Raw genomic sequence first — 72089 nt, forward strand, 5'->3', positions numbered from 1 at the left:
GCTCCCAAGCTCGCAGGATGCTCAAGGCAAATCTGTCCTCCCATCCTCTACGGAGGCCTGTCCTCTTCATCTCTATGAAGATCCATCGTATCTCTGGCACCCAAGTGCCCCCTGCTGGAGGAGCCCTAGCTTGCAGTCGCTGAAAAAGAAGCTCCTTCCAAGGCTCAGCGCCTGGAAGCAGCCCCCGAACAATAAGCTTCCCCAATAAGGCTCTACTCTGATCAACTGGATCTATAATGCCCAAGCCCCCCTGGGCCAGCGGAAGAGTAATAACTGCCCAAGCAACCTTAGCCCGGGCTGGCTGACCGTCCCGCCCAGACCAAAGAAAGTTCCTGATCAGCCTCTGTACCTGGCTGATGCAAGAGCTCGAGAAAATCCAGCAAGACGTGATGTACCACATGGTCTCTAAAAGCACCTGATTTGTCACCACCACCCTCCCAGCGAAGGATAGCCGAGCTGTACTCCAATACAAAAGCTTCTTCCGAATGCTCAGAAGAAGCGGGGCGACCTGCTGCTGCTCAATGTGACAAATCAAGTCCAATCTGGCATCCCAAATACCGCACTGCTGTGCCAGGAGGAATCCATCTAAAACCCGGGTCTGGGCTCCATGCCGGAGTGGGAGCGCTACTGATCCAAAAGGCCACTGTCTTGCGCCAATTGATCAATGCTCCCGAAGCTGCACCAAAAACGTGCAGTGACTGCTCTGCCCTTTGAAGATTGGCCTCTTGGCCATGCAAAAATAATCCCGTGTCATCAGCAAACTCAGAATCGAGCAGGTCCTGGAGTCCTCTCAAACCAACCTCCTCTGCTGTTAGATACATGCTCATAGCCTCAGTAAAGAAGAGAAAAGAAACGGGGTGAGACACCCCTGACGGACTGATCTGGTCAACTCAAAACTGCGGCGAGGCTCGCTTCCTCTTCTGGCGAAAGAGAAAGCTTGATGGGGGTATCCTCAGGGGCGGGCGAGGGGGTTGCGGAAGAGTCCCTTTGAGGTGGGGCGGGAGGAGCCTCCATCAGAGTCTGAAGCTTTGTCGAAGGCGAAGCGAAGCGGAAAGTCCTGCAAGAACCAAGCTGCACAAGAGGGAGCGGGGAGGGGCGGAAGAAAAACGGGGGGGGGGTGGAAAGAAAAAGAGGGAAGGATTAAAGCAAAGGCCGGGGGGGGGGGAAAAAAAACGAAAAAAGGGGGGGGACGAAGGAGACGGAGTGGGGGGGGGGTTGACGCGAAAGAGCAGAGGCGGGGGGGCGGGGGGGCGAATGAGCAAAGGCGGGGGGGGGGGGGGGGGCTGGCGCGAAAGAGCATAGGCGGGGGGCGCGAATATGAAAAGGCGGCGAATGAGCAGAGAGACGGGGGGGGCGCTAATGAGCAGAGGTGGGGGGAGCGAAGGCGGACAGGAGGCAAGGAGGGGGTGCGTGTGCTAGCTGCAGCGCGAGCAGGGGGGAGCGGAAGCTTCAACGAGCCCGCATTTGCATTATTGGATGTTGTGGTTGTGTATGGTTCACAGTGGTATACAACTTGGACTACTACTACGCCATTGGTTTGCAGTGAATGTTGTTACATATGCATGGCTTAGAGAGATTGGGACGCTGATCTTGCCATATTGTACATTTCACTTTGGATATTTTGCTGTATCACCAGATTGCAATCGAGGACGCTTGTGCCATTTTTCAAGAGGGGGGTATGTCATGACCCTGTGAAAATGGAACAGCACAAGTGTGGGCATGGTGGTTGGTGAGCAAGACAAATATTAAATGATTCATATTTGGGGTGCCCGGACAAATGTTATGATGTGTGGACATCTTCAAGTGTGAAGGGGGACCAAGAACATTAATATTTTTAATGTTCTAACCGTGGGTGGCCCCTAGGCATAAGTGGCCCTTAGAAACTTTAATAAACATTAAAGAAAGGGGCCTAGGATATTTTTGGAGAAAGAGGCAATTCCACTTTTGGTACACGTCTCTCTCATCTCTCTCTTTTGCTTTTGGGGAAGCGTGCAAGCAACCTGTGTGGAAGAGGAGAGAATTCCCGGTCGACTGGCTGCATAGGAGGGGCTGTTGGTTTCCGTACAGAACAGGCCGTACAGACCTTGGCCGTACAGTCCACGTGGTTGCAGGCCGTACAGCGCTGAAGGTTGTTGCCCGTACAGGGCAAGCGCATCTTCTGCAGGAACAGGCTGCTACGCACAGGCTGGTTCAGGCGGCGCTGGCAGGTACGGACAGCAAGTACAGTCCGTACTGTTGGCTGCTGTACGACTGTAGGTACAGGTCGCTGCGCACAGGCTGGTTGCAGGCGATGCTGGCGACAGAGTACTGACAGCAGGCGGGCAGGTTCAGGCGACTACAAGTACAGTCCGTACAGTCCTGTACGGACACGTACAGTCAGGTACTGCAGACCTGTACGGACAGGTACAGGCTGCTACAAACCTGTTCCGTCCTGAACAGTGGTAGGCGGTGTTTTATCAGAGCATAGTTGGTGCATCGTCTCAATTTTGGGGCATTCTAGCTCCATTTAATTTTGTTATTTATTTGGACTACAAGTGGAAGGGTGACTGCTAGTCTACCGCACTTTGGTTTGACCAGAGGCCGGTTTCGGAAGGCGTTTATATAAGGAGGCCAAGAGCTGGCCGGGAACTCTCTGTGAGTCACGAATGGATGCATCCTCTTCAACCAATGTATCATCCACGGCATCCTGATCAAAGTGTGGTAGATCTAGAGCAATAGGAGGAATGTTGGGCTGCTGATTTTGCTGATTTTCAGCAGCAACAAGAGGCTGATTTGGAGCGAAAGCAGGCTCAATAGGTTCAGCATGTGTACCAAATAATGGCAGCAATGTATCAAAGACATGTGGGGCATCAATGGATGGTTGTAGCTTACATGAAAGCATAGGTTGGGATGCATATTCATCAAAGATGACATCTCTGGAGGCAATAATCTTCCTGGTGGAAGGTACATAGAACTTGTATCCGGGCCATTGCGCAATGTACCAGATAGCATAAGCGCATCAGAATTTGTTTTGTCATAAATGGAGCAACAACGATCAAAAAATTGGATTTTGAGACTAGCCTTTGTAAGTGTTGAGACAGAAATAAGATTCTTGCGAATTCCAGGTACATACAAAGTATTTGCAAGAGTATACGTGTCCCCACTACATGATGTTAACTCCACATTGCCAATGCCTTTAATGGCATATGATGCATTACTAGCACATAAAACTGTACCACTTGACGGTACATTTCTCAAGGTAGCAAACAACTTCTTTCATGAAGTGATGTTCTTTGTAGCATTGAATCAAAATACTAATCAGCATTCGACAATGACAAACAAGAGGCAGGCAAATCACTGCATGTGACTCTGCTAAGGCACAGCCATCATGTGCAAAATTTGCTTCCTTGGCATTGTCACTTGTAGTTGCAACAAGACCTTGTTGCTTCTTCTTTTTCTCACTCTCTTTATGCTTCTTGCATTCCTCAATTACATGACGAGGTTTTTGACAATAGTTGCATCTCTTCTTCTTCTCAGTCTTCTCCTCTTTGGATTTAGGAGGATTTGAATGGGCTTGTGCTTTGCCCTTAGGTTTAGCACTAGAACCAGTCCCAGATTTTCCTTTGCCATAATGGGAGGCAGCAAAAGCCTGATGTGTAGCAATTATGTTGTTCGAGTTTGAATAAGATAGCTCTTCCTGTAACAAGAGAGCTACCAAATCATCAAATGTGTACAAATTTGTATTTCTCTTCGTCAAGAGGCGAAGAGTGGTAGCAAATCCTTGATAGGATTTAGGCAAGCCATTGAGAACCGTAGAGACAAGTGAACTGTCAGGTATCACCTTATCAATATTGATTAATTGCTCTTGCAAATCCTTAATACGGGTGAGAAATCCATCCATAGAATCACTCTTAGTCATATGCTCCAAGTCAAGCTTTTTCTGTGGATAAGTTGCACGAGTTTCATTGCGGACTTGATATAAAGAGGCAAGTATATCCCATGCACTTTTAGAAGAAGTACATGAACGGATATGAGGTATGACTTGCCGTTTACACGAGAGAGCAATCAAAGCATGAGGCTGCGCATCTTTAGCATCCCATCTGAGTTGTTCTTGTGTAGAAGGAACAGGTGCAAGGGGTGCACTTCCACTGGAACCAGAATCACTCGTTCCAACAATTGATCCCTCTGATGTGCTAGCTGCAGATGCGGGACTAGCAGGCCTTAACTCAGCACCAGATGGCAAATACATACACCCACTAATTCTTTGCAACCAGTACATGCTTCATCATACATGCCCACATGGGATAATTAGTCCCATCAAGCTTGTCCTTGGCAGAGAGAATCCCAAATACATCATTATTAGCCATGGCTCAAAGGTAACTGACAATCTATCCCAAGCTCGCTGCACAATGCACTGCAAACCCTCAATGTCTATTGAAAGGCAGGCTTTTGTGATGCCCAATGATTCACTGATGACAAAGACTTGCAAATGTATTGAGATGATAGAGTGTAGAGATAGAAAAGTTATCTAAATAGAGCTTGATGACCCAAGATGGGTGTTAGAATGTTGTATTTCGATGCCGAGTGCATTGAGAGAGAGCACGATGAATGCCGGATTTAACCCAGGGCTCGATTCAGCTCTATTTTTGGAGAAGCTGAAAATTTGCAGAGGGTTTTTGATGGCCTAAACAGGCTCCAATTCTGGAGTTCGTCGGCTTGGGAGACTTGGGAAACGACAACGAACATGGCTGTGCAACAGTGGCAGCGGTAGGCAGAGCTGGCGGCTTAGCCGGCGGATGGGCACTACACTGGCGGCGGAGGCGGAAATCCCAAGTCAAAAAATTGATTTGGGGGTTTCAAATTAGATACTGGGCGAAGCATTTGCAGGAGGCGACACTCGGGAGCAGGCAACGACGATAGTTTTAGTGGCGGCTGTTGGCTGCTGCTGCAGGTCCGTATGGCGGGCAGCTCCTGTTGGCTGCAGATCTCAACACCGACCAGTGTGTGTGCTGTAGATCCGTACAACGAGCAGATACGTACGACGGGCAGATGTGCAGATCCGTACAGAGGCTCTGATTGCACACACACCATGACAGCATATCCACAGAGAAATGTGAGAGAGAAGTAGTATGCTGAAAGTATTCTCAATAATTATATCAAAGTGAAGTACAAAGTACTAATAGCCTAGGGCTAAGTGTGCCCAACACACTAGAGTGTGTTCACACGAGGAAAAACCCCTGCTAGCACAGGGTAAATAGTGCCCGTGTGTAAGGTTGTTCACACCAGGACTTCCCGGAGGCCAAAGGCTAACAACTATATAAGTGAGTCTTGGGTTATTATTGATTCAATGTGGTCTGGGCCTGGACTAAGAGGCTTACTCTCACCATGGACATGGTGGATCACATGTAGTCTTGCCAAGGGCTCTTGTGGGCAGGTACTGGTGGTATGGGATGCCATGACTGACTGGCCATGGACATGGTGGATCATAGGTAGTCCTGCTGAGGGCCCCTGTGGGTAGGTACTGTGGGAGTGGAACTTGGATCGAGGGTGGTTTGCGGAAGCGAATCTATGGTTGGGTGGTGAGCTTGCTTGCACCCTTATTTGTTTGTACTTATCTTGTTTATGCTTGTGTACTAGGTGATCCTTCGAGAGCAGTCCCTTACAAGTTTAGATTTGGTTTTGACTCAAGGACTTCTGTTGTAGTTATTTCCATCTCCCTTTATGGAAGTAATAGCTGTCACCCTAACCATAGAAATCTATCCACTGGCTTTTAACGTTGTAGCTTTTATTTTTTACCTGAATTGAGTTCTATAGTGGTCTCAATAGGCAAGACTTCAACAATATCATAGTTATTTAAGTCATCCTTATAGTGTACGGGCACTTAGTTGGTATTCAAACCTTTTGGATCCGCCAAATGCACTGCGCAATAGTCTCCTTGATAATGAAAGGTTAATCCTAAGGTGTGTGTTTTTAAAAGTGATTCTGAAAATGAATGGCTAGATAAGGCGAAGGTATTCTGTGATGGGTTTTGTTCTCCTTTGTGGTCTTCCGCATGTGATAGTCACATCCTTATCTTTTTTCCCCCCCTTCTTTGTCATGGTTTCCATTCTATGCCACTAGTGATTTTGTTGTTAAGATACCATGGCTTGTCTGCACTTTTTAAATTGCATCAAACTAAGGAATGTTAATTGCACTGAGAAGTTTTTGCGTTAAGATTAAAGGTAAAAAGAAAGTAAAAGTTTATTGTGCTTTTTAGCCTCCTAGAACTGACTTGAACCTGTGATTTCCATGTTGATAGTGAGGCGGGAATTGTCATGCTATCTGGACAACTAGCGGATGGAGTTGCAACAGTTTTTGTAGGGAGTCTGGTAAGTATTCCTGATTGGTATTTCAAAGCTTAATGCCCTCCAAGTAAATGCAATGCCTCTTTACTGTTTGCAATCTGCTCAAGATGACTAGTTATTGGATAGATGGGCTGTCTTGTGGAGCTGCAACATCGCTTAATTTGGTAGCAAGAATTCGATGGATCATAGAGTCTATAACCTTTGCTTACCTCACTGTAGCTATGAAAAATGCAATTCCTTGACTTGATAGCTCCCTTGTCTCTATCTTCATGAGGTATGTAAGCAAAGCATGTACATCCAAATATCTTCAAGTGATAAACCTTGGGCTTCTCTTTGAAGAGAACTTCATAAGGAGTATCTCCATGTAGAGGTTCTGAGGGTAACCTATCTCCAAGGGAAGCTGCAGTATTAATTGCTTCCCATTGGGAAGGGACTTCTCAACAAGCACAGCTTTTACACATTCACATTGTGCAGTCCAAGTTAGTCACCTGGTGCAGTCCACGACAGTAAAAGCACTGCAATGATTGCAGTAAAGGAATCGTGTTTTATTTCATCTTATACATGGTTCCATGAAACAATTGAAGCTGTTTCATAAAACACAATGGAAACCGGAGTCATTGCTTAAAATTTAGAAATAATTTGTACATTCAACTCTTATTCCCCTGAAGAACAAACTTTTCTCTTCTACGAATTTTGAAAATCCTTGGGAGAGACAAAGACAAGCATTATTATGACCTCCATTTCGATCCTTATTTCTGTCATCAGGTGCTGTTTTGGTACGCAAATTTTGAAACTACTTTAGATGCCGTTTTGTTTCAAAATGCAAACCATTTTGGGTAATACAACTTTGATTTGTACGAAGCATCGGACTCTTTTTGGGGTTGTGGTTGGTGTAACATGCCATCAATGAGCATGTTTACGTATCTGTTAAGTGGGTTCCTTTTAAGGTGGTAAGTGGTTGTCAGTGCTCAATCTTGTTGACTAAAGCAATGGAGTCTGTAGAGGCCATCATGGAGTCAATACATTGGCCAAGAGTTGAGGTAGATCAAGGAAGAGATCTTGGAGGTTCAGAGCAAACAACTACAAAAAGCTTACAAGTGCAGAAGGGACGTAAACTTGTTCTTTTGTAGATTCAAAAGTGGCTCTTCTTTATTCTGGTAAAGTTTCATCCAAGCTAGCGCCAAATAATTTTTAGGCTAAAGCTACCATGAAGCACTAGTGTTTCCATGAATAGCTTAGGGGAACCGAGACATGGTTTGACTAACAATTGAGATGAGCCAAAGCTGGTGGATGACGGAGGCTTCTAAGAGGTGGTATTAAATAGGTTTAAGAGAGGAATCATAAGAAAGAGTTGCAGCATGAGTTGAAGTAAAAAAAGTATTGAGCATTGTGGTTCAAGGAGGGCCAATTTCACTAATTTGTCACTTTCATTGCTATGAGCATGTGAAGTTGGTATGCAGCTGAGGTAAAAAGCAGTCTTAGTGGGAGAAATTGCTGTTGGAACTGGAAAGGGCCGTGAACCACCCCCACCCCCGGCTGCCTAGCTTGAGGCACCCCCCACCCCACACACAAAAAAGAAGAAGACCTTCTTTTGCATATGGGATATCATACCAGCTGCCATTTATCACACTTGGAGGTGGTTCAATACTTGTCAACAATTGTGACACAAATAAACTTATTGCTTGTTCATTCCAAGGGCTGCAAGGTGTGTACACCTCATGGAGTAGCACACCAAGTTGATTGCTTTCTTTGCATATGGAAGAATAGCCTTCTTGAAGGGAGCCCTGGTGATATTTATTGGTGCTACCCTGACTTAGGATTACTTTCCTTTTTCCCCTTTCCTCGCCCAGGGTATGTAGTTTCCCTCTGAGAGTGGCCACCCATGTAGAGAGACCTGTTCTCTTCTTCTTTTCTGAAGTTAACCCTTCACTTGCTTTGTTGGTAAGTTTTTAAGAGGATTTGGGCTTCAAGGCTTGCACAACTGAAATAATTTAAAGGGTTTTTGTTTGCACACTGTTCTAATTAGGAACATGGTGGTTGAATATGAACTTGCAAGTGGTACTTTATATGCAGATTGATAGGTATGGACATTACAAACTATGGCATGCTGGCGGCTCTGTTTTAGTAGCTATATCATTTTCTTCTGTGTTTGGAGGCTGTTGGGCATGTGCCATTTTTGGAACATATTCAAGACTAGCAACCACGATTGCGTACAGTGTGTTTGCTGCAATCTTCAACATCGGGTGGGCGGCAACTCAAGTGTCACATATGTATGTTTCTAAATCCTGATTCATCTCTTTTGAAAGCAATGTAGATCTTTTGCTGCAAGATGCACGCACATAGCGAGTGAATGATCCACACCATCTCCAAGGGAGATGATTGATTTCTTGAAAGTTTGTTTGGTTTGTGATTAAGGATAAGTTGTACTTCCTTATATCCTTGTTTTGGAACCTTTTGAGAAAAGCTCCTCCTCCTAATAAAAAGAAATACGCGCTTATTACAAGGCTCAACTGAGACCTAAAACCGAGATGGGCGGGGCAAAGGACAGAAGTGGGGGCATAGTTGCAACAAGACACATTTCATTCTTTTTGAAAGTTAAAAAACACTTTGATAACATTTTATATGTTTTATACCATTTTTCAGCTGCATTTTCTTTTATGAAAAATGTAAGGTGTATGGACACCAAATGTCCACCTTCCTAGGTAGACAAAACTCAAAAGCCCCAAAATTTGGGTTTTGGGCGTAGGAAACCACCTTGTCACTCAGGGGGCCAACTTAGGGGACACATGGGATTGCTTCTCCCATGCTGCCACCCACTTCATATTCTCTCTCCTCTCTCTAGAAAAAAAGAAATAAAATTCGCTTTTCTCTTTTTCTTGGCTAGGAAGTTTTGAGAGTTTTTGCTCATATTTTATGAAGGAAAAACCTGTTTGAAGTGCTGAAAAACCCTAGAGCTATAGCTTGCTCCCTTCTATAGGCTACTACAATCAATTATCTTCATCCTACTCTTAATGGGCGCAATTTTTATATCTCCATAGGTGCTGGAAAACTGTTTTACAGCCCATTATTGGCTGTTTTCAACTGCTGTTCGACATCTTTTCGAGTGGTTGTGGTTCCCACATAGAGAGGAACACTATCATGTGCTACTGTCCGAGAATTAGGGTCTGTAAAGCCAAATTTCAGACCTGCATATTCTGCAACAGCTCTTAAATCTTGAGGGTTCACTGCTGAAATATTGGTAAAAATCAAAACTATGACCTTGCCATTCAATTTCATGTGTTTCAGATACACAATGAAGGCAAAACAATGATTCTACTCTTAGCTGTGAGAGTTCTTTGGGAAAATGATATGTATGTGGATATGCCTAAGTGCAAGAGGCCATTGACAAGAATGTTACACAGGTGTGAAGCTTTACATCAGCCTTTGTCAGGGGCAAAGGCGGTGAATGAATTTAAAACTGGTTGAGTGTCTCAGCTTGACGGATTCACGTGTGATGACATGGGGATGGGATCCCATGGTGCTTTGACAGTGATGAAGGGTGAGGGGTACCAGTCATTTGGAACATATTGTTTGCTACTGTCTTCACTTGCATTGTGGAAAGAAGTGGTAGTTTGACAAGGTTGGGCCTTGGGTTGCCCATTGATGATGCTTGATGCCTTTCACTCCTTAATGGTAATGAAAATGACAGTTTAGGGGGGAGGGGGGATCAGCCCATCTTCTGGTCCCTAATGTTGTGCAAATGTTTCATGATGAAAAGAAGCAAATCTTGTGATGTATGTTTGTGAAATTATGTTTCTGTGCTTATGCTGAATTCAATGGTTAATTAGTGTATAAGTGTAAACACTCTTGGTTTATGCTTGCGGTTTGCTAGAGAAAGAAAGAAAGAAAGTTATATTAGTGTCTACAAAAGTCTAAAATGACTTATGAGACCAAAGGATTACATCATGTCCATGGAATACATCATCATTGGTGATAAAAATAAAAGAAAGGAACAAGAGTTAAAATGCCAAAGCTGATCCCAATACAAGGAACATCAAGCTCTCACATCACCCTAAAATATCTCGCATAGGGCGTTGCATCATGGTACCCAATGTAGTAAAGCTGAGTCCGCAGAAGAAAGTCCTTTGGTGGTGGGAAATGATGGCTCTGATCCTCTTGTGGTGACATGAGTGGGGTTGGGGGCCTAGGGAGAAAGAAAGAAAGAAAATTAGTTATATTAATGTCTTACAAAAGGCCCGATGGGCCTATGAGACAAAAGATGATTACAAGTGAAAGGGTACAAGTGAAGAGACACATCCCTGGGAAGGGGTGTGGCTCTTGAGTCAACGGTTATGTCCTTTGGACTTAGGGGTGTGTCTTTTAATGAATAGACATGTCCTTTGATAGTGACCCAGGTGTAAGGGTGTGACCCTTCACAGGTGTCCTTTCAGTTAATAAGAGATTAAGGAGTAATTAAGGAGAGATTAAGAGAGTTAGTCACAATCGTGACATTCCCTCCCACTTAAAATAAGACTTCGGCTAAGAAGAGATGGTTGTCTTTGAAAGAATTCCCGAAGAAGTTCTGGATATTCTTGTAAGTCTTCATCACTTTGCCAAGTAGAGTCGGAATCATCAAGATCTCTCCATTTAACCAAAAATTCTATAGTGAGTTTATGTCGTGTTTCTTTCTGTCTGACATCAAGAATTATCTCTGGAATTAAGAGTATGTGTTCATCTTCGATTTCTGGAACATAATCCAAATGATCTAAAACTGGAAAATCACCGTCCACAAACTTCTTGAGCCAAGAAATGTGGAAAGTTGGATGAATTCTACCCCAAGAAGGTGGTAACTCCAACTTATAACTGAGAGATGAGTTCTTCTTAATAATACGAAAGGGTCCATAATATCTTGGGCGAAGCTTTGGGAAAACTGATTTCACTGTCTTGTATCGATGAGGGGCAATATATAATAATACCAAGTCTCCTTTTTGAAATTCAATGTGACGACGACGCTTATTAGCTGTGCGTTGATATTGCTCTTGGACGCTAATCATCTTATCCTTAATCTGTAATAGAATATCTTGCATTTCTTGAATGAGGTGGTCTGCTAAAGCCACTTTATGTTGAAGAACAAAGTTGGCAGGAATAAGGGGAGTATGGCCATAAGCTGCTTGAAAAGGTGTCATTCCAATAGCTGAATGATAAGAATTATTATAAGCAAATTCCACCAAAGGTAAATATTCTTCCCATGAAGCTAATCGAGACTAAACATAATGTCGCAGCATTTCTTTCAGAATCTGATTAACTCGTTCCATTTGTCCATCTGTCTGAGGATGATAAGCAGAGCTAAAGAGAATTTGTACCAAGAGACTTGAATATCGAAGTCCAAAAATGTTCTATAAACTTCGGATCTCAATCCGAAACTATAGATTTTGACAATCCATGAAGTTTGAAGATATACTGTATAAACAATACTGCAATATCTGAAGCCTGGGCTGCTTTCTTGCTGCACGGGATGAAATGTGCCATTTTAGAAAATCTATCAACCACCACAAGAATCTGTGTATTGCCTTTAGAAGAACGTGGCAATGAAGTGATAAAATCCAAACTAATACTTTCCCAGCGTTCATTGGGAACTGGAAGTGGTTGAAGAAGACCAGCTGGAACTTGTCTGCTAGCTTTCATACGTTGGCACGAGAGACACGCTGTAACAAACTTAATAACATCCTGCTTCATTTGAGGCCAATAGTATGTAGCTGTCAAAAGACGATAAGTCTTGTTGATGCCTGGGTGTGCAGCATAAGTGACCTCGTGATGTTCTTTCACCAATACTCTTCGAACATGAGTATCATGAGGTACATAAATACGGTCCTGATAATATAATAAACCATCCACTATTGTATATGCTCCATAAATCTTTAAGTCGGAAGGAGTTGCATTTTGAGAATTGAGAATTCGAAATGCATTTCCAAAATCACGATCTTTTGAATAACGGTCCTTGAAATCCGTCTGCTGAAACAACATGTCCAAGGTATTTCAAGGATGTCTTGAAGAATTCACTTTTGCCTGGATTAATATAAAGAGCATTGTGTCGAAGCACGTGGAAAACGATCTTAAGATGTGCCTTGTGGTCTTCCATATTACGACTGAACACCAGGATGTCGTCAAGATAAATAATGATGAACTTGTCCAAAAAAGGACGAAAAAGATCATTCATCAGACTCGTAAATGTTGCAGGGGAATTGGTTAACCCGAATGGCTATACAAGCTAGTAAAACAAAGAAATTGGAAATTACACCTCCCGATTCTTATGGTGGTCAGCGCAATAAGCGCATCTTAGACCAATGGCTCTACAAACTGCACTTATACTTTGAAACCATGACCCTTTCTGACTCCAAAAAGGTGATTTTTGCGGTATCCCTCCTCAAAGACACTGCTTTATTATGGTGGCAACGACGACAGCACGCTGGAAAAACGGTTGCAACGTGGGAGAAATTCGAGCGGGTCCTCCGTAAGTAGTTCATACCTGCCAATGCGGATTTCCAAGCCCGTACTCGCTTACGCCATTTGGACCAAACTGATTCCTTGGCCTCTTATATCTCCCAGTTCACCAACTTGATATTGGAGATTGATTCTTTGTCCCCAGCGGACGAACTTCATGCCTTCGTTGAAGGGCTTAACCCCACACTGCGTGCCGATGTTTAGAAATATAACCCTGTCGATCTTGCCGATGCCATACGATATGCCGAGCGCGTTGCAGGCATTAATTCTCGAAATTCGGCCTCTTCCAGTCGAGCTAATGACGTTCAGAAAGCCAATGGATCTCGTATGAGCCGAGATAGTCGCAGAGAGTCATCTGGCTCTTCTACCTCCCGGCCTAATCCCCAATGGTCTCAACACCCTCGCCGATCAGAAGGATCGTCCTCTTTTCGGTTCCGACGTTCTCACTCCTTCCAACCACGCAGTTCGGATCGTGGACGGGACCAAAGACGTGACCAATCTCGCAATCCTCGTCCTTCTACTTTTCCTTCTGGACGGGATCAACAAAAGACGGGATTGTGTACAATTTGTAATGGACCTCATCGTTGGTTTGAGTACCCCAAAAGACCAACCCATCGACAGAACTCTAATGCTGAACCCCCCACTTCTAAGGAGAAACCCCTAGTTGCTGACAAAGGAAAGCGTGTAGTTAATCACCATGCTATTGCACATGCTTCAGTAATTACCGCTACTGCCATAGCACAAACTGCCTCTTCACCGTTGCCTCAGCGGTCCACTCAGGTTTTGGTTTTTCAAGGTTCTGTTTCCAGTCACCTATTCAGGTGCTCATTGACAGTGGGTGTTCTCATAATTTTGTGGGAACCACCTTGAGTCAGAGGTTGAAGATTCAGACTTCTCCAAGTACTGTTGTTTATGAAGTAGAGCTTGCCGATGGTTCCACATCCTCGTGTAACACCATTGCCAAACACCTCTCCTTTCGAATTCAGCACTATCGTGACAAATTGGATTTCCAAGTCATGAATTTGGCACATTATGATATGATCCTTGGTCAAGAATGGTTGTATCAATATGATCCCCTGATCAGTTTCCGGAACCATTCTATACAATTTACTCAAAATGCTCTCGAAGGAATCAGAGACCAACCTTCTACACCAACCCTTTCAGCTCTTCAAGTGAAACGGTGGGTCCGCAAGAGTGGTTGTTCCTCAGCACTTTTAATGGTCTATTCAGCCAATGACCCTCCCGAGGACATAGATACAAAGGTGATGTATCTGAGGCAATCTTTCTTTGCTCCATACTAGGATCTTTTTCCTCAGGAGCTTCCTGCGGTTCTCCCACCTCGTCGACCAATCGACCATGCTATTGATATTCTTCCTGGCAGTGCTCCACCTACTCGTGCTCCATATCGAGTTTCTTTTACGGAATCTCAGGAGATACAGCGACAAGTTACTGAACTTTTGGAGAAAGGACATATTCGACCAAGTAAAAGCCCTTTTGGAGCTCCAGTGCTTTTGGTGAAAAAGAAGGATAAGTCTATGCGTCTTTGCATCGACTATCGTGCCCTTAATAAGTTAACTATCAAGAATAAGTATCCTCTTCCACGCATTGATGAATTGTTTGATCAATTGCTCCATGCAAAGGTCTTCTCCAAAATTGATCTTAAGTCTGGATATCATCAAATTCGCATTCGCGAAGGTGATGAATATAAGACGATAAAGAGTTTTAAGGTCGTCGCCTTCTACCTCGAAAGGAATGACGTCTTCGTATGCTGGTACTGTTGCTGAAACATCTGCTGTTGGTACGGAACTTGTGTAGGAGTGGCGATCCGTGTGGAGCTGCTGGATCTGAGAGGCCAAGGATGCCATAGACTCCTGGAGTTGCTGTTGGAACTGCTGTTGAAGTGCAAAGCTGACTGCCATTCCGGAGGGGTTGGTATGTCAACAGGTTCTGCCATGAGAGGAGATGTTGATGTAGAGGCTTCAGGGTGATGAGGCTCTGGGGGTTTTTGCTGTTGATGACGCCGCTGGGCTCTAGTAAGAACCATCGGCTGGAGGGTGCGGCATCTGGAAATCCCGAGAGGAGAGGCTACGTACTAGTGAAGCGGCTATAGACCATCCAGTATAGTAAGGGCGATCCTCTGGGACTGGGCTCGCACGAGAGTCTGCTACTGGAGAAGAAGGTACAGGGGTAGGGGCAGCTACTACTGGTGTCAAGGGTGTATACTCCAGTGTAGAGGGGCGCACCGTGAATGAAGATGGATGAATGTGCTCAGAATAAGTGCAATATTCATGAAAAATGATGCTACACTCGGGGAGGATAGCGCCCAGATAAGGATGACGCCTGAGTATAAAACAATAATGATCCAGATCCTGTGCAGAAGTACGAACATGGATCACCCACACGTCGAATTCTCGGAGGTGAGAAGTCGGTGTGGCTATCTGAATGTGGTAATGAGTGGGCTGGAAAAAGGGGGGCACACTCACTGGAACAGGGGCTGAGACTGGTGGAGAAACACGGGTAGGAGAGGGCACTATGGACTGAGAGGGTGTATCTTGTAAATAACTGAAGTCATAGGTTTCCTCTGCCATAAGCCGTCGGAGAAGAGGGTAGTGTGTGTCCACGTGATCGGAGAGGTGCTTTTGATCCCGTAGAAAGGGGTATTGGCCTCGGAGGAGTGGAGAGCCCGCAAAAGAATGAAATGGCGGGTTGCTGATATGTTAATACTCCACATTATGTGAACTGTGTATACCCAAGAAAATGGAAAAATCACACCTGAAGGAGGTTGCCATAATAAATAGTATTGCTGGAGAAGAAGCACCAAGGTAGTAGCCGTCAAGCCACGGAAAACACTAACTACACGTGGATGGTCCAAACACCAACATAGACCGCAGGAGCCTAGCAATGAAGAAGGCTGTTTTCGAGGAAGGGAGGCGGCAGCAAGCCGACGCGCAAGAGATCAAGACAGGCGACGGCGAGCGCTTGGCTGAAAACGGCCGCAAGGGTGGCGCCGTTTAGTAAGAGCCCGTAAGGTACGTTTATGGTATTTTTTTAAAATGTGTTTGTACACGTGGCATTAAGGCCCAATAGTCGTGTGTGTTGGGTTTTTAAAAAAAATAAAATAAAATCAGCAAGTCGACGTGCGTTGATCAACGGGCAGCCGACCTGGAGGAAAAGCCATGAAGAAGAGATGAGCCGATTCAAAGGAGGGGTGCTTGTTCATGAAAGGGTGCCGGCTGAAGGGTAACCCTCGTGATTGAAAGCTTTTTTTTTGTTTCGTCTCCTCTATGCAAGAGTGTCTTGCATATGGCTGGCCCGAACTTAATTAGCAAAAATTGGGAGTTGGGGGCTGTATTTGATGGGGCATTCTCTCTTGCTCTTCCATTCAACACTTGCTACACCCAATTTTAGGGTTTGGGCGGGCTGATTTTAGGGTTAGGGTTAGGACTGATTTTAGGGTTAGGGTTAGGGTTTGGGCATAACACAGGGCGAAAAAAGTTTGCTCTGATACCACTGTAAAGCTTTTATAGCTTTATTAACATGATTAAGACTTAATTAATAAACATAAGACAAGTCAGATTCGAAGCTCGCTGAAGCTCCCGCCGTCACCCCCTGCTCGCACTGCTCGCCCCTCGCCTCCCCTTCCTCGCGCCCTGTCCCCTGCCTACTAGCGCTTTTGCGCCCCCCCCCTCTTCTCGCCATCGCGCCCCCCCCCCCTTCTCCTTGCTTTCTCTCCCTCTCTCGCGCTGAAGCGCCTCCCTCCCCCCCCCCCCTTCAGTTCGCCTTCGCGCCCCCGCTTCAGTTTGCCTTCGCTCCCCCCCCCTTCAGTTCGCCTTCGCGCCCCCGCTTCAGTTCGCCTTCGCTCCCCCCCCCTTCAGTTCGCCTTCGCGCCCCCTTCAGTTCGCCTCCCCCCCCCCCCCCCCCCCCCCCCCTCCGCCAGCCCTCTCTCCCCCCACCGCCTCTCCTTTCGCGCTGCTCCCGCCCCCCCTGTTTCTTCGTTGCCTTAACCCCCCCGTTCTTGTTGTTTTTTCCGCCCCTTGGGGTTCTTTCTTTTTTTATCCTCCCGCCTTCCCTCTCCGCCCTTCGCGTGCAGCTCGGTTCTTGCAGGTATCGCATTTGCTCTGCCTTCGCCACAGCTTCAGACTCTGATGGAGGCTCCTCCCGCCCCACCTCAGAGGGACTCTTCTGCAGCCCCCTCGACCGCCCCTGAGGATACCCCCATCAGGCTTTCTCTTTCGCCAGAAGAGGAAGCGAGCCTCACCGCAGAGGTGGAACGCCTCCAGGCACATTCCACCATCTGCCGTATAGTCGGCACTCGCCTCAGCAGAGGGGAGATCCGGGATCTTCTTCAGGCCCGCCTTCTTGCAGATGTGGGCAAGATCCTGGATGTACAGCTATTGGGCCGTGGACATTACCAGATCGAGTTCGAGGCCGCCTAGAGTGTTGCCAAGGTCCTTGCCATGAGTCTCCTTGACATCAGGGGTGCTTGGGCTTTCTTCAGACCTTGGCAGCATGGATTTGACCCAGCACCGGCGGAGCAGGGAGAGCGCCTTTTTCATGTTACAGTTTGCTTCCCTGGACTCCGCCGGGAGTATCTTCCGCTCCTCCCCAGGCTCGGAGCATTGGTGGGCTCGGTACTAGAGACTGGCCCCTCAGTTGCTTCAGTGGTGGCCAGAGCAGCTGGGCTACCTTCGGTTAGAGTGTTGGTGTCTGACATCTCCTCCCTTCCTAAGGTCATTCCCCTACCTAGGATAGGGGGGGGATGGATAGATCAGAGAGTGGAGTTCTCGGGGCTCCCGAATTAGTGCTTCATTTGCAGACAGGTCGGCCATCTGGCCAAGGCCTGCCCTCGCAGGAGACCTCGACCCTCACCACAGCAGGCTATTGATGGCCCGCCCCACAGATTCGGCTCGGCAGGCTGCCTCTGGGACACCTGCTCAGGCCACAGAGGCCTCGGAGTGGCAGCCTGGACAGGGGCGCCGCCGAGGGAGACAGCCACAGCAGCACATCCATAGACCGCTGCAGCAGCAGCCACAGTCTCAGCCTCACTGGGTTCCCGTGACGAACAGCTTTTCTCCCCTCCAAGAGGAGACCCCCACGGCGACGACTGAGGACCAGGAGATGCCAGCACCCCCTCCTTCACCCCCCCCCCCCCCCCCCGTCCCCGTCCCCCCCCCCACCCCCGTCCCCCCCCCACCGCCTCGCTTCCACCATCGCCTCTTCCCGCCTCCGCTCCGGTTTCGGCAGCGGCTTCCTCTCCACCCCCCTCCCCTCCCCCTCCTCCCCCTCCGCCCGCCTCACCTTCCCGGGAGGCGCTGGCAGTTCCCTGGCGTTCACCTGCAGTCCGGAGAGCGCTGAGCACTGACCTCGCTCGAGCATCACAGAGGAGACCTATGCCGATTAGGGCTTCACGGATTTCATCTATCCGCAGTCGGCTGAGTCGCCTTGGCATTAGACAGCGCTCGGAGGCTCTTGATTATACCTTCACACGGCTTTTTGGAGCAGAGGGCCCCCATGAGCCAGCACCCATCCGAGTTCATGTAGTGATACCTCCGGCCCGCGGGGAGGAGGCACTAGACTCAGCGGTGGCCTTCTCGTTCCCTCTATGTGGCCCTTGCGACCGGGAGTGGACTCTAGAGCTCGCTCTCAGCACTCTGAAGACTCAGGCAGTTGAGTTTTCTCATCACATGAGCGATCTGGAGGTGACAGATGTGATAGGCCGACTTCGGGAGTTGGCTCATTTTTTCTTGGATCCCGGGAGTGTGGATACCTCAGGGATTCGGCATTTGGTCGTTCGCATAGTGGCAGACTTAGCACGCGACCCTGGATATGTGTGTATACACGAGGCTGCTTTGTCAGAGCGGGAGGCAGTCGCCATGGGCCACAGCCACTGGCGCCTGATCCGGGATTCTTGCAGCACACCGGGTGGGCAGATTCGCAGCCGCTCGGATGGGGACTACTCTCCATCCAAGCCGCTTGCGAAGGCCCGCCGTACGGCTGAGACAGCGTCCACCTTAGCAGGGCATCCATGAGGATCATAACATGGAATGTACAGGGCCTTGGCGGAGCACATTTTATACGCTATCGTGGTTGCTTGAGGCAGGAGCTTCAGAGATGCCTGGTTGGTGGCAGCATTGATATTTTGATGATGCAGGAGCACCACTTGGGTGAGAGCAGGATCCGGAGATATGGTTCGGTGATGCCTGGTAGATGGGACACTTTTTGGTTTGCAGGGTTTGGTCCTTTGGGTGGACAGGGAGGAGTATGCATGGTCATTGCAGATGTATGGCGGCAGGCCATTGTGGATCGAGGGATCATTGTGGCTGGTAGAGCACAATATGTCATTCTGAGGATGCATGATGAGCTATTGGGCGTGCTCAACGTCTATGCGCCCAATCATGCTAGTGCCAGAGCGGAGTTCTGGACCCAGGTTACGGATGCATTGCCAGAGGCCGCACATTGGTGTGTCGGGGGAGACTTCAACATGCTTGAGGACCCGGCAGATAGGGTGGGAGGCAGTCATGTTAGAGTTTATGGCACGGAGCTTGCAGCTTGGGACCGGTTGTGCATGTCACTGAGGATCACTGATGCATGGCAGCATGGGGCTTTCTCCCGGTCTCAGGACAGTCTTAGTTTCTCCCGGTCGGATCGCCGGCAGGGAGGGACTAATCTATCACGGATTGATCGCTTTTATGTGGGCGACTGGTTAGGGGAGCGAGGGGGCTCCGTCGGCATTCTCGCTGGCACCTCATTTTTAGATCATGCGCTAGTTATCTTGACATTGGAGGAGAGGACACGGGAGCCCAGCTTGCAGTTGAGGATCCCAGAGAGGGTACTTACAGATCCCAGTCTCGCTGAGGACATTGAGAGGATCTGGCATGATAGTCAGTACTCTGACCAGGATGCAGCGGACCAGTGTGCCCAGGGACTCATCGATCTTAGCTCTTTTCTGCATGCTGCAGCTTTGACACGGTTGGGAGAGATTCGCGAGCGGGAGCATCGGCTGAGACGCAGCCTTGCCTCTCTACAGCGCCTTCAGGAGCAGCAGCCTGCATGTGAGTGGGTGGCGTCCCAGCTGAGCCAGGCACTCCAGGAGGTTCGAGAAGTAGAGGAGCAGAGACATGAGTTTTACTATCGTCGTCAGGCCTCTCAGTGGACGCAGCTTGGCGATAGAGTGACTGGAGAGTTTTTTGAGATCACTGGGCCCCGTCATGCGCGAGCAGGAGTTCGCCAGCTTGGTAGACCGGATGGATCGGTAGCTACTGAGTTCGGGGAGATCAGAGCCATTGCCACTGCATTCTATAGAGACCTGCTTTCAGCGGAGCCTGCCACTGAGGATCGAGATGTTTGCAGACAGACTGTGTGGGCCCATGCGCAGAGGAGGGTCACAGACCGTATGCGTACAGTTCTAGGTGCGCCTTTGTCAGAGATTGAGCTTGCCGAGGCCTTGAGGGTCCTGCCGCGACATAGTTGCCCAGGGGAGGACGGACTGACGCCGGCCTTTTTTATGCGCTATTGGGACCCTTTTGGGGCGAGGCCTCCGCAGGGGCTTTCAGCATGTTTTGGACACTGGGGTGATGCCGGAGAGCTTTTCAGAGGGCTTGATCTATCTTATCCCCAAGGGGGAGGGAGTACCAGATGATATTAGGCATTGGAGGCCTATTACGATCCTCAATACTGTCTACAAGGTCTTAGCAAAGGCCTTGAGTTTAAGGATCCAGCCGTTCCTGGGGGAGTTGATTCATGCTACTCAGACAGGATTTGTCAAGGAGCGCAGTATCCTTGACAACATCTTTACTTTCTGGGAGGCGACGGCCCGAGCTAGATTTCTTGGCGAGGACTTGGTCGTGATGCTTCTCGATTTTGAGAAGGCATACGATAGAGTTGATTGGGGTTTCTTAGAGGGCACTATGCTTCGCCTGGGCTTTGAGCTAGGATGGATCAGAGGGGTGGCGGCTTTGTATTGCACAGCTCGCAGCCAGGTGTTGATTGCAGGAGGACGGGGGCCGAGTTTTGAGCTGACCAGATCAGTTCGTCAGGGGTGTCCCCTCGCCCCTTTTCTTTTTCTCTTCTTTGCGGAGGCTATGAGCATGTATTTGACGGCAGAGGAGGTCAGTTTGAGAGGACTTCAGCTCCCAGTCCGGGGGGAGGACCTGCTTGATGCTGAGTTTGCATACGACACGGGCTTATTTTTGCATGGCCAAGAGGCCAATCTTCTTCGGGCAGAGCAGTCGCTTCAGGTTTTTAGTGCAGCTTTGGGAGCATTGATCAATTGGCGCAAGACAGTGGCCTTTTGGATCAGTAGTGCTCCCACTCCGGCATGGAGCCCGGACCCCGGTTTTAGATGGATTCCTCCAGGCACAGCAGTGCGGTATTTGGGATGCCAGATTGGCCTAGATTTGTCACCTGAGCAGCAGATTGCCCCGCTTCTTCTGAGCATTCGGAAGAAGCTTTTGTATTGGAGTACAGCTCGACTATCCTTGGCTGGGAGGGTGGTGGTGGCAAATCAGGTGCTGTTAGCGACCATGTGGTACATTACGTCTTGCTGGATCTTCTCGAGCTCTTGCATCAGCCAGGTACAGAGGCTGATCAGGAACTTTCTGTGGTTTGGGCGGGACGGTCATGCAGCTTGGGCAAAGGTTGCATGGGCAGTTATTACACTTCCGCTGGCTCAAGGAGGTTTGGGCATTATAGATCCAGTCGATCAGAGTAGAGCTTTATTGGGGAAGCTTATCGTTCGGGGGTTGCTTCCAGGCGCTGAGCCTTGGAAAGAGCTCCTCTTGCAGCGGCTGCAGGCTCGGGCGCCCCCAGCAGGGGGCACTTGGGCACCAGAGATTCGCTGGATCTTTATAGGGATGAGGAGGACAGGCCTCAGTAGAGGATGGGAGGACAGATTTGCTTTGAGTATCCTGAGAGCTTGGGAGCTGCTGAGACCGGGGCTCTCTCAGCGACCTCCTTCTTGTGTTGAGGAGCGGGCCAGACAGCCGCTCATCTGGAGCACAGCGGTTCGCACAGAGCAGGGTCATATGCTGGGTTCTCGGCCTCGGCTAGCCTGGGGGCCTTTAGCGGCAGGCCCAGCTCGTAGTTTCGGAGACTGGCAGGCCTTCTGCAGTCTACCAGAGGAGATCCAGGTGGAGAGGCTGAGTCACTTCAGAGGGGGGTTGATTATGAGGGATGATATTCAGGAGGCACTCACAGAGGAGTGGTTCATGCCTCTCGAGCCAGTGGCCCCACGGTGGATGGGAGCCTTTACACAGTTGGAGATCCTGATTGCTGTCAGAGCTTGCACTGAGGATGGCAGTTGCCTCTAGAGTGGAGGTGGAGTCGCCTTTGGTTGCAGAGTGCACCTTTCAGAGGATTCGGGTAGTGGCCGCCGCTTCTTGGAAGTGACATATTGACCCCGACCCTGCTGATGTGCTCCCGGATTGGCGCATATGGGCATATGCAGCGCGCCCCTTGGCCCGGCTACAGTGGGACCCCGGGGAGTACGAGTGGCATGATGCTTATGCATCCCTTGAGGCCACAGAGATCACCTTTTTCAAGTATAGTGTTTGTCTGGGGCGACATATTTTGACGGCGAGGAGGACGGTCTCTCCAGCGGCAGCGGGGCATTGGCGACTACAGGGACTCTCACAAGAGTTCCTGGAGGATTTTTGGGCTCGGCTCTGGTCGCCCACAGGGGCTCAACAGTTGGTACTTGGCTTGTTTACAGCGGTCTTCCGGCGGCCTGCGTCCGATGCGGCCACCCTATGGAGACACATAGACATTGCCTTTGGGATTGCCCTCAGGCGCAGCAGATTTGGTTGCGGATGCTGCGTATTCTGGCCCCCCTCTCTCCAGAGGGTATGTTTACGTGGGGTGCCGCTGCTTGGTCGACTTCGTCAGGGCCTGCTATGGGCTATGAGATGGAGCAGGGCAGTCAGGCCATCAGATTTATTAGGGGCCAGCCTCGCCTGGTTCCGGCACCGGATTTCTCGTCCGCCAGCTGGACATAGGAGAGGGATTTACGATGGGAGCTCCTCAGCAGCCTCACCATCTGGTTCACCTGGAGGGTCCGGTGCTTTACGGCCTTTGAGGGGAGATTGGAGCCACCAGCAGAGACTGTACGGGGGATTTGGCAGGAGTTGATCCACACCCTGCGAGGACAGTACGACCGCATCCGGGGAGACTCGGATGAGGCGATCTTACGGCGCCAGGCCTTTCACACCACTTGGCGCTGTGGCCCTTTCTACACCTTACACACGGGATCCCCCCGTTGGCACTACAAGCCACCTGTTTGGCTCTTCCCCCCCCCTATTGTATGATTTAGCCTCTCAGTTCTTTGTACTGATGCTTGTATTTTGCAGCACCTAGGGAGAGTCTCCCGGGCTGCCATGCTGTATTCACTGCTCTGTCTCTCTTATGAGCAGGCGAGATCTTTTGTAGCCCTACGGGCGTTTTTTATATAACTAATGAATGGACCTTTTCTCGGAAAAAAAAAGTTAATAAACATAAGACAAATGCTGCAAGAAAGATTGAGTTGTTTGCATTGAGACAGGGGCCTTTCTTAAATAGAGGCCGAAAGGGTACAAGTGAAGAGACACATCCCTGGGAAGGGGTGTGGCTCTTGAGTCAACGGTTATGTCCTTTGGACTTAGGGGTGTGTCTTTTAATGAATAGACATGTCCTTTCATAGTGACCCATGTGTAAGGGTGTGACCCTTCACAGGTGTCCTAGGGATTAAGGAGTAATTAAGGAGAGATTAAGAGAGTTAGTCACAATTGTGACAAATATCATCAATGGGAGCACACGAGTCGTGGGAAGCATATTTTCATTATGATAAATGGTCCTTTTTATTAGAGAGCCCCCCTTTACAAGATGTGGGCATAGGCTGTCACCACATATGCCATGTGTCAACATGTTGTGCCAAGTGTCCCTAAGAGGTGTCACCTTTACACATCATTGCTTACATAAGACCCTTCTAAGGGGCTGTTTCCACAGATAAGTGAACCTACACACTAGTGGCTATTCATACACACTAGAGCCGCTTTATGTAAGCCCTAGTTCACACACAAACAAGTGCTATTTTACACAACCACCTAGCACCCTTTCATTTTCTAACCCATTACATGTTTTCACTACCATGAATGTGAATATTCCCAACATTTTTGGGACAACCTGAAATCAATCCTAGACACATTGTTGTGATAGATGCTAGTAGAAAATACATTGAAATTTGGGGCTATTGCACTATTCTCATTGAGGAGATAAAGGTGGAATGTGAGTTCCAGGTTACTCCTGATGACCTTAAGGAAATCATTGTGGGTGGCCTTTTTTTTTTTCCGAGAAAAGATCCTTTCATTAGTTATATAAAAACCGCCCGTAGGGCTACAAAAGATCTCTCCTGCTCATAAGAGAAACAGAGCAGTGAATACAGCAAGGCAGCCCGGGAGACTCTCCCTAGGTGCTGCAAAATACAAGCATCAGTACAAAGGACTAAGAGGCTAAATCATACAATAGGGGGGGGGGGGGAAAGCCAAACAGGTGGCCTGTAATGCCAACGGGGGAATCCCGTGTGTAAGGTGTAGAAGGGGCCACAACGCCAGGTGGTGTGAAAGGCCTGGCGCCGCAAGATCGCCTCATCCGAGTCGCGTCGGATGCGGTCATACTGTCCTTGCAGGGTGTGGATCAACTCCTGCCAAATCCCCCGTACAGTCTTTGCTGGTGGCTCCAGTCTCCCCTCAAAGGCCGTAAAGCGCCGGGCCCTCCAGGTGAACTAGATGGTGAGGCTGCTGAGGAGCTCCCATCGTAAATCCCTCTCTTGTGTCCAGCTGGCGGACGAGAAATCCGGTGCCGGAACCAGGCGAGGCTGGCCCCTAATGAATCTGATGGCCTGACTGTCCTGCTCCATCTCATAGCCCATAGCAGGCCCTGACGAAGTCGACCAAGCAGCGGCACCCCACGTAAACATACCCTCTGGAGAGAGGGGAGCCAGAATACGCAGCATCCGTAGCCAAATGTACTGCGCCTGAGGGCAATCCCAAAGGCAATGTCTCTGTGTCTCCATAGGGTGGCCGCATCGGACGCAGGCCGCCGGAAGACCGCTGTAAACAAGCCAAGTGCCAACTGCTGAGCCCCTGTGGGCAACCAGCCACTGGAAAGTCGAGATCCCGCGGGCCTGTCGACTAGCCCAGAGCCGAGCCCAAAAATCCTCCAGGAACTCCTGTGAGAGTCCCTGTAGCCGCCAATGCCCCGCTGCAGCTGGAGAGACCGTCCTCCTCGCCGTCAAAATATGCCGCCCCAGCCGAACAGTATACTGGAAAAAGGTAATCTCTGTGGCCTCAAGGGATGCATAAGGATCATGCCACTCGTACTCCCTGGGGTCCCACTGTAGCCGGGCCAAGGGGTGTAGCCGGGCCAAGGGGCGCGCTGCATATGCCCATATGCGCCAATTCGGGAGCACATCAGCAGGGTCGGGGTCAATATGCCACTTCCGAGAAGCGGCGGCCACTACCCGTATCCTTTGAAAGGTGCACTCTGCAACCAAAGGCGACTCCACCTCCACTCTCTGAAGTCTGCCCTCATCCTGAATCTCATAGTAGAGGCATCTGCCATCCTCAGTGCAAGCTCTGACAGCAATCAGGATCTCCAACTGTGTAAAGGCTCCCATCCACCGTGGGGCCACTCGCTCGAGAGGCGTGAACCACTCCTCTGTGAGTGCCTCCTGAATATCATCCCTCATAATCAACCCCCCTCTGAAGTGACTCAACCTCTGCACTTGGATCTCCTCTGGGAGACTGCAGAAGGCCTGCCAATCTCCAAAACTACGTGCTGGGCCTGCTCTGCTAAAGGTCCCCAGGCTAGACGAGGTCGAGAACCCAGCATATGACCCTGGTCTGTACGAACCGCTGGGCTCCAGACGAGCGGGATGCTCAAAGCAAATCTGTCCTCCCATCCTCCACTGAGGCCTGTCCTCCTCATCTCTATGAAGATCCAGTGAATCTCTGGTGCCCAAGTGCCCCCTGCTGGGGGCGCCCGAGCTTGCAGCCGCTGCAAGAGGAGCTCTTTCCAAGGCTCAGCGCCTGGAAGCAGCCCCCGAACAATAAGCTTCCCCAATAAGGCTCTACTCTGATTGACTGGATCTATAATGCCCAAGCCTCCCTGAGCCAGCGGAAGTGTAATAATTGCCCATGCAACCTTTGCCCGGGTTGGCTGACCGTCCCGCCCAGACCAAAGAAAGTTCCTGATCAGCCTCTGTACTTGGCTGATGCAAGAGGTCGAGAAGATCCAGCAAGACGTAATGTACCACATGGTCGCTAACAGCACCTGATTTGCCACCACCATCCTCCCAGCCAAGGTAGTCGAGCTGTACTCCAATACAAAAGCTTCTTCCGAATGCTCAGAAGAAGCGGGGCAATCTGCTGCTCAGGTGACAAATCTAGTCCAATCTGGCATCCCAAATACCGCACTGCTGTGCCAGGAGGAATCCATCTAAAACCGGGGTCCGGGCTCCATGCCGGAGTGGGAGCACTACTGATCCAAAAGGCCACTGTCTTGCGCCAATTGATCAATGCTCCCGAAGCTGCACTAAAAACCTGGAGCGACTCCTCTGCCCGAAGAAGATTGGCCTCTTGGCCATGCAAAAATAAGCCCGTGTCGTCTGCAAACTCAGCATCGAGCAGGTCCTCCCCCCGGACTGGGAGCTGGAGTCCTCTCAAACCAACCTCCTCTGCCGTCAAATACATGCTCATAGCCTCCGCAAAGAAGAGAAAAAGAAAAGGGGCGAGGGGACACCCCTGACGGACTGATCTGGTCAGCTCAAAACTCGGCCCCCGTCCTCCTGCAATCAACACCTGGCTGCGAGCTGTGGAATACAGAGCCGCCACCCCTCTGATCCATCCTGGCTCAAAGCCCAAGCGAAGCATAGTGCCCTCTAGGAAACCCCAATCAACTCTATCGTATGCCTTCTCGAAATCGAGAAGCATCACGAGCAAGTCCTCGCCAAGAAATCTAGCTCGGGCCGTCACCTCCCAGAAAGTAAAGATGTTGTCAAGGATACTGCGCTCCTTGACGAATCCTGTCTGAGTAGCATGAATCAACTCCCCCAGGAAGGGCTGGATCCTCAAACTCAGGACTTTTGCCAAGACCTTGTAGAGAGTATTGAGGATCGTAATAGGCCTCCAATGCCGAATATGATCTGATACTCCCTCCCCCTTGGGGATAAGATAGATGAAGCCTTTGAAAAGCTCTGTGGCATCACCCCAGTGTCCAAAACATACTGAAAGCCCCTACGGAGGCCTGGCCCCAAAGGGTCCCAATAGCGCATAAAAAAGGCCGGCGTCAGTCCGTCCTCCCCTGGGCAACTATGTCGCGGCAGGACCCTCAAGGCCTCGGCAAGCTCAGTCTCTGACAGAGGCGCACCTAGAACTGTACGCATACGATCTGTGACCCTCCTCTGCACATGGGCCCACACAGTCTGTCTGCAAGCATCTCAATCCTCACTGGTTGGCTCCGCTGAAAGCAGGTCTCTATAGAATGCAGTGGCAATGGCTCTGATCTCCCCGGGCTCAGTAGCTACCGATCCATCCGGTCTACCAAGCTGACGGACTCCTACTCGAGCATGGCGGGGTCCAGTGATCTCAAAAAACTCTCAAGTCACTCTATCACCAAGCTGCGTCCACTGAGAGGCCTGACGACGATAGTAAAACTCATGTCTCTGCTCCTCTGCCTCTGTAACCTCCTGGCGTGCCTGGCTCAGCTGGGACGCCATCCACTCACATGCAGGCTGCTGCTCCTGAAGGCGCTGTAGCGAAGCAAGGCTGCGTCTCAGCCGATGCTCCCGCCCGCGAATCTCTCCCAGCCGTGTCAAAGCTGCAGCGTGCAGAAAAGAGCTAAGCTCGATGAGTCCCTGGGCACACTGGCCTGCTGCATCCTTGTCAGAGCACTGACTATCATGCCAGATCCTCTCAATGTCCTCAGCGAGACTGGGATCTGTAAGTACCCTCTCTGGGATCCTCAACTGCAAGCTGGGCTCCCGTGTCCTCTCCTCCAATGTCAAGATAACTGGCGCATGATCTGAAAATGAGGTGCCAGCGAGAATGCCGATGGAGCCCCCTCGCTCCCCTAATCAGTCGCCCACATAAAAGCGATCAATCCGTGATAGATTAGTCCCTCCCTGCCGCCTGCGATCCAACCGAGAGAAACTAAGACTATCCTGAGAACGGGAGAAGGCCCCATGCTGCCATGCATCAGTGATCCTCAGTGACATGCAAAACCGGTCCCAAGCTGCAAGCTCCGTGCCGTGCATTGTAACATGACTGCCTCCCACCCTATCGGCCGGGTCCTCAAGCATGTTGAAGTCTCCCCCAACACACCAATGTGCGGCCTCTGGCAATGCATCCGTAACTTGGGTCCAGAACTCTGCTCTGGCACTAGCATGATTGGGCACATAGACGTTGAGCACGCCCAATAGCTCATCATGCATCCTCAGAATGACATACTGTGCTCTACCAGCCACAATGATCCCTCGATCCACAATGGCCTGCCGCCATACATTTGCAATGACCATGCATACTCCTCCCTGTCCACCCAAAGGACCAAACCTTGCAGACCAAAAGGTGTCCCATCTACCAGGCATCACCGAACCATATCTCCGGATCCTGCTCTCACCCAAGTGGTGCTCCTGCATCATCAAAATATCAATGCTGCCACCAACCAGGCATCTCTGAAGCTCCTGCCTCAAGCAACCACGATAGCGTATAAAATGTGCTCCGCCAAGGCCCTGTACATTCCATGAGATGATCCTCATGGATGCCCTGCTGAGGTGGAGGCTGTCTCAGCCGTACGGCGGGCCTTCGCAAGCGGCTTGGATGGAGAGTAGTCCCCATCCGAGTGGCTACGAATTTGCCCACCCGGTGTACTGCAAGAATCACGGATCAGGCGCCAGTGGCTGTGGCCCATGGCGACTGCCTCCCGCTCTGACAGAGCAACCTCGTGTATACATACATATCCAGGGTCGCGTGCTAAGTCTGCCACTATGCGAACGACCAAATGACGAATCCCTGAGGTATCTACACTCCCGGGATCCAAGAAAGAATGAGCCAACTCCCATAGTCGGCCTATCACATCTGTCACCTCCAGATCGCTCATATGATGAGAAAACTCAACTGCCTGAGTCTTCAAAGTGCTAATAGCGAGCTCTAGAGTCCACTCCCGGTCGCAAGGGCCACATAGAGGGAACGAGAAGGCCACCGCTGAATCTAGTGCCTCCTCCCCGCGGGCCGGAGGTATCACTACATGAACTCGGATGGGTGCTGGCTCATGGGGGCCCTTTGCTCCAAAAAGCCGTGTGAAGACGTAATCAAAAGCCTCCCTCCGAGCGCTGTCTAATGCCGAGGCGACTCAGCCGATTGCGGATAGATGAAATCCGTGAAGCCCGAATCGGCATGGTAGGTCTCCTCTGTGGTGCTCGAGCGAGGTCGGTACTCAGCGCCCTCCGGACTGCAGGTGAACGCTAGGGGACTGCCAAGGCCTCCTGGGAAGGTGAGGCAGGCGGAGGGGGAGGAGGGGGGGGCGAGGGGGGTGGAGAGGGAGCCGCTGCCGAAACCGGAGCAGGGACGGGAGGAGGCGAAGGTGGAAGCGAGGCGGTGGGAGGGGACGGGGGTGGGGGGGGTGAAGGAGGGGGTGCTGGCATCTCCTGGTCCTCAGTTGTCGCCGTGGGGGTCTCCTCCTGGAGTGGAGCAAAGCTGTTCCTCACGGGAACCCAGTGAGGCTGAGACTGTGGCTGCTACTGCAGCGGTCTCTGGGCGTGCTGCTGTGGCTGTCTCCCTCGGCGGTGCCCGTGTCCAGGCTGCCACTCCGAGGTCTCTGTGGCCTGAGCAGGTGTCCCGGAGGTAGCCTGCCGAGCCGCATCTGTGGGCGGGCCATTAGTGGCCTGCTGCTATGGTGAGGGTCAGGGTCTCCTTCGAGGGCAGGCCTTGGCCAGATGACCGACCTGCCTGCAAATGAAGCACTGGTTCGGGAGCCCCGAGAACTCCACTCTCTGATCTATCCATCCCCCCCCTATCCTAGGTAGTTGAATGACCTTAGGAAGGGAGGAGATGTCAGACACCAACACTCTTACCGAAGGTAGCCCAGCTGCTCTGGCCACCACTGAAGCTGCTGAGGGGCCAGTCTCTAGTACCGAGCCCACCAATGCTCCTAGCCTAGAGAGGAGCGGAAGATACTCCCGGCGGAGTCCAGGGAAGCAAACTGTAACATGGAAAAGGCGCTCTCCCTGCTCCGCCGCTGTTGGGTCAAATCCATGCTGCCAAGGTCTGAAGAAAGCCCGAGCACCCTTGATGTCAAGGGGACTCATGGCAAGGACCTTGGCCACGCTCTGGGCGGCCTCGAACTCGATCTGGTAATGTCCACGGCCCAGTAGCTGTACGTCCAGGATCTTGCCCACATCTGCAAGAAGGCGGGCCTGGAGAAGATCCCGGATCTCCCCTCTGCTGGGGCGAGTGCCGACTATACGGCAGATGGTGGAATGAGCCTGGAGGCGTTCCACCTCTGCGGTGAGGCTCGCTTCCTCTTTTGGCGAAAGAGAAAGCCTGATGGGGGTGTCCTCGGGGGCGGGCGAGGGGGCTACGGATGAGTCCCTCTGAGGCGGGGCGGGAGGAGCCTCCATCAGAGTCTGAAGCTACGGCGAAGGCGAGGCTAAAGCGGAGATCCTGCAAGAATCGAGCTGCACACAGAGAGGCGGTAGACGGAGAAAAAGAGGGAAAACAAACCCCCTGGGGGCGGAAGCAAGAAAAGGGAGGGGGGGTGAAAAGGCGAGGGAGAAGCCCGGGGGGGGGGGGGGGGGGTGGAGAGCGAGGGGGGGACGGGGCGCTGCAAAGGGGAGGAGGGCGCGAAAGAGGGGGGGGGGGGGGGGGGCGAAGGTGTGGAAGGGCGGCGGGCAGTGCAGCTAGGGAGGGGGCGCAGCAGCGAAGGCAGGCGGGGGGGGGGGGGGGGGGGCAAGGGGAGGCGCGAGGAACGAAGGGAGGCGAGGGGGCGAGCAGGCAGGGAGGCGAAGGGCGCAGGTGTGCAGGCAACGCGAGCAGGGAGGGGCGGGAGCTTCAGCAAGCTAATTCCAATAAGTTGTGGGTGGCCTTTGGATAAGTAGTTCTCAGTAATTTGTTGATCCATCAATGCAAACTGTCACTTCAGAACACGTGGTTATTACATTCACACTGCTCTTGTGACATAGCGGAAGCCTTCATGCCTTAATCACAGCCCTTCAGCACTCTTTAGGGACATTAACAGCATGAGAGGAGAGAGAGATAGACTGATTTTCAGTATATGTATTATGTACATGGAAAAGGTTACTTTTATGCTTGGCCATAGGTCTTCCCAAAAGGGTTATTGACTACCGATGTTCAATCTCCAAAAGCAAGAAAGATTAGAAATGAACTAACATGCTACGTTCTTATATATGGTGCTAATATGTTGGTCGGCCAGCTGATTTGTCCTCTGTGACATAAAATGCCAAACTCTTCACCATAATTAGTGATGAATGCTGCAAACTCTCACACAATGCTACCGACTGATAGTCTATTGCTGCCGACCTGATTATGTGTGCTGAATTGGTGCCGTCCTGATGCATGCTGATGAAGATGCCCTACAGTCTTGAAGAATTCATCGAAATCAGCTAACACAAGGGAGAAACTGATGGAGAAGGTGAAGAAGGTTGCTCAAATTCCCGGTTTGGTAAGAAATGCACAAGAGCAATAAGAAGGTAAAGTAATTTGCAGATCTCAAAATTGTGCTTTTCATTCTTAAAGAAAATACTCCGCAAAAGGAAAGGGTTGTTTTTTTTGGGGGAGGGGGGGGGGGTGGTGGGGGTCCAAGCCATTAGGACTCACTGAAATTAGGGTTTTCAGCAAAAAGACCAGAAATTACAGCAATAAAGAGAGTTGTTTTGCTGAATTTCAGTCATTGAGAGTGTATAGGAGAGTGATTAGCATCCGGAATCACTCTTGGAATCTTGAAAATCACCTTAGCAAGCTTGGAAATGGAGTTGGGAAGGAGAATGTGCAGAAAATACAGCCCAACAGCGCTCATGAAGGAGGCGCCAATCTCTAGATAGAGGAGGAGGAGAGAGGTGGTGAGTTGTCCAGTGTAGGTGGCAGGCATGTGCTTTGTGGAGTAAGCTAGAGTGGACACATGGCTGGTTACCTTCTTTGTACAAAGGAGATAAGGTCTTGGGCGGTGGACATTGGGTTATGTCCACCTCGGGACATTAGTGTGTGTGAACACCGGGTTGGTCATAATTTATAAGTGAGTTTTGGTCGCTCAAAACTTAATGAAGTGTGTACACACTCACTTATAAATTAGTGCTAACACCTAAGGCCAAGTTTATGACCAATACTTACCACATGTCACATGCCACATAACCATGTCAGTAGACACACGGTTCGCGGGCAGGCGTCCCCTTACTCGGAACTACACATTGGTCAAGCAAGCATGAAAACAGCATGCAATTTCAATTGCAAGCAAGCACATAAAGATGCTATGCAATGCAGCATTGGTATGGACAATTTTCGTTCATGAGACTATACCAAAATAGACGTGCTTCAGGCAAGTACACGAGGTACCAGACCCAATAGAACACCAATCTACCAAGCATTTCCGGGCATGTACATGGAGGCACAAGTCCCAACGGAAAGCCAAGTCCACAGTAGCACATGAGTGGCATCAATCCCTGGCATATACAACTTCCATGGACACGAGTCCAATGTACATACATGATAAGAAAGCACGGGTGGACCAATTGGGTGGCCAAATGGTGACACTCACTGCAGTGTATGTGTGGATGATCATTCAAGTTTCCATTGTCCCTCGAGTTTCTGTTTTTGTTTCGTTTTCCTATCTTGTTTCTAAGGTATCCTCTGCTATTTTTCCCCACTGAATTTTATCACCATCAAAGTATGGTTTACCCCAAGTCTTGTTTCAAATTCTCTCAACTTTGTGTTTAATTTCTCTATAGAAGTATACTGTTTGTCTATACTAAGAAATTTTAAAGACCTGCTGTTTCCTAGCCCCTTTTTCTGTCCCTAGTTTTAGGCTGTTTTGATTGATCAGACATTAGCCAGTTCCCCAAGTGTTTTTTTTTCAAGTTTTTTTGTGCAACTATGTTGATTACCCAGCCGTGTCTTGCATGAGATAGCAGTGGTTAGGATGATTGTTTGAGAATCACAATGGATATGATCAGGTGTGGTTCTTACCACCCCGGAGTCTACCAATATGCAAACTACTTGTTCTGCTCTGAAGGGTTCCCTAAGACTGCACATGGTTGGCATTCAAAAGTAACCCATGAGAAATGGAGGTGCATACCTTATCAGTGTAGTGTGGTGAGAGTGTCTTGAATTAGGGTGTTTTTCTTTTTGCTAGGTGGATTGTTGAGCAAGTTTTTGCCAAGCTAGAGGAGGCTAGCAACAAAGCAAGAAGCAAACAGCCCTCACCCTCCAAGGACCCGGTTGTGGATGAAGGCCACAGACAATAAGCTTTGCGAGTAGACTCAAGCTTGCTTTTTTTTTTTTTCGTGAGTTTGGGAAATAATCTGATCTTTCGATTCGTATATATTTCTGCCATGTAAGCGAACATGCAGACTTCTTTTGAAGTTGTCGTTCAAGTTCTAGGAAGCTGGTTTATGCTAATTCTTTCTTTCTGAAGTGGTGCAATAGCTCAACTAGCTACCTTGTGCGTGCGTGCCTGTGCTAGCCTTCATCATGGCTGCATCTGCCTTCATCTCTTGGAAAGTGATAGAAACTCAGTATGACAATTTACCCATGCACAGATGACCACTACTTGGACATTTCTTTATGCATGAACTCCATACCTACATTTGGTAGTGATGATGTGAGTGGGATGCTATAGCACATAGTCTGTGCTATGCTTAATGGATTTGATGTTTTGAAGCTTTGTGAGTGGATTTTCATGGAGTTAAGATCACATTTTGGTATCTATTAACCTGGGGAAATATTTGTACGTACACATGTGCATATGTGTGTAAGTATGGTCTTACCTTAATTAAAAAAGGGCGATTTGGCATTTTAATGCTTCAGTAGCTATGCTGACTAATGAAATCAATGGTTTCCTTGAAGGTCATTGGTTAACTGCTTATCATCGAATCCAACAAGCAGAGTTGCACTGACCAGCTGCCGCAATGCTTTTACCATGGTTTGTAATATGCCTTCTTAATGTGATATAAGGTCTGCAAGGTCACGGTAATTCTAGATTAGTTCTTATTACCGTGGTCCATGTGTTCTAAGTTTTGGAGATCTTTGTTCAGTTGGCTCACAAAGAGTTCTCTTTGACCATTCAAGTCTTTAACTAAGATAATTTTTTCCATGAGTAGATTGCAAACTTGTGTCTATATGCTATTGCCTACGTGATTTTTGGAGCTTTTCCGGCGAAGGAGCATTTTGATGTAGAAAAACAGGTGACAATGTCTAAGGCTTTTTTGATGAACAAGAAAATGGTATAGTTTAGGCTTTTGTTTGCAATTTAATCAATCCTTTGAAAATAATCTTAATCAAATTTGAGAAATTAATTAAAATTTTAAAAATGAATGTAATTCAAATTAATTGTTTTGAAAGTAAAATAAATCAATGATTTTGGAGATAAAAAGAATCAGAATTTTGAAAACGATTTAACTAAATTATTGACAATGTTGAAATCTGTTTGCAAATAGCTTCTCAAGTAAAAGATGTAAGGCCCTCTTTCTGAATAAAAGTCATATGGGGGATATGTTTTGCAGTACCGTTGGATTGCGCAGATCTCAATATTCGTAGGCTGTTGCTTTATTCTTATCTTCTTTACAGGAGTAAAGGAGCCAAGGTATGACAAAAAAAACTCATGTACTTGGTTTTTGTTTATTACTTCTTTCTATCCCTAGCAGTGCAATTGTCCGACCAGGTACCTTGTGTGTGTGCAGGTGTGCTCGTTTTGCCATAGATGAGTCTGCCTTCACCTCTTAAAACGTGCTATATATTAGAAACTCAATGTGGTGGTTTATCTCATGAAGATTTGTCCTCTATGTTGGACGTATCTTTGTGCATGAACTGGCATCAAGTATATTATATGCGTTAAAATACTTTTGAAAACATAAGAGTAATGCCCTTAAAATTTTTGGACTTTCGTATGTTCATTTTTTACAGGCTAGAACATCTTTTGAAGCCCATGGATTGTCCAAGAGTCTCGTGCATATCTTGGTTCAAGAAAGTCCTTTATTATCAAGTGGCTCTTGTTTATGTTATTACACGTCTTGCAACGAATGTATCACAGGCAAGCTCTTTGGTTCTAAAGGTTTTCCATTCAAGTCACTTATTAAAATTTTCCTAAACTCTAAAGTGTAAATCCCAACTGTGAGCGCTAAAGTCTGGTTGTGAACTTCAAGTTAATTAAAGCCTTAGCTTTAAGTAATAATTAAAGCCTTAGTTTTAAGTAATGTATCGGGAGTGTAGATGTGATTTTTGAGTGGAAACATGAAAGTTCCATGCTATTGGATTACTAGTGGGAAGGCGGACCTACTAAAGGCAGGATCACTCCATGCTCTATGTTTACGAAAATAGATTCTTTCATTTGTAAGGGAGAGAACACGAGAAGACAGATATTAGTAGTCTTTCTTACAACACTATTGGGGGGAGGTGTACTTTCTTGCTAAGACAATAACCAGTCATTTTGTTCTGTGGTCTTTCATGCAGGCATTTCTTGCATTTTATCTTATCGATGACCTTGGCATGAGAGACTCCGCAAAAGCTGCGGTATGTTTTGCTTATTTAGTCTATTTATAGCACATGAACTTCAATCTTAGAAAGTTTGACAGTTTATATTGGCATCCCCCTGGGCCCTCCCTCTCTCCCCTTCCCTTCGGTGGGTTGCTTAACTTTATACCAAAAGTGGTTACTGACTTTCCACTTTTTTTTTTTGGATGGATTGACAAGGTTCCAGCTGCAATATATGTTTGCAGTTTCCTTGTATCCATAGGATTGCAGGTATACCCTTGACATCTGCACTTAGCTTTGGAACTGACTAACAGGGAGCTTACAAGCTTTCTGTCAGATCACATGCGTATGGGCCTATTGATTGCAGGAAATGGGAGGTTGGACGGGAGGACGCATAAAGTTCTTTTTCTCTGTGGGTGCAAGTCTTTGGATGATCTCTGGAGCTTTTATACTTCTCTTAAGCAGCAGCACCCAGAACTTACTTTTTCTTTTGTCGGTGATAATTGGTGTGGCAAATGCTCTAATGACAGTATGTCTTCAATCTCTAAGACCTATTACAAATATATTTGTCCCTTGGGTGCCATTTCAATGCTATATTGTAATTATTTGTTATCTTTTAAAAGCTTCGAGTGGATATCAGGTTCCACTTACTCTTGAATGCTTCGTAGTTCAAGTGTTATTACATGCCCTGCATTCCTGTTGACTGTAATTGATTTGTGGCCTAAGTTTGAATCACTCTTTCAGGTGACGGCTGTCAGCATGGAAGGTATCCTGGTGGGGCTAGATGTCAGTGGATGCGCCTTTGTTTATGCCTCTCTTAGTTTCTTGGACAAATTTTCTTGTGGCATTGCTTTGTATGCCATTGAAGCATTCAATTGTAAGCCCTTCTACATGTTCCCCTTTATAAAAATTCAATTTATGTTTTGCTCAGCTGCCTCATTGGAGGTTTAGGATGAGGCCACTAACAGAAAATATGTGACTTACTGATGTTGATGACCCAAGGGTAGTATTTGTCACCTTATCAGATCTCCTGCCTTAATCCCACATATACTTGACTGATCCTCCCCCCCCATGCCAAGAAGACTGTTCTTACATGTCTTTCAACCTTACCAGTCCAATCAGCCCACTGCCACAACCCCAATAATGCTAAACGATAGATTAGCTGTATGTTTATCATGTCAGCGTCATCATCAACATAAACATAGTGAGCGTTATGGTGAGGATGTGGATACACGTGCAAATATATCTCCGTACGAAGGAGATCTCATGCGTGTGTGATGTCATCCTCATTCATCCAGAGTATCCAGCATAGGGGAGTCTATGACTCTGCCAAGAGGCTCACCATATCTAGAAAGGGAAAGAAAGAGAGATATATCAACGTCTCCAAAAAGACCCAAAGGGTCTATGAGACCATCAAGGTAGAACAGTATCTCCATGAGAAATGCTAAGTCATGGAAGAAAATCTGAGAAAAGAAACTAGTTATAAGATCTTATAAGCTCCCATGATCAAACACAAGGTCCATCCGGTACTCATGTCAGCTCTTATGACCTCTAGAGAGTTTAAAGTTTTGACATGGGATCAAGCTCATAAGATCACATATGAGCTTGACATTACAAGAGCTCATTTGAGCTAGGTAACAATACCTGAGCATACAAGAGCTCAAAATAATAGCTATTCAAATTTCATAAGGTTACATAAATGCTCTAAGATTTGTTGTCATAGGACATCGTAATATCTCATTTAATCTCATATTTGGCGGCTCCTCATGATTCTCCACTGGTCTAGATTCCTTACTTTGGGAAACTGTTTCTTGAGCCACTTTTGCTCTTATAAGTTCAATGGCACCTTCGGAAACTCCCTCTTGTTGAGCTTGATCTTTGGGGAACTCTTTACACTAATCTTGGCTGATGCTGCCATATAAACCATGCTCACCGATACCTCTGGTTCTTTGGTCGCTCACTCCTTTGAGTTAGGACTCACAATTCTCTTCCTAGCTTTCCCGGCCTTGAAGCTCCTCCATCTTTTGCCGGAGTTGGGCTTCGATCTTTGCTATGCTCTGTTGGGATGAGGCTTTGGACTTTATCATCCTTTCTCGGGATGAGGTTTTGATCTTTATCATCCCTTTTCAGGATGAGGCTTCAATCTTTGCCATCTTTGTTGGTATGAAAATTTGATCTCTTCGTTCCTCAGATGGCACTTCTGGTAGGTTGACTTCATGATGAGAAGAGGCTGTCTTCCCTACCTAAACTTGACTTCCTTGGATGGCACTTCTCGTAGGTTGACTTCATGTGATGAGAAGAGGCTGTCTTGTGTACCTAAACTTGACTTAATATGCATGCAGACTATTACTATGTGCAAGACCTATGTAGAGAACCATAGTGCACAATGCACATGCTCAAAACTGGTCGAAGATGTAAAAATGCAAACCTTGACTTGGCTGCAAATGCAAAAACGCAAACCCTAATTTGTTGCATGCACTTCTGAAAACCCTAATGCAAAAAATGATACCTAGGAAGAACCTCGGTGCTTTGATACTAGTGTAACATGCTAACTAAGTGGAAGCATGCTTGATCTGTGATTAATGTTAAACATCGCAGATTAACAAACAACTTGTAAAAACACAATAGACAAGAATTGTAAATCCTAATGGACTTTATACTTCGAAATTTGAATATGTACAATGATGATCTTGGATCTTGACAAAGATTCAATTCATACATGCCTATCTACTTTGCATACATAAGGTTCTTAGCTGTCCTTCACTTGTATTGAAATCTGGAGGCGGGGATCTTGGAACTAAACTACCATGATTACAATTAAGAATCACGAAATGGCACGAATGACATTTACAACACCATAAAGATACAGATAAAGATCGTAGAACATATTCCATACTTACCTTGAGCAAGCCCTCGCCACCGGAGATACCACCAATCATACCATCCATGTGGCTTATCCGGAAGACATCTCCATCGGCAAGGCGCAGGAGGCCTATGCCTTTTTCCAAGGCCACAAGCATGCAGATGAAGAGGACGACCTTGAAGATTACTCGGAAGAAAACCAGGGCGACGAGCACCAGCCTTCTAGAGAAGAAGCTCCGCAAGCCAATGAGGCACACTCTTTTGACAGTTTGGGCGACAAGCAAATACCCAGGATCCACCCTGCCCACCGCTCCAATGTGCCGAACTCTACAGCCAACTCATGCCCCTCCTGTCAATCTATCTGCACCATCCCCCATGGGATTTCCTACTTTGTGCACAGTACATCCCCCGAGTTTAGAGCTTCTCCCCCAACCACCTCATCAACCCCATCCATGAGCCCTCCATCATCGAATCATCCCATGAGGGGCCGGATCTCCATGAAGTGTTGGGATTCGGAGCTTGTAGGTGTCACTGCTTGTGTGTCAGTAGGTGTGTGAACACCCTTTTATGAGTAGATAGCTCATAAGATAAGGCTCCAAGTCTACAAAAGCATGTACTTGGTGAAGATTCAGTGTATCTGTTACTATTTGGCCTTCCTAGCACTCTTTTCACATGATGGAACCCCTACACGGGGATTAGTGGAAGAAGGCATGGGGATAGGGATCATAAAGTTTGTACATGAAAAAGTGCCAGTCTTGGTCAAAAAGCAGAGAAAAGTAAAAAGTCAAACTGAGTTGACCGCGATCCAAGGACATCATTGGCAAGAGGAGATTGAGCTAGACCAAAAAGCAAAAAGCCGCTTTTTCAAAAAGCAGCTCTAAGGCCAAAAAGCAAGGCCTTGAAGCCATAAAAGCAAAGCTTAAGAACTTTGGGAAAAAATTGGCCATATTTGAATAATATTTTATTATTAAAAGTTAAAAGAGGAAAGCAAAGCAAAGCAAAAAAAGCGTGGCAAAAAGCAGACCCTTCTCAAGTATAAAAGTAGCATGAACCTCTCCAAGAGGATCATCGTTGTTGAAGAAGGTGTGAAGTTCTTTATCTGATATCATCATCATCTTTGTGGAAGAGTAGAGCTCATCTTTATCATCAACATCATTATCATCTTCGCCGTACAGCTGTTGTTGCGCTTGTCTGCTGCCGCCAACCACCGCCTGCAAGTTGCCGTCACTGTACAGTGCCACCAGTGCTTTGCTGTCTCTGCCGCCTATCCGAATGTTGTTTGTACTATGCGTTGCTAACCTGTCCAGAGCCGCCTGCAACCAGCGCAACCACCGCCTGAGCGGCCAACGCTGTTGCCCTCTGAATCAGCGCCGCCACCTCGCCGTGCTACTATTGCCACCAACCGGAGTTGCTGTGCCGTCTTTGACCAACGATACCTGCCCGGTTGCCGTCACCGTATAGCCCCCATCAAATCTTCTGCCACCTGTTGTATTTGTGCGCCGTGATGTTGATGGCCGTAACTACCACGTATATGTGATCCCAAACATACACCCCTGTGCATCTTTTTTTGGGCTACTTTCTCTACTCCAGATTGGCAATAGAGTTTACAGCTGGTCATCATAAGCTTCGTCTTTTGCTCATATCTCTTGTGTACTTCGTCTACAAGATAGGGGTTCCTTGGATTTGGATTTGGATATTGGGAGTGGTACTAGCCCGATGAGAGATTCTTGTGGGTTATCCCCGTGGTGTGCTCGGCATGAGGATCTCGTGTCTCGACATTGACTTCGACTTGAGTTTCTGCATCGGCATATTTGTTTGCTTTTGTATTCATTGATGTATTGATCCTAGCTTGCGAGCTCGTGGATCGTTCTTGAATAAATTCCTGAATGGGGGCGGGGCTTGTTCCCAACTTAGTGTGTGTGTGTGTGTGTACTGTGAAAAGTTTCCTAAACCCTTCTCTCTCTCCCTCTCAGCCCCTACACGGCAGGGAATTACTCTCCAGAGAGCAGAGACACTTAGAGCCCGCAGGAGACAGAGGACACCTGGCTTTCGGACACCACGCCTATACCAGAGAGAGATGACAAAGATCAGAGCTCAGTTTCGCAGAGAGGGTGCGGAGCGACTGGCTCGCTTCAGAGCACACCCAGGCATGTTCTTCAGGGAGCTGTGGACACCCCCTTCACTGATGTATACCATTTTATACCCCCAGTATGGTACATGATGGAGCTAGCTAGGTTGCATATCATGATTGTATACTCCATGCATATAGCTTTGCATTCTCCTAGTAGTAGAGCTCCATCCCCTGCACACCCAGATTCAGCTTTTTTGTTCAGTACTTTTTCATTTTGTTGGGATGACAGAGGATACCCCATACAGGTACTCCGATTTGTCTCATAGGCCGAGTTCGGTCTTTTGGAAGACGTTAATAAAATTTTTCTTTCTTTCTTTCTTTCTCTCTATCTCCTCTCTCTATTTCTATCTCTTGGATACGTGGTTGAATCTGTCACGGCATGCCCCGTTGGTCTTACAGTGGTATCAGAGCAGGATTTCTCTTAAGGAATCTTTCTTAAGGTGATAGAACCATGTCCAGAGTAGAGGCCAACCAAGGGCCTAATGAAAGGAACAACTATGAGGCCGATCCAGGACTTTAGGATGGGAACTAGGGCCGTTGATCCATTACTCATGAGACCACGACCATATCATCAGAAGAGTAACATGACTTCCAACAATTCAAGCATTTGCGCAGAGATGAAGAATCTCTTGCTTGGAGAGCCAAGAGGGAACATGACCAATTCAAATGTTTGAAGATTTCATCAAAGACAAAGCCAATGAAGCCAAAGGAGTTGAGCTGCCAAAGCCTATCTTCAAGCCAAAGGAGTCACCATTGTAGAAGGATCAAGAGCGACCAAATTTGTTTCTCACGGAGGAGACAGGGAGGCTATTCCTAGGCCCTGCTTTCTCAGATGCAGCTTCTTCGGGACAGGTAAGGGAAATGAAGGCAAAGGAGCCTACATCAACCGGCAAGATGGACTTCAAGCCGGGAGAGGAGTGTCAAGTTTGATGCTTTTCATGGAAAGCAGGATACACAAAAAGCATTATCTTTTGTTAAGCAGTTCGATGCCGCCTTTGGAGGAGAGGACTTCTCCGAAAAGTCCAAACTTCATATGGTTCGCATGCATTTGAGGGATGCCGCCTTGAATTGGTGGCTAAAAGTGGTACAAGAAGGGACCGAGGCAAAGACATGGACCGACTTCAAGACTATGTTCAACAAGAGGTTTCTACCCACAAATTTTGAAGCAGATGTGCAAAAAGAATTGGATGAGGTTAAATAGAAAGTTGGTGAGAATGTGGCTACTTACCTTAACAAGAAGTTTCTACTCGTAAATTTTGAAGCAAATGTGCAAAAAAATGGGACGAGGTAAAATAGAAAGTTTGTGAGAATGTGGCTACTTACCTTAACAACTTTTCAACTGTTTCATTGAAGTTTACCTCATATACTCCTATTCGTCTACTAATGGAAATGCGAAAGTTTGTGAATGGACAACAACCAAAGCTTATGCAAGCAATGTATATGGTTGGTCCGAAAACGTTGGAGGAAGCCCAAGACAAAGCTTTACAAGCTGAAGCTTTGTACATGCCTTGGATGGAGGGCAATACAAAGAATGACAACTGAGCTCCACTCCAAAAGAAGAAGCTTAAAGACTAATCCCCACTGAGAACCGAGCCTCAAGAGAATAAGGGTATAAGTGAGGACAAACCTCCACTCTTTCAAAGAAGGTTGTCTCTCAATCAACGTGAAGAATATGCCAAAGAAGGGAAGTCTTTCCAATGTGGAAAGAAGGACACTTGGCTGCAAATTGTCGCGACAAACCAAAGCAAGAGATCGTAAGATCATCCGATTGATATCATGCTAGGAAGTTCCCCAAGAAGATTGCAGTGGATGCTAGTCCATTGCAAGTTTTGAAAAAGAAAGCCGTGGGAATCTGTGGACCAAAGCTGAAACAGAATCCTTTGAAGCATTGAGACTTTATGCTACCAAAGGACCGGTGCTGAATACTCTGGATTTATCAAAACCTTTTGTGGTTGAACATGATACCTTAGGGGATTGCATTGGAGTAGTCTTGAACCAAGAGGGCCATGCTATGCTCTATGAAAGTTGAAGACAACAAGATAGCGGTACATTATCTCAGAGACCCATGAGCTAGGCAGTTTTGGGTTAACATATGAAAAAGATCTTTATGCTACCAACAAGGATTTCAAAGATGTTTTGAAACAAATTGCAGAATAAAGATTTGGTGACTTCTTATGTCATCAAATAGGGTTTTCTTATGATACAAATCCGTTTGTGTAAGAGGTTTGAGGCCAAAGTGATGGAAGAGTGCCATGCTCCACCCTACATGAGGCATAGAGGCATCCAAACTAGAACTCAAGCTTTGCAGAGCTACTTCTATTGGTCTAGCATGAGAAAGGACATTGAGCTATATGTTTGAGAATGTTTGGTTTGTCAGAAGGTCAAGTTTGATCGACAAAAGCCAACAGGATTATTGCACCCATTGAATGTTCTATGGGAGAGTATTGCTATGGATTTTATGAAAAGCTAATCCTAGTCATATGTAGCTCACTATGCAGTCACTGTCTAGCATGCTATAGATGTACAATCATGATAGGTGGTTTACTACTAATTCCACCCAGAGATGTACTACAAGGACCACCCAGAGACACTTTGAGCTTATGAGGAAGTGATTGGTCCAAATGTATTTGAAGTACATGCATAGACATCTTGTGAACAAGACAGATTCAAGAGGGAGAGATTGTACCTCTAGCCCTCTTCATTGTATATATATATTGGAATGGAATTGATCATTATCTTGCTTATACAATGATTACTTAGAGAAAGATTTTTATTTGGGTGGCAACGATGCTAGATGACCCATTGGACGGCCTTTGAGCCAGATATCTTGGGCTTCATAGTGAGGTGGTCATTACGACCAGATAGTCCAGATGACTATTGATGAATAGTTGGGCAGTCATTGCGACTAAATAGCCCAGATACTTGAATTGGACTGCATAGTCAGGGGGTCATTATGACCAAATAGACTAGAGGACCGTATTGGTTTCATAGTCGGGCGGTCAATGTGACCAGATGGCCGAGATGACTATTGATGAACACTCGGGCGGTCCTAGTGACCAGATGGCCTTGAGGATTGACTGAGCGGTTTCCTTTGGGAGCCAAATAGCTCAGCACCGGTTTTTGATAAAACTAGGCAGGACAATCCATGAATAGGAGGATCTTTACTTGTGCATTGCATACATTGCATACTGTCATACTGATGTATGTTTGAATTTCTTTGACTTTGTGTGTTGCTTTTGATGTGTGGACAATGCTTGGATTTATGGCATGTGATAGTCCACTGGGCTCTAGAATACATGGCCAGTACCAGGAATACCCAGTAGACGTGAATGATGTATACTTGTTTATTGACTAGCTTTTGTCTAGTTTTTGCAAGAGGTAAGTATGCACTTATTTTATCTAACACATGTGACATGCCATGAAGACATACCATCAAGAACAAAGCTTTTAGTCAAAGATAAGGCATAAAGATGTTGCGAGCTGATGAGCAGATGACACCACAGATATGGGGAAAGACTAGATGCACAAGCTCACCAGATGAGGCTAGTACTTGGAACGTATGGATATACTTGGAATATATGTATGTACTTGGAACATATGCATATGCTTGGTACACTTGCATTCCGCAGTTGAGGACAACTGCAATATAAGAGGGAGGAATGTAACTATTTGGCCTTCCTAGCACTCTTTTCACATGATGGAACCCTTACTCGGACACAAGATTAGTGGAAGAAGGCATGGGGACAGGAATCATAAAGTTTGCACATGAAAAAGTGCCAGTCTTTGTCAAAAAGAAGAGAAAAGCAAAAAGTCAAACTGAGTTGACGACGATCTAGGGACATCATTGGTAAGAGCAGACTGAGCCGGACCAAAAAGCAAAAAACTGCTTTTTCAAAAAGCAGCTCTAAGGCCAAAAAGCAAGCCTTGAAGCCCAAAAAGCAAAGCTTAAGAACATCGGGAAAAACTTGGCCATATTTGAATAATATTTTATTATTAAAAGTTAAGAGGAAATCAAAGAAAAAAAAGCATGGCAAAAAGCAGGCTCTCCTCAAGTATAAAAGTAGCATGAATTTCTCCAAGAAGATCATCGTTGTTCAAGAAGGTGTGAAGTCCTTCATCATCATCATCTTTGTGGAAGAGGTTATCATCATCATCATCATCATCTTTGCCGTACAGCTACTGCTGCTGCTGTTGCGCCTGTCTGCTGCTGCCAACTACCACCTGCAGGTTGCCACCATTGTACGGCGCTGCCAGCGCTTTGCTGCTACCGCCTACCTGACTGTTGCTTCCGCCTATCCGACTATTGCTTGTACTGTGCGTTGTTGACCTATCCACAGCCGCTTGCAGCCAGCGCGCGCCAGCTAGCATTGCGAGCTCCACCGCTGCCGCCACTTGCCAAAGCACCAACATCTCTGCCACCACCGCCTGAGTGGGAAGCACTGTTGCCCTTTGAATAAGTGCCGCCACCTGGCCGTGCTACTACTACCACCAGCCGGAGTTGCTATGCCGTCTCCTGACTAGCGATACCTGCCCGGCCGCCATCACCATACAGCCATCATCAGATCTGCTGCCACCTCTTGTATTTGTGCGCTGTGACGTTGATGGCCGCTAATTGCCACATGTACTTGATCTCAAATGTACACCCTTGTGTGTCTTTTCGTGGACTGCTTTCTCTACTCCAGATTGGGCAACAAAGTTTACAGCTAGTCATCATAAGCTTCGTCTTTTGCTCATATTTGTTGTGTACTTGTCTACAAGATAGGGGTTTCTTGGATTTGGATTTTGGATTTGGATATTGGAACTAGTACTAGCCCAGTGAGAGATTCTTGTGGGTCATCCCTGTGATGTGCTCGGCATTAGGATCTCGTGCCTCGACATCGACTTCGACTTGAGTTTCTACATTGGCATATTTGTTTGCTTTTGTATTCATTGATGTATTCATCCTGGCGTGCGAGCTCGTGGATCGTTCTTGAATAAATTCTTGAAAAGGGGCGGGGCCTGTTCTTCGCTCAGTGTGTGTGTAGTGTGCAAAGTTCCCTCTCTCTATCTTCTCTCTCTATTTCTATCTCTTGGATACATGGTTGAATCTATCACGGCATGCCCCACTGGGCTTACAGTGGTATCAGAGCAAGATGTCTCTTTATGAATCTTTCTTGGGGTGACAGAACCATGTCGAGAAGAGTAGAGGGCAATCAAGGGCCTTATGAAGGGAACAACTATGAGGCCGATCCAAGAATTTAGGATGGGAACCAGGGCCGTCGATCCATTACTCATGAGACCACGGCCATATCATTAGAAGAGTATCATGACTTCCAGTAATTCAGGCATTTGGGCAGAGATGAAGAATTTCTCGCTTGGAGAGCCAAGAGAGAACATGACCAAAAAAGAGCTCAAATGTTTGAAGATTTCATCAAAGCCAGAGCCAGTGAAGCTGAAGGGGTTGAAGCTGCCAAAGCCTATCTCCAAGCCAAAGGAGTCACCATTGTAGAAGGATCAAGAGCCACCGAATCTATTTCTCACGGAGGAGACAGGGAGGCTATTCCTAGGCCTGCTTTCTCAGATGCAGCTTCTTCGGGACATGTAAGGGAAATGAAGGCAAAGGAGCCTACATCAACCGGCAAGATGGACTTCAAGCCGGGAGAGGAGTGTCAAGTTTGATGCTTTTCATGGAAAGCAGGATACACAAAAAGCATTATCTTTTGTTAAGCAGTTCGATGCCGCCTTTGGAGGAGAGGACTTCTCCGAAAAGTCCAAACTTCGTATGGTTCACATGCATTTGAGGGATGCCGCCTTGAATTGGTGGCTAAAAGTGGTACAAGAAGGGACCGAGGCAAAGACATGGACCGACTTCAAGACTATGCTCAACAAGAGGTTTCTACCCACAAATTTTGAAGCAGATGTGCAAAAAGAATGGGATGAGGTAAAATAGAAAGTCGGTGAGAATGTGGCTAGCATTTGGTGCTGTTGCACCCTCTTCAACGCGCTTCACCCCATTTGCCTTCTGTCTGCCACCGGCGCCAGCTACGCTCAGCCTCGCCTGCGGAGCTATCACAAGCTCCGTCTAGTTTCGGAGGTGCCACCTGCAACGCTGTGCCCAGCCCACTGTCAGTGGAGCTGCGCACCACCAGGCCGAGCAGTGCCGTGGGAAGGCTTACCTGAGTCTCCTTGTTTTCCTTGCCTCTCCTATCGCTGCATGACTGAGGCAAGCCTGTGCCACCCACCTTGCGTCGGTGGATGCAGAGGCACTCCAAGGTGGTAGATATCTGTAGTGGGCTGCGGAAGGTGAAGTGGTGCAGGCTCTGGTGACAAGAGTGCTGTGGTACTTGCGGGGTGATGAAGAGCAGAGAGGGCAGCCGTCCCGATGTCGAATGATGATGATGAGCAGAGAGGGCTGCTGTCCCAACGATGTGAGCTGATGAGCAATGAGGGCTGCTGTTCCAACGATGTGATGATGATGAAGCAGAAAGCGGGCTGCTATCGCAAGATATGCTGCAGTAGGAAGAACACAGATATGATGAATGCAAAGAAGGCTGCTGTCCCGAGCTGTGTTGGAGAAAACGCAAACTGCTGTATGCAGAGAGGGCTGCTGTCCCAAGGATGTGAGCTGTAGGCGAAAACGCAGACTGCTGGATGCAGAGAGGGCTGCTGGACCAAGGATGTGAGCTGTAGGAGAAAACACTGGAGCTAATAACGATGATGATATTCTGATGTAGAGCAGGCGTCAGCAGCAGCAGCAGAAGGTATTATTGTTTATGATGTGGTAAAGTGCTAAATGATGAAGCGATGCATATATATGGGTAGGGCTGCTGGTCGGCCCAGATATGGGCTGTCGGCCAGCAGCACAAGACCAAAAATCCCAAAATAAACCCCTTTTAGGGATGGTTAAAATACCGTTTTCACACAGCCTCTCTCAGGCCAAAAGGGGACCATGAGAGAAGATGAGGGAAGATGAAGGATTCCAAGATCCCACACAAGAACACTGGCAGAAGAAATATATCCCTCTTTGGAAGCGAAGTCTGATAAGTTCCGAGAGGAAGATCGTGATGGCAAAGGTGTAGAGGGTGAGTAGGTGTAGACAAGAAGATCGTCTCCCAACGTAAGACCTTGAACGGGGCACTCCATTGAGTAAGAAGTCCCTTTCCTTTTGTGGTCCAGATCAGAGTAAGGAGAATCAACTTGTGGTGAGAAAAATTGGTCCTCTGGGAATGCGGGTAGACGATCCATGCTGTGCGCTCTCGAGGTCTTCGATCCCTTTTCTCACTATAGCTCTGATACCATGTGAGGGCAAAAGGACGAAAGGACCAGATGTATGAGAGATCAGAGCAAATCAACACAGCATGAAATGGGTGATTGAGTGTATGTATGATGGTGAATGAAATCAGGCCCTCTGATGTGAGGTGACTCTGAGTAGTAGACTTATGGTGGTAAAGTGCTGAATGATGAAGCGATGCATATATATGGGTAGAGCTGCTGGTTGGCCCAGATATGGGCTGTCGGCAAGCAGTACAAGACCAAAAATCCCAAAATAAACCCCTTTTAGGGCTGGTTAAAATACTGTTTTCACACGTATGGTCGAGAGGTCTCCCTCAGCTACGTCACCTGGGGAGGGAGGGAGGGAGAGAGAGAGAGAGAGAACAAAGTTCGAGAGAGAGTGTTTGTACGACTCAATGGTTGTTTTGATGGCACCTCCGGGCACCTATTGAACTGTCTAAACAGCCGAAAATCGGACCATATCCTGCTGCTTATTTGCCTTTGAGTCTGCTGCAAGCAAGGTCCATGTCTGCATGTCAGGTTATGAATGCATGCATGTGATAGTGTCACAATATCAGATTCCATTTGCACCCAAGCACGCATGAGGAGTCTTTTCTCTTACGGTCTTCAGTTTTTTTAGTGATGCTAGTGGTCTTAGAGGTGGAGGATTATGTGCTATGAATTGAAATCGTTTCTAGTAGTAATGTGACCACTATGGAGTGGCATACTTGTTGAAATGCTTACAGTTGTGTGTTGCACATGTTTTGCAGCGACAGATAGTCAAGGATGCAGACCGGAGGCCTTAGGACGTTCACCATGCCACACATCAACTGTGCGAATGTGCTTGGCATTTGTACCGGGAGGGTGTGCTTTTTTAGGAGTGTGTGTCACATTGCTAATGGATCTAAGTTCTTCACTGTCTGTTGCACATTTGGAGAAGCCTTTGCTTTCTCCTGGAGATCATGTAAATGAAGAACCCAACTACTCTTGGACAAACAAAAGTACTGATACAAAAACTTTGAACCAAGGACTGTCCATATGGGAAAGGCTTGCATGTGTTATGGCTGGAAGATGGGGTTGTACAAGACAAAATATATCTGTTTGTTTGCATTAACAAGCATGCATGTCATCACCAATGAAGAATGTGATACCCCAAGTCTGCAAATCCTGTACAGTGCAGTATTGATGTATCTGTGCCTGCATTCATTACACTCTGCAAAAACAGAGTTTATTGAAGATATTAACGTACAATTTCTCCCATTTAATCTTCTAATCTTATAACTGAAGCAAAAAGGTCTCATCCACTAAAGAAAACAAACGTGTCATTTAAAAAAAAATAACTAGCTGTTTCCGAAGCGGCACAGCACGTGTTGTCGATACAACCTCGTTGACAACTCGGTGTCAAAAATAAACTTTTTTTCTAACCAGTGAAAAAAAGAACAACCTTCAAGCCCAATAGGTTTTTATTAAAAAAATACATAGATTAATCGGTTATATAACTAAAACCTCAACAATTGGAATCTTTAAATTCAAGGCTAAGTAAAATTACAACTGGTTTTTCTTAATTTGAACCGTGAAAAGTATTGTATTTTTTTGACACGGGGACAACTAACGACCCTCGTCTTGTATGATTGTACACGGTTCTTCTCTTAGTGAGTCGTGACTTAGTAAATAAATAGTATAACTTTTTATTTTTTTCTTAATATAAATGTTGATTTAATGTTTCTTTTCTTGACCATAGATTTGACATTAGATCTCCATGTTCTTCGTTTATATATTTGGTGTCATAGGTAATTTTGGCCTTTCATACGCATGAATAGAACTCTTTCTCACCCCCACTTGGATAACTTGCTACTAGTTCTATACTTGGCCTTGTTTGTTAGTTTTCTCATTCTACCCAAGATGCGTAGACATTATTTCGATGCTTACAATGCTACAAAGATTCTTTAATAATATGATGGCATTGTGACACATTTGGTTTTGTCAAGATAAACATTGTGGAAAGATAATCATCAATTATAGATCTGTGGTGGCGCTCCATGTAAGCTAATAATAGAAGGCTAGTTAATACTCATCCCTTAAAAGAGATCCACATGTAGCAATGCTTGGACATGAACATGAGATCAATCCTTTGAGCATCGAGTGCCACAAAAAAACACTCTAAATAGTAGGGATCTTTAAAATACTTTACATGCCATGTTGGCTTACGAACCTTAGGGTGGTTGTGTGGCGTAGATGTCCATGGGTGGCTTACTCTTGGTTTGCCTAGTGAGAATTATGGATGTACAAGTCAATTTCATCGCAGTGTAAATGGAGTCTTCTCATTTTTGCAACAGAATTGACTGCTCTCCAGCCCAGTTGGCATCACTCCTACACACGGTTGCATTACAGAGCTTTCCACATTGGCTCCACTCAGGAGAGCCTGCAAGATCTGGGACTATGCCCCAGAACAGATGGTATGACGATGAGTGCTACTCACGGCTCCGCATACAGAGAGTCTTGGGAGCCATCACAGAGCAGGAATCGAGGAGAGAGATGAGAAGACTTACTCGCCGCAAAAGGTGGGCCTTTGCAGAGATACAGGAGCTAGAGATCTTCCATTTCTTCATGAGGAGAGATAGCCCTACCTCATGGCGGCACTTCAGAGAGTCCCGGACACCAACGCCCATTGCAAACCCACAGACATGGCACACATATGCAGAGGGCCTATACCACGCCCCACAGCAGCCACCTATATCTCAGCCACCACAGGAGCCTCGACCTACCACAGCTAGCTTCTTTACCCACTCGATGGTAAAGGAAGCTATCCGCCTACAGCATGGACGGGCCGTCGACCATATGGGCCTACAGGGTGAGCATCTCATATATGCAGTAGATTCTTTGGCTCCTTTTCTTGCACACCTGTTTAACAGGGCACTAGCAGAGGGTTTGCCTGCGGAGTGGACGATGCACACCATTGTGCTGATCCACAAAACAGGGGATATGCTCGATCCGAGCAACCACAGGACGGTTATGGTTGGCCACGTGTTGGCCAAACTCTATGGTGCAGTGTTGGAGCAAGAGCTTAGCTTATATGCTGAGCGAGCAGGTTTACGCTCATCAGGGTAGGCAGGCTTCAGGAGAGCTTTCCCTACCACTGACCATGTATTCACTTTGAGATGTATGATTGATCAGGCCAGAGTGAGGAAGAGAAAGCTCTATTGCTGCTTTGTGGATTTTCGCAAGGCATTTGACACAGTACCATGAGAGAGGCTCTTTCAGCGCCTGCAGTCTCTTGGCATACCAACAGATATGACATGGGGCATCTATGCATTATATGAGCAGGTTTTTGGGCGAGTCAGATGCTCAGGAGGTATGTTCGAGACTATTGCTAGCACCATTGGTGTGAAGCAAGGATGCCCACTTTCCCCCACGCTATTTGGGTTTTACATTGTTGAGGTGGCTGACTTCATTACACGGGGAGGCGGAGATGGAGTTGATCTAGCAGGTACCTCAGTACATATTATGCTTTATGCTGATGATATTGTATTAATGTCTGAGTCTCCAAGAGGTCTATAGCAGCATCTACATGCACTCGATGATTTCTGCACACAGAGGGGTCTTACTGTGAACCTTGGGAAAACCAAGGTTATGGTCTTTCATACATCGAGACGATAGGGTAGGAGTCAGCTGACATTCACTCTTGTAGGACGCCAGGTGGAGGTGGTGACATCATACGTGTACCTAGGGGTTACCTTCTCTGCAGCAGCCACGCGCTTCACCATGGGTTCAGCAGCCAGAGCTAGATTGACACGGGGATATGCAGCATTGGCTATGCTAGAGAGACAGTGCTACTAGGCGCATTTTCAGGAGCCTCGGACGAAGGGGTGGCTATTTGACACATTAGTCACACCGGCACTGATGTATGGAGCAGCGATATGGGCGCCAGGCCTTGCTACCCATTGGTGGACACAGATAGAGAGACCACAGGCTCTCATGATGGCACGCATGATACGCAGCAAACCGTCAGTACCTCATGACATCATCCGAGCAGAGTTTGCTGCGCCTCCTATGATGGTGGTATGCACAGGTCACACATTGGTTCTCACAGCATGGGCTAGACATGGATCATCTACCACCATTCCAGTATGACAGGGATGCACCACATATCCGTCTCTCATAGGGAGAGGAACAGAGTATTGAGACAGGACCTATGGCAGCTCTATAAACGAGACATGGATATCGCCTACACAGCCTCTTCCACCGAAGATGCTGTACTACAGAGATCACTTCATGAGTATCACTTTTGATGGATTTATAGAGAGGCCTAGATACATGGAGGGCTTTTTACCACACGGCTCCCGAGTAGCTATTGGTTAGCTTAGAGTCTCATCACATCGATTGGAGATCGAGACTCGCAGAGCAGCACGGATCCCCCAAGAGGAGAGGGTATGCAAATTATCCAGAGAGGAGGTGGAGAGTGAGGAGCATTATGTATGCAGATGCAGAGCATATACAGCCATCAGAGAGAGATATCCCATTTTATTCAGAGAGCCACATTCCCTACGCCAGCTCTTTGAGGCAGCATACCAGCGCATACTGTTGGTGGGGAGATTCATTCTAGACATACAGCGTCACAGAGAGACATCATTACATACAGCGTCATACAACGTCATCATTACAGGCTGAGACAGCTCTAGAGGGGGGCCGACAGACAGATTACTACATTTTTTCAGAGATCCACCCCTCCCTGCCCCTACATATAGCAGGGAATTACTCTCCAAAGAGCAGAGACACTCAGAGCCCGCAGGAGACAGAGGACACCTGGCTTTCGGACACCACGCTTATACCAGAGAGAGATGACAGAGATCAGAGCTTAGTTTCACAGAGAGGGTGCGGAGTGACTGGCTCGCTTTTCAAAGCCAGACCTAGGCATGTTCTTCAGGGAGCTATGGACACCCCCTTCATTGATGTATACCATTTTATACCCCCAGTATGGTACAGGATGGAGCTAGCTAGGTTGCATATCATGATTGTATACTCCATGCGTATAGCTTTGCATTCTCCTAGTAGTAGAGCTCCATCCCCTCCCCCACTCATTGTACTTATTGCACACCCAGATTCAGCTTTTTAGTTTAGTACTTTTTCATTTTGTTGGGATGATAGAGGATATCCCACATAGGTACACTGATTTGTCTCACAGGCCAAGTTCGGTCTTTTGGAAGACGTTAATAAAATCTTTCTTTCTTTCTTTCTTTCTTTCTCTCTCTCTCTCTCTCTATATATATATATATATATATATATATATATATTACTCTCTCTTCCTTTTGTGAGAGAGAACCATCATGAAAGACCATCTCTATTTGTCTCCATCTAAACAAAGAGAGCTCTCACTTTATCCTATCAGCAAGCAAGGAGCATCGACAACGGAGTGATAAGTCCATTCATCCGTCCATTCCAAGAAGTAGTCAAACCAGATGCCGCAATGTTTCAATCATTTGGTGTCAATACTGAGTTGAGCTTATCCCAAGCTAATCCACAACTGTTCAAGTCAAGAGCTTACCTTAGTCTTGCCAAAGCATGTGTTGTTGGGTCTTGCCTTAGAGCCGTAAAAAAATCAACTTCCCTATGTGGGTGCACTAGCTCATCCATCACGCCCTCACTCTATTGTCACATCGGAATGCTCCTTTGCTAAAGAGGTGAAGGGAGAGCTCTCTATGCCTAGATGAAGGCAGCAAGAGATGGTCCTTTGTGATGGTTCTCTCTCAAAAAAGACGTGAATGAGGGGGAGGCTAATGCAAGAAGACAACCTACAACCAAATCTATCTACCATCAAGTAAGTAAGATTCAATAGCATATAAGCAAGCAAGAAGATGGAATAGGAGAGCTCACAAGTATAACTATTGCAAGGGAACGATTGTGTATTTCTTATTTTAAAAAATGACATGCAAGTTACTAATTTTCACACAAGGTCAGCCAAACTTAGAAATTGTCCGGTCTATATTACAGGATAAGGCTACACGGTAAGGATGCTTTATATATTATAGTGTGGTATTATAGAAGATAAGTGTCAGTTCAAGTTAGTAAGATGGTGAATCGCCTTATGGTAGGTCGAGCGGATGAAAGCATGTTAACCTACGGAGTGGCTAACATACCCCTGCTTCCTAATGGTGACCACGTCCTCACGTCAACCAAGTCCATGGTGAAGCTATCAGGTGGATGGTTTATGATATGCTATGAAGTTGGCACACGAGCTAAGTGGGTAAGGTCTAAACTCATCCATAGCTAGGTGCAAGGCAAAGTGGTGGGAAGCTTTGGTGGATAGCCATGATGGTAGGTAGTGTGTCTAGGTGGCATGGAAGGCGATAGTTGATGTAGAAGTTCTTCATGCTCTAGGCCTCAGTGGTTGTAGGAGTGGTGTGGACTCTTCAACACGAGGGAGTTGGTAGAAGCAGTCTCTGCACACTGATTGGAAGAATGAGTGCTAGGACCACCATGGAATAATTTGCATGGATAGATAACAATCCAGATCTTGGCATGACACGATAGCTCAATCTCACAGCATGATGCTTAGAGATGAGGCTTCTTTGTGGAGAAAATGTCGACTAGGGCAAGGGTTTGTTGATGTTAAAGTGGAGCTAAAGCAGAGGTTATATGTAATGAAGCTCTTTAGAGATACTTGCAAGCTTGAAGATTCTTGAGGTGATGGGTCGTACCATGGGCCTTGCACCTGCCATGGTCCGTGTGAGAGCAAAAGGATGAAAGGACCAAATGTGCGAGAGCTCAGAGCAAATTAACACAGCATGAAATGGGTAAATGAGTGTATACATGATGGTGAATGAAATCATGTACAAGAAGCCCCCTAATGTGAGGAGACTCTGAGTATACGATTGGCGAAGAAGCAAAGATAAGGTTAGAGTTGAAGCAAGTGTGGTGATGATGAAGGCTTGTGTGGATGTGAGTCAAAGGCACTCCGAGAGGTGGTCGGTGTCAAAGGCTCGTGTTGATGGATGCAGAGGCACTCCGAGGTGGTAGATATTTGTAGTGGAAGCGGAAGTTGAAGTGGTGCAGGCGTTGGTGATTGGGTGTTGCGGTACTTGAGGGGCAGTGAGCAGAGAGGGCTTTCGTCTCTTGAGTGAAATGAGTAGAGAGGGTTGTCGTCCCCAATGTTGAATGATGATGATGAGTAGAGAGGGTTTTTGTCCCGATGATGAATGATGATGATGAGCAGAGAGGGCTGTTGTCCTAGTGATGTGAAGATGAGCAGAGGGGGTTGCTGTCCCGATGTCGGTGAAGATGAGCAGAGAGGACTGCTGTCCCAATGTTGATGGAGGATGAAGAGCAGAGAGTGGGTTGTTGTCACTCTCACGAGGTGAGCTGTAACGGAAAAACACTAATGTGATGGAGTAGAGAGTGGGCTGCTGTCCCAGTGAGCTGCAAGAGAAAGACTGATGTGATGGAGTAGAGAGTGGGTTAAGATATGCTGTAGTAGAAAAACACTGATATGATGGAGTAGAGAGTGAGCTGCTGTCCCAAGATATGATGAATGAAGATGAGCAGAGAGTGGGATGCTGTCCTAAGGTGAGCTGTAGGAAAAAATGCTGACTGCAACAAGTGCATATGTGTGCACATGTTTGAGAAGTGAAAAAATTATGATGCCCATAGTGGAATATGGAGGTGACATGCATAGGCAATAGGTGAAAGGTGTGCTCTTGTGTGTGCACTTCTTCAAGATGAAAAATTCAACTCAATTGCTTTCTTCGACTCTCTTTGGTGCTTTCTTTGACATTTACTTGACATCACGTTTCTTAGGGAATCAAGATTATTACATTGTTTGAGTCATATAGCTGACATTGTGCATGATTGTTCCCTAATTACAATGGAGCTAGGTAGCCTCTATGACTTGAGGGATTTGGCATTGTTGAGCACTTGGGATAGAGGTAGTGTGGATCAAATGGGTGGTGTGGTCAAAGATGAGGCCACGTAAAGTTCTTGCTCTGATTTGCGGAAGGTCTAGTTGATGGGTTATACCATGGGCCAGGCTTGCACCTACCATGGTTCCCCCATCTAGAGACCACGGAAGGTTGTTGGGGTGATTTGAGGAAGGTCTAGGCGATGGGTCCTAGAATGGGCCATGATTGAGCTCGCCATGGTTCCCCCATCTAGAGATGTACCTAGATGGCTGTTGGTGATGATGCTCAATGTAGGTTTATGAAAGAACAATGCCTATGTGTGTAGCTACTATTTGCAAGTGATAAGCACGGGCATTACGTAAAAGGTGGGACCACGTAGAAGCTTCCTTCGTCAAAAAATCCAACACACTGCTTTATATTCGACACTTTTCTTGTTTTCTTTGACACTTTTCATCTTGCTTTCTTCAACTCTTTTTCCATGTAGCTTGCACTACCCCTACCCCTACACAAGGGTTTTGTAGTGAATGTGGGTCCATATAAAATGTGAAAAGTAGTAGACATAGCTCAACATGGGGTGAGACTTACAACCCCCTTTATACCAAATGTGGGCCCATATAGAATGTGGAAAGTAGTAGACATGGCTTAGCATGGGGTGGGACCATCCAACCCGCATTGGTACCAAATATGATAGTGGTTCCTCCATTCTGTGGGGAATAAACGGATAGATTGTGGGATGTCTCCCATTTATGTTTCTTTGGTTGGGGCTTGGGGGTGGTGGTGACATGCTGCACCGTTAGGCGTGAACTAGCGGGGCATAGGGGGTGGAAACTCTTTGTCAAAAGGGTATGGCATAGGATCTTGGTGAGCATATGGTATGCAAAATATGTAGGCAATGTATCTTGCATGTTGTGTTCTTGCAAGAGCTCTAGAGCTTTAACGATGAATGCTTCAACCCAATTTGTCAGCAGTTGTGGGAAAGCAGCTTGGCTAGCATGGTGAGGGACATCGTGTTTGGCAGTCCTGTGCCTTCTAGTGAGTGAGGAGGGTGGGCACACGGGTTGGTGACAACCATTCTGGGATGACTATAGCATCCAGTTTAGCCTCATTTTTGGAAATGAGGCCATCATTGTGATTAGGTACTGAATGTCATTCATGGCTCCCTTCCCACTGTGGAATTTGGATGTGTGGGTTGGGAGATGTAGGGCCCTGCGTGAACACGATTAGGTAAATGGAATCCAACATGACATTCTGCTAATGGCTAGGTGACTCTAAAAAGAATTTGGGATGGGGTTTTGACTTGGGCATGAAGTAGGCATCCTCCGATGGTGCATAGCATTTTAGGGTCAAAAGGGAGAAATCGTCATCCTGAACGGTGAGTCATCGTGAATGGTGAGGAGTCATCCTGAATGGTGAGGGACATTTTGGCAAATAGAGCTAGAAGATCCATAGGTCGCTTTCTCTTCTCCTTATGTAGGTGACGATGTGGAGGTTGCATCGCCATGACGTGTGTATAAAGGCTCCTTGTGTAATGGATTAAACTCTTAGTTTTTAGTATGTGCACGACCATTAATGCGAACACTATATGTACTGAACATATGTAAGCAGTGCATGGTCATTATGTGAACATTATGCTAGGCTAGTGTCAAGCTACATTATGTGAAGAGTGTGGGTGATCATTATGTGATTAGTGCTAGGCTAGTACTAGCTGCGTGTGCATGGCATGGTGAGTTTAATAGGATTTTGGACTATTTGGGTGGAAGCTTTTAGACTTTTTGGTGGCGCTTTTTGGACTTTCAGGAAGAACAGGGATGTCGATGGTGCATTGAGTAATCGTTACTTGCCGAAATGCCAATGACCTTGCAAGATCGTTGATGGCATAAGAACCAGTGCTTTGCCCTTGAGTTTCTCTTGCAGTCATACTAGCCTATGTTATGGAAATGAGAATGGTGAAATTAATTATGGAATTATTTGTGGTATTTTATGTGATATTTATGGTACGCTCATTTGCCACATGGTCGTGAGTGACTGGCTACGCGCGAGAGCGTGGAGCAGTGGTCACATCGTGTTGGGTGGATAAGCGAGATTTAATGTGTCTTGTGATTTTAGTGAGCAGATCAATGCATGGAGTAGCGTGGGTGCGATGGTTTTGGCCGGTGCGTGGCCGTCGTATTTTGATGTGCGACGATGGTCGCCCGCACATAGTTTTATTCAATTAAATTGCTACAATTTTAATGTAAATAGACAAGCTTGGGGACCAAGTTACTTTTTGATATTAATGGCCCAAAGTGGAATGTATCAATTTTAATGTAAATAGACAAGCTTGGGGACCAAGTTACTTTTTGATATTAATGGCCCAAAGTGGAATGTATCAAGCTATATTTGTGAGCACTTGCTTTTTGCTAATACATAAATACATGCATGAGGAAGCGTGCTCACTCATGTATGGGGGGAGATAGAGCCCACTCTCTTTGTCGTGCACAGTTGCTATATTTATCTTCTTCTTATTTTTTTAAAAAGCTTGAAGCTATGGTTATGGGAGGATATTGACAGCATTAGTATCAGAGCTATGGGTACTTCTACTTCTACTTAAAGAAAATAAAAGATATTTACAAAAAACAAGGTTTAAAGAAAGGAGGTATGTTTTGAATTTTAATAAAGTTTTGCAATTCTTATATCTTACATGCACGAGAGGAAGGACACAAGGATACTCTGCAGGAATGCAAGAAACTGCAAAAAAAGGTACTAGTTTGATTTTTAAGGTAAATTTTTAAGTTTGGATACCTTAGTTGAAAGGAATACCTCTTTTTCCCAATGGATAAACCATTTACTCCACTAGCCTCTACAAAACCTCCTTTCAATTTTCAAAACAACTTCAAAAACCACCTCTGTGGGCAAAACCATCTTCTCCTACTCTTCATCTTCTCCAAATAAGGTTTCACAGATCTAAAGAGCAAGCAAAGGAGGTTCTTAAACCACTAAGGCATCAAGAATCCCTTTTACTTTATCTCTACCTCCTAATCGAGCAACAAGCAGCATTCGCTAGTTTTTTTTTTGCTTTTTTTTTCTCTCAGTTTGCGCTTCGCAGTTCTGTGGAGAATTTTTTTAAAATAAATAAATAAGAATTCTAAGGAGTGACGCTACCATTGCTCGGCTGTTAAACGTTGTTTTATTTTTTTTCTCCCCAATTAAGTTGCAGTTCTTGTTGCTGACTTTTCGAGCTTCCATGGAGTCGCTTTCTCCCCCTCTGAAGAAAACACGACCCAACGTCTTGTCCAACGGGAATTGTTGTTGGCTACTGCACATTTTTTCAATCTTCTTTCTGTTTGTGTAAGATCCCTGACTCCACTGTGCAACGAATTCTGGGGTGCTAGCAGCGGAAGTAGCACTTCTTGAGCGAGGCAGGGTCCCACACTCGGGGCCTCGCCCACGGATATCCGGACAAGAGACTAATCCATCGGTTTTTCCAAAACCGAACCCGAAAAAACTGCCTTTGCCCGGAAAGCACAGGCGATTCCACCAGGATAACTTTTCCCTAACGTAATCAAAAGCCTTAACTAACTGAAATGATCTGACCGAACTCGTAAGTTCCATAGTCAGATCAAGGGACAGACTGCACTTGGTTCATAGAGACCAACGCTTTTTTCCTCATCGAAAGGCACAGCCATTGATTCTTTTTCCAAAGAACAATTTTTGTCCGGGATTTACTTCATCTATCGAACTAACAGAAATTGAGTCTCATTTTACGGATCCATCAGTCCAGCCTAACCCCATCTAGTCCCATGGGTTAGCCAACCACCCAACCACTGTAGTGATGGGATCCAATTTAGAATTTGATTAGGTTTTGTCCCGGGTACCAGGGAAAAGAGTCCCCAGGTCCCCTAGCCGGAAGTTCATGCAAACATAAAACTAGTCACACCACTTACACACCCAATATGAAATTGCCTTTTTCTCAGCATCAGCTATTTTAAAACAATCCTTTAATGAAACCATTGTGTCACTGATCACAATCCTCAAAATCTCTGGTTGAATCCTTATTTCCAATCATTCCTTCATCGGTGTACTTATGGCATCATTGGCAACCAGAACGCTCACCACCTATTCACTCAGGGGCCTTTTCAATAGTTCCAAGATAGTCAAAATGCTTCCTCAACATTCTTGACATAAAACAGTCATTTACAAACAGTTCACAAATACAGTTTCTATAATGAACTCACATCTTTCCAGATTGTTCCACATCAATCCATATTACTTAACCCAAATCCAAATCATATGTGTATCCATTCTTGACCAGATACATCATTTTCCATCCCATCACATCAGATTCATTCACTTCACATAACATCCATTCCTATCTTTCTTAATTTACATTACGTCTCATCACATCCATTTCTCATTACATCTCATTCGTTCACATCTTATATTATTCATTCACATTCTGATTCACATGACATCTCATCTCATCCATTCACTCATATCGACTTTATATCCATTCACATACATATTCGCATTCATTATTCCACATACACATCCACATTCGTACATCCACATTCACTTCTACATCCATACATCCATTTTCACATCCACATTCATATATCCACATCCACATCCACATTCATACATCCACATTCATACATCCACATCCACATCCATATATCCACATCCATATCTACATCCATACATCCATTTTCACATCCACATTCATATATCCACATCCACATCCACATTCATACATCCACATCCACATCCACATCCACATCCATACATCAACATTCACATCTACATCCATACATCCATTTTCACATTCACATCTATATCCATACATCCATTTCCACATTCACATCTACATCCATACATCCATTTCCACATTCACATCTACATCCATACATCTATTTTCACATCCACATTCATACATTCACATCCACATCCACATCCATACATTCATTTCCACATCCACATCTACATCCATACATCTATTTTCACATCCACATTCATACATCCACATCCACATCCACATCCACATCCATCATCCATTTCCACATTCACATCTACATCCATACATCTATTTCCACATCCACATTCATACATCCGCATCCACATCCACATCCACATCCACATCTATATCCATACATCCATTTCCACATTCACATCTACATCCATACATCTATTTCCACATCCACATTCATACATCCACATCCACATCCACATCCACATCCATACATCCACATCCATACTTTCACATACACATACATCTTTCCTTTCACATACATCCTTCACATACATACATCTACATCCATTCTTTCACATTTTCATCTATCTGATTCATTTCACATCCTCATATCTATTTATAGAATACAAGAGAATTCTTATTTTTGATATAAGATTTCTTTACGCATCTATTTATGCATAAATTCTATTTTAAGGAGAATAACACTTTCAAAATAAAAATCAATCTTTTATGCATCTTCCTATGCATAAATTCATTTTAAATGAGAATGACACTTTTGAATTAAAATTCAATCTTTTATGCATCTTCTTATGCATAAAATCAAAATTGATGAAAATAACTCTTTTGAACTAAAAATAGATTTCTTTATGCATCTTTCTATGCATAAAATCAAAATTGATGAGAATAACACTTTTGGGTTAAAATAAATTCTTTATGCATCTTTCCATGCATAAATCCAATTTAGTAGGAATTACACTTTTAGAATAAAAAAATTTCTCTTATGCATCTAATTTATGCATAAAATCCATTTATGATGAAAATCTCACTTTTAATATAAAAAAATCTTTTATGCATATGTTTATGCATACAAATCATTTATGATGAAAATCACTCTTTTAATATAAAAGAATTACTTTTATGCATCTAATTTATGCATAAAATCATTTATGATGAAAATCACACTTTTAATACAAAAAAATTATCTTTTATGCATATGTTTATGTATACAAATCATTTATGATGAAAATCACTCTTTTAATATAAAAGAATTACTTTCATGCATCTAATTTATGCATAAAATTATTTATGATGAAAATCACACTTTTAATACAAAAAAATTATCTTTTATGCATATGTTTATGCATACAAATCATTTATGATAAAAATCACTCTTTTAATATAAAAGAATTTCTTTTATGCATCTAATTTATGCATAGATTCCATTTATGATAAAAATCACGCTTTTAATATAAAAAAATCTTTTATGCATACAAATCATTTATGATAAAAATCACTCTTTTGATATAAAAGAATTTATTTTATGCATCTAATTTATGCATAAATTCCATTTATGATGAAAATCACGCTTTTAATATAAAAAAATCTTTTATGCATATGTTTACGCATACAAATCATTTATGATGAAAATCACTCTTTTAATATAAAAGAATTTCTTTTATGCATCGAATTTATGCATAAATTTCATTTATGATGAAAATCACACTTTTATAATCAAAATAACAATTTCAATATGCTTCCTTCTATGCATAGAATTTAATTCTAAAGAAAGTAACACTTTTTTAATAAAATATTTTTAGTATGCATTTTTCTATACCTAGGATGAAAAATAACACTTTAAGAATACATATACGATGGAAATTACTCTTTTGAAATAAAAAAGAAGTAAAACTTATTTTTCTCAATTTTAGAAAATTTTGCTATGACCTCCTTTGTATGGTTGACCATTTTTTAATTTTTAACTCTCTAAAATAATTAGAAATTCACCAAGAGTATTTAAATCATTCTAACATTTTCTACTTATCAAAGAGAAACATTATGAAAAGCTTGATTTTATCCATTAATCATTCATCTAGGATAAAGAATGGTTGGATTTACTAAAGAAGAGAGGGGAATGCCTTTTTTCAATGAGACATAACATCATATTCATATTAGAGAAGACAAAAATAATAAAAACCATAAAAATTAAGCATACATAAAAATTTATATATTTCCTTACTTCCATTCATAAATTAACTTCAATAGCATTAAAAAACCATTCCAGTTAAGCTTCTCAAGCTTGAGAGGGGTTGAGAAGAGAGAAACATTGAGAAATTATGAAAAAAGATCAAAATTCACACTTTACCTCACAAATTGCTTGATTCTTTGATCATGGTAGAGGCCCCCAACCAATCAATTGGTTTGGTATGCTAATGGAGCCACCAATGGAGATTGAAGAAGGAGGGAAGCTCCAATTTCTTCAATTTGGAGAGAATTTTAGAGAATAGTAAAAATTATCATTATTTCAGCATAATTCTGGCATAGTATAATTCTCCTATTTTTTTTACAAAGGACTCAGGTTCTATTTATAGGAGAGGGAGGCTCTAACCAAGACCAACTAATTTCTAAAATTTTCCAGATTTAGTTTGGTTGAATTTGGACTAGATTTGTGGTTCCTTTTTTAATTCGGTTTGATTCGGTTTTGATTCGGTTTGATCCAAGAGAGAGGAGAGATAAAAATATCACATTATTTTTGAGTTTAAAACTCATTCAAGCATGTGAAGTAGGCGCCTCCTTGAAGGGACTCCCCTTCCTTACACATGTGTCAAAATGGAATCATTATACCCAAAATATCTCATTTTTTTAGTAATACTCATAGTGTTTTACTACTAATAACCCTTGTACATAGTCAACTCTTCATCTTATGTGAGCATTTACTCATTTTTGGGTATTTTTCTTTTACAAATTGGATTTATCTCCTCCCCACACATGGATTGATCTTATTGGCCCATATGAACCTTAATTTAAAATTTCGAAAAAATCTTGACTCTCAAGATAAGGCCTCTTGAACAGATTATACTTAATTTCTAATGCACCTTCTGAAAATCTTTTTGAACTTCTGTTTTTGGAGAACTTATTTTAATAAGAAGAGATATTTTTCAATCCAAAAATATTTAAAAACTGAATTACCACTCTCTAGAAGATTTTCTCTCTCTAGGCCAAAACTGGTAGAAACAAGATCTTTTATATTTCTGAAGAGGGATTTGACTACAGGGGAAGATACTGGACATCCTGGGAGGCTGGGGAGGAATCTTACATTCTACCCCACTTAAAAAACGCGAGATGTCCTCATCTCACAAAACTAGAGGAGAATTCTTTTTCTTAAGATCCAATTGATTATGGGTTCCTTATATTTTGGTGAGCCCAAACAGAATCCTGGGATAAAGATCTCTTATATAAAACTCATTATTAAATAACAGTTCACTCAGATCATAATATTCAATTTCTTATCACAATAATGGTCCATTAGACCGAATTTTCTATCTGAACAGTCCTTCATGGAAATTTTTCATTTATGCAGATTTTTAATTTGACCTTGCTTTAACTTGATCCACTGGGTCAAGTGTTAACAGCAGCAATCTACCAGCACAATCCACTAATCTCATAGTGATTTGCTGGAGTCATTAACATCATTCTAACTACTACGAACATTATCACAGGGACTCGTCCCATTCATCCTCATTGAGGTTTTGCTTAGTTATTAGAATTCAGCCACCAAAATTCAGAAATCTTCATTTTTCAATCAGAATCCAAATCAACTCATCATTTCTCAATCAGAATTTAAAATCATATCAATCACATCCGAATTCATCATCTGGATAGTATTAATGCTTATAATTTCAAGTCTTAGATTTACTCGTATATACTGCCAGTAAAGAGCTACAGTTATACCCTCGGTATATACGGGTAGTCATGGTTCTTGGAACTATAAGGTAAATACCATCATGTCTAGGCCTCAAGCAAGTTAGGGATTCCATACAATTGCGGTACTTAGACCCAATTACCAATTTACGAATTTCAGTTTGAATATCAAATTGTATGAATTTTATCACACAATTACAACCTTTTAGTGCTTCTTGATAAATTTTTGACATATTTGGTTTCTCGGTCGATCCTCATTAACCAAATAGCTCTGATACCAACTGTAAGATCCCTGACGCCAGTGCGCAACGAATTCTGGGGTGCTAGCAACGGAAGTAGCACTTCTTGCGCGGGGCAGGGTCCCACACTCGGGGCCTCGCCCACGGATATCCGGACAAGAGACTAATCCATCAGTTTTTCCAAAACCGAACCCGAAAAAACTTCCTTTGCCCGGAAAGCACAGGCGATTCCACCAGGATAACTTTTTCCTAACGTAGTCAAAAGCCTTAACTAACTGAACTGATCTGACCGAACTCATAAGTTCCATAGTCAGATCAAGGGACAGATTGCACTTGGTTCATAGAGACCAATGCTTTTTTCCTCATCGAGAGGCATAGCCATTGATTCTTTTTTCATAGAACAATTTTTGTCCGGGATTTACTTCATCTATCGAACTAAACAGAAATTGAGTCTTATTTTACGGATCCATCAGTCCAGCCTACCATCCAGTCCCATGGGTTAGCCAACCACTGTAGTGATGGGATCTAATTTAGAATTTGGTTAGGTTTTGTCCCGGGTACTAGGGAAAAGAGTTCCTAGGCCCATGGGTTAGCCAACCACCCAACCACTGTAGTAATGGGATCTAATTTAGAATTTGGTTAGGTTTTGTCCCGGGTACCAGGGAAAAGAGTTCCCAGGCCCCCTAGCCAGTCACACCACTTACACACCCAATATGAAATTGCCTTTTTCTCAGCATCAGCTATCTTTAAAACAATCCTTTAATGAAACCATTGTGTCACTGATCACAATCCTCAAAATCTCTAGTTGAATCCTTATTTCAATCATTCCTTCATCGGTGTACTTATGGCATCATTGGCAACCAGAACGCTCACCAACTGTTTACTCAAGGGCCTTTTCAATAGTTCCTAGCTCATAGTACCCGGCAATATAATCACTTATAAAAATCAAGATGGAATCTCCATTGAAGATCAGCAAGATCAACCAACAGATCCATATAAAAGAGCCATGGACTCATCCATTAAGGACCAACAAGGTCAATCAACCAGATCCATGCCCGGTTTCAGAAAACAACTATCTTACTCCTTGTTCTAATATCTTCCACGACGCACGTGTGGATATCTTCGACGACCTAGAGCCTGAGCACCGTATGGTCAGCACCCTCTAGGATCCTTTGCAGGTCACCTAGCGCTTCACTCATAGGCCGCTTCCTTGGTCCCTCATCCACCGTTCCGGAAGCTCACCATTTAAATCGAACCGAGGCTGGTCAAGACATCGGCTGACCTTGCTACGCGAGACGTCCTCCGTTGACTCTCCGTCAGCTGTTGCAACTTTATCAGGTAGGTCTCCACCATGACCACATTCTCAAGACAGTCAAAATACTTCCCCAGCATTCTTGACATAAAACAGTTATTTACTAACAGTTCACAAATACAGTTTCTATAATGAACTCACATCTTTCCAAATTGTTTCACATCAATCCATATTACTTAACCCAAATCCAAATCATATGTGTATCCATTCTTGACCAGATACATCATTTTCCATCCCATCACATAAGATTCATTCACTTCACATAACATCCATTCCTATCTTTCTTAATTTACATTACGTCTCATCACATCCATTTCTCATTACATCTCATTCGTTCACATCTTATATTATTCATTCACATTCTGATTCACATGACATCTCATCTCATCCATTCACTCATATCGACTTCATATCCATTCACATACATATTCGCATTCATTATTCCACATACACATCCACATTCACTTCTACATCCATACTTCCACATTCATACATCCACATTCACTTCTACATCCATACATCCATTCTCACATCCACATTCATACATCCATATCCACATCCACATCCACATTTATACATCCACATCCACATCGACATCCATATATCCACATCCATATCTACATCCATACATCCATTTTCACATCCACATTCATATATCCACATCCACATCCACATTCATATATCCACATCCACATCCATATCCATACATCCACATCCATATATCCACATCCATACATCCACATCCACATCCACATCTACATCCATACATCCATTTCCACATTCACATCTACATCCATATATCTATTTCCACATCCACATTCATACATCCACATCCACATCCACATCCACATCCACATCCACATCCATACATCTATTTCCACATCCACATCCACATCCATACATCCACATCCACATCCACATCCATATATCCACATCCATACATCCACACCACATCCACATCCACATCTACATCCATACATCCATTTTCACATTCACATCTGCATCCATACTTCTATTTCCACATCCATACATCCACATCCACATCCACATCTACATCCATACATCCATTTCCACATTCAGATCTACATCCATACATCTATTTTCACATCCACATCCACATCCACATCCACATCCATACATCCACATCCACATCCACATCTACATCCATACATCCATTTTCACATTCACATCTACATCCATACATCTATTTCCACATCCACATTCATACATCCGCATCCGCATCCACATCCACATCCATACATCCACATCTACATCCATTTCCACATTCACATTCACATCTACATCCATACATCTATTTCCATATCCACATTCATACATCCACATCCACATTCACATCCACATCCACATCCATACATCTATTTCCACATCCACGTTCATACATCCACATCCACATTCACATCCACATCCACATCCACATCCATACATCCACATCCATACTTTCACATACACATACATCTTTCCTTTCACATACATCCTTCACATACATACATCTACATCCATTCTTTCACATTTTCATCTATCTGATTCATTTCACATCCTCATATCTATTTATAGAATACAAGAGAATTCTTATTTTTGATATAAGATTTCTTTACGCATCTATTTATGCATAAATTCTATTTTAAGGAGAATAACACTTTCGAAATAAAAATCAATCTTTTATGCATCTTCCTATGCATAAATTCATTTTAAATGAGAATGATACTTTTGAATTAAAATTCAATCTTTTATGCATCTTCTCATGCATAAAATCAAAATTGACGAAAATAACTCTTTTGAACTAAAAATAGATTTCTTTATGCATATTTCTATGCATAAAATCAAAATTGATGAGAATAACACTTTTGGGTTAAAATAAATTCTTTATGCATCTTTCCATGCATAAATCCAATTTAGTAGGAATTACATCTTTAGAATAAAAGAATTTCTCTTATGCATCTAATTTATGCATAAAATCCATTTATAATGAAAATCTCACTTTTAATATAAAAAAAATCTTTTATGCCTATGTTTATGCATACAAATCATTTATGATGAAAATTACTCTTTTAATATAAAAGAATTACTTTTATGCATCTAATTTATGCATAAAATCATTTATGATAAAAATCACACTTTTAATACAAGAAAATTATCTTTTATGCATATGTTTATGCATACAAATCATTTATGATGAAAATCACCCTTTATGCATATGTTTATGCATACAAATCATTTATGATAAAAATCACTCTTTTAATATAAAAGAATTTATTTTATGCATCTAATTTATGCATAAATTTTATTTATGATGAAAATCATGCTTTTAATATAAAAAAAATCTTTTATGCATATGTTTATGCATACAAATCATTTATGATGAAAATCACTCTTTTAATATAAAAGAATTTCTTTTATGCATCGAATTTATGCATAAATTTCATTTATGATGAAAATCACACTTTTATAATCAAAATAACAATTTCAATTTGCTTCCTTCTATGCATAGAATTTAATTCTAAAGAAAGTAACACTTTTTTAATAAAATATTTTTAGTATGCATTTTTCTATACCTAGGATGAAAAATAACACTTTAAGAATACATATACGATGGGAATTACTCTTTTGAAATAAAAAAAAAGTAAAACTTATTTTTCTCAATTTTAGAAAATTTTGCTATAACCTCCTTTGTATGGTTGACCATTTTTTAATTTTTAACTCTCTAAAATAATTAGAAATTCACCAAGAGTATTTAAATCATTCTAATGTAAACATTTTCTACTTATCAAAGAGAAACATTATGAAAAGCTTGATTTTATCCATTAATCATTCATCTAGGATAAAGAATGGTTGGATTTACTAAAGAAGAGAGGGGAATGCCTTTTTTCAATGAGACATAACATCATATTCATATTAGAGAAGACAAAAATCATAAAAACCATAAAAATTAAGCATACATGGGAATTTATGTATTTCCTTACTTCCATTCATCAATTAACTTCAATAGCATTAAAAAGCCATTCCAGTTAAGCTTCTCAAGCTTGAGAGGGGTTGAGAAGAGAGAAACATTGAGAAATTATGGAAAAAGATCAAAATTCACACTTAACCTTACAAATTGCTTGATTCTTTGATCATGGTAGAGGCCCCCAACCAATCAATTGGTTTGGTATGCTAATGGAGCCACCAATGGAGATTGAAGAAGGAGGGAAGCTCCAATTTCTTCAATTTGGAGAGAATTTTAGAGAATAGTAAAAATTATCATTATTTCAGCATAATTCTGGCATAGTATAATTCTCCTATTTTTTTACAAAGGACTCAGGTTCTATTTATAGGAGAGGGAGGCTCTAACCAAGACCAACTAATTTCTAGAATTTTCCAGATTCAGTTTGGTTGAATTTGGACTAGATTCGGACCTAGTTTGGTTCCTTTTTTAATTCGGTTTGATTCGGTTTTGATTCGGTTTGATCCAAGAGAGAGGAGAGATAAAAATATCACATTATTTTTGAGTTTAAAACTCATTCAAGCATGTGAAGTAGGCGCCTCCTTGAAGGAACTCCCCTTCCTTACACATGTGTCAAAATGGAATCATTATACCCAAAATATCTCATTTTTTTTTAGTAATACTCATAGTGTTTTACCAATAACCCTTGTACATAGTCAACTCTTCATCTTATGTGAGCATTTACTCATTTTTGGGTATTTTTCTTTTACAAATTGGATTTATCTCCTCCCCACACATGGATTAATCTTATTGGCCCATAGGAACCTTAATTTAAAATTTCAAAAAAATCTTGACCCTCAGGATAAGGCCTCTTGAACAGATTATACTTAATTTCTAATGCACCTTCTGAAAATCTTTTTGAACTTCTGTTTCTGGAGAACTTATTTTAATAAGAAGAGATATTTTTCCATCCAAAAATATTTAAAAACTGAATTACCACTCTCTAGAAGATTTTCTCTCTCTAGGCCAAAACTGGTAGAAACAAGATCTTTTATATTTCTGAAGAGGGATTTGACTACAGGGGAAGATACTGGACATCCTGGGAGACTGGGGAGGAATCTTACATTCTACCCCACTTAAAAAACGCGAGATGTCCTCATCTCACAAAACTAGAGGAGAATTCTTTTTCTTAAGATCCAATTGATTATGGGTTCCTTATATTTTGGTGAACCCAAATAGAATCCTGGGATAAAGATCCCTTATATAAAACTCATTATTAAATAACAATTCACTCAGATCATAATATTCAATTTCTTATCACAATAATGGTCCATTAGACCGAATTTTCTATCTGAACAGTCCTTCATGGAAATTTTTCATTTATGCAGATTTTTAATTTGACCTTGCTTTAACTTGATCCACTGGATCAAGTGTTAACAGCAGCAATCTACCAGCACAATCCACTAATCTCATAGTGATTTGCTGTAGTCATTAACATCATTCTAACTACTACGTACATTATCACAGGGACTCGTCCCATTCATCCTCATTGAGGTTTTGCTTAGTTATTAGAATTCAGCCACCACCAAAATTCAGAAATCTTCATTTTTCAATCAGAATCCAAATCAACTCATCATTTCTCAATCAGAATTTAAAATCATATCAACCACATCCGAATTCATCATCTGGATAGTATTAATGCTTATAATTTCAAGTCTTAGATTTACTCGTATATACTGCCAGTAAAGAGCCGCAGTTATACCCTCGTCGGTATATACGGGTAGTCATGGTTCTTGGAACTATAAGGTAAATACCATCATGTCTAGGCCTCAAGCAAGTCAGGGATTCCATACAATTGTGGTACTTAGACCCAATTACCAATTTACGACTTTCAGTTTGAATATCAAATTGTATGAATTTTATCACACAATTACAACCTTTTAGTGCTTCTTGATAAATTTTTGACATATTTGGTTTCTCGGTTGATCCTCATTAACCAAATAGCTCTGATACCAATTGTAAGATCCCTGCCCCAGTGCGCAACGAATTCTGGGGTTCCACATGTTTTGGTGCCGATTCACCAACTGAGGCAACACACTCATTTAGTACCGATTTGTCGATTGAGACAGTACATTCATTTTGTGCTGATTCGCCGACTGAGGCAGCACGTTACTTTAGTGCCGATTCGCTGACTGAGGCAGCATGTTGATTTAGTGCCGATTCGTGACTGAGGTAGCACATTGATTTAGTGCCGATTCGTGACTGAGGAAGCACGTTAGCATGAGGTGGGCCACCCTTGCTTTTGTTTATTTCACACAATTGAGGACAGTTGCTTTTTAACCCCGTGGTATGTTATGGAAATGAGAATTGTGGAATTATTTGATATTTTATGTGATATTTATAGTACGCTGATTTGCCACATGGTTGTGACTGGCTACGCATGAGAGGGTGGGCCACCCTTGCTTTTGTTTATTTCACACAACTGAGGACAGTTGCTTTTTAACCCCGTGGTATGTTATGGAAATGAGAATTGTGGAATTAATTATGGAATTATTTGATATTTTATGTGATATTTATAGTACGCTCATTTGCCACATGGTTGTGACTGGCTACGCACGAGAACGTGGAGCAGTGGTTGCATCGTGTTGGGTGGATAAGCGAGATTTAATGTGTCTTGTGTTTTTGGTGAGTAGATCAGTGCGTGGAGTAGCATGGGTATGATGGTTTTGGTTGGTGCATGGTCGTCGTATTTTGATGTGCGATGATGGTCGCTCGGCCATAGTTTCATTTAATTAAATTGCTACAATTTTAATGTAAATAGACAAGCTTGGGGACCAAGTTACTTTTTGATATTAATGGCTTGAAACTACATCATATCATAATACCAATTCTCCTCCACTCCTTCAACTACTACCATGAAGAGGTTGGCATTTGGGAGTTGAAAAGTAGCCGATGCATTCTTCAGGCCGAACATCATGACAGTCGCCCCACAAAAACACCCCATTCAGTGATGAAGGTTGTTTTCTCCCGGTCTTCTGGCACCATTTTTACTTTGTTGTACCCACTGAATCCATCTAGAAATGAATACATTTTTACTTTGTTGTACCCACTGAATCCATCTAGAAATGAATACATTTTTACTTTGTTGTACCCATTGAATCCATCTAGAAATGAATACATTTCCCTCCCTGATTTTCTTCTTTTTCATTTCCAAGATTCACCTCTTGTAGTCTGTCTGTGCTTACCTTTGCAGCATTTCCCTTCTAGTTCTCTTTTTGCTTTTGAACCCA

At 44.8% G+C, this 72089-nt stretch overlaps 1 protein-coding gene across 1 annotated transcript; it reads left to right on the forward strand.

Annotated features, from left to right (window-relative positions):
• The first annotated feature begins 6255 nt into the window (after nt 1-6255).
• Nucleotides 6256-49031, forward strand: LOC147602589 (uncharacterized). Its single transcript, XM_086797844.1, has 11 exons — nt 6256-6347; nt 8397-8593; nt 33905-33980; nt 34159-34242; nt 34561-34640; nt 34961-35087; nt 35507-35566; nt 35747-35797; nt 35895-36056; nt 36272-36404; nt 48542-49031. The coding sequence occupies exons 1-11, from the start codon at nt 6294-6296 to the stop codon at nt 48883-48885; spliced, it is 1368 nt and encodes a 455-aa protein (XP_086653970.1). The 5' UTR covers nt 6256-6293; the 3' UTR covers nt 48886-49031.
• Nucleotides 49032-72089: the final 23058 nt, after the last annotated feature.

This window comes from Cibotium barometz, unplaced genomic scaffold, assembly GCF_041138505.1.
Source record: "Cibotium barometz isolate CiBa-2024 unplaced genomic scaffold, ASM4113850v1 ctg419, whole genome shotgun sequence".
Classification (NCBI taxonomy): domain Eukaryota; kingdom Viridiplantae; phylum Streptophyta; class Polypodiopsida; order Cyatheales; family Cibotiaceae; genus Cibotium; species Cibotium barometz.

Excerpts from the sequence above, each read along its gene's own strand:
- LOC147602589 (XM_086797844.1), top strand. The coding sequence starts at position 6,294 with ATGCTATCTGGACAACTAGCGGATGGAGTTGCAACAGTTTTTGTAGGG. Across the intron at positions 35,088-35,506 it reads TTGCAACGAATGTATCACAG|GCATTTCTTGCATTTTATCT; the intron begins GCAAGCTCTTTG and ends TCTTTCATGCAG. Across the intron at positions 36,057-36,271 it reads TGGCAAATGCTCTAATGACA|GTGACGGCTGTCAGCATGGA; the intron begins GTATGTCTTCAA and ends TCACTCTTTCAG.